We start from the raw sequence: 71,939 nt of genomic DNA, 5'->3' as shown, positions 1-71,939 counted from the left end.
TAAAGTGAAAATACCCTGAAAAGGTAACCTGCAAGGGAAGTCACACATGGTGATGTTGATATGGAAACCAAAGAACTACTCAAAGCATACAGAAGAGGTGGGCATGACATATCCTTAGAGCCTCCCTGTCAGCTCCATCAGCAGGCGGGGCTGTCACTTCCTTGCCACCTCCGAGGCTGGATTTCACATGGTTACCATGTCAGAGTTTTGTGATAGCCATTGCCGTTTCAATCCTCTTTCATTCTAAGATCAAGAAAATGTTCTTTACACGAAAATCTGATGATAATCACTCTCTTTCTAAAAATCCTTTGATGATACTCTGTTGCCTAAAAAACAAAATCCAAATTCCTTAGGTGAATATCCAAAATTGCATTACTGATTTATTTTCATCAATGGCTTTACTCTGTCTTCCATCAGTCTCTAACTTAGGTCCCAACCACAACCATATCTCTCTGCTTCTAATCCTCAGCCTTGTCTTGCTCTTCCAAGGAATGAATGAAAATATCTGTATAGGTCAGTGGTTCTCAGCTGGAGGGGATTTTGCTCCCTCCTCTCGCGGAGGACATCTGGCAATGTTTAGAGACATTTTTTTTTTTTTAAAGATTTTATTTATTTAATTGACAGAGAGAGAGAGAGACAGCGAGAGAGGGAACACAAGCAGGGGGAGTGGGAGAGGGAGAAGCAGGCTTCCCGCGGAGCAGGGAGCCCGATGCGGGGCCCGATCCCAGGACCCTGGGACCATGACCAGAGCCGAAGGCAGACGCTTAACAGACTGAGCCACTCAGGCGCCCCTAGAGACATTTTTTTGTTGTCGCAGTGCCCCACGACAAAGTCATCTCTGGCCCCAAGAGCCAAGAGTGTTGCTGTTAAAAAAAAATAATGTATAGTGCAACCTCATCTGAAGCAGGTTGATAATTTTTTTGAGCCTTTAGAAAACTGCTACAGAGGAGGACCAAGTTTCAGTTTAAAGAGAACACCACAGTGGGAACAGATTTATTAAGAGAAAGACTTTTTGCCCACCCTGGGTGATCAAATCAGTTGCAAAATCTTGCCAACCTGCAAAGCCAATTTTCTCCTTTTGGTCAAAGTGAGTTCGAGAAGTAGGAATGAGTATATTCACAAGGAGCCAGGTCCCACCCTCTGCTCGACACAAGTAAGACTGCTCTAGTCCTGAAGCACAGGTAGCTGAAGTAGGGTTGAAAGGAATTGGCTCTGCTGCTCCTCACCAGTTTAATTTTTCAAGCTTCTCTGGAGCCACTGCTGACATAGAAATGCTTTCATGGAGACCTAGGAGCATGGGCCAAACCTCCGGTCCTGTTGCTTCAAGACCAAAACTACAGGGTCAGGAGACCAAATTAGGGACATTAATAAGATCTCCGGTAGCACCCAATAGCTGATAGATCAAAAGGAACAGAATTTTAAAAAAATTTCATAGTATTCTTATTTGACAGGAATTTTTTTTAAAGATTTTATTTATTTGAGAGAGAGTGAGCAAGAGAGCACGAGCAGGGGGAGGAGCAGAGGGAGAAGCAGACTCCCCGCTGCAGGGAGCCCCATGTGGGGCTCGACCCCAGGACCCTGAGATCATGACCTGAGCCGAAGGCAGATGCTTAACTGACTGAGCTACCCAGGTGTCCCATGACAAAATTCTAACTTACTTCTTTATTGGTGATGTATAGAGTTACTAAGTCTTGCCATATTTTATTTATTTGGATGCTATATACTGAGTGGAAGCAAGTGTTCAACAACACATAAAATCAGTGAAGCTATTGTGAGGTTAGCTTAATTTGCAAAAAGTCTTTATTTACCTTAAAAAAAGGAAGTATTTCTGAAAACTTATTTCAAATGCAGTGATTTTGGTGAAAATCTTTGCAGTCATATACTTCAAAAATCTACAAATCATCACTTTTTCATTTAGTTGAAGGCTAATCAGTGAAATTCTAATGTCCATATTCTCAACATCAGGAAAGCTCTCAGGGCTCTGGGTCACTGCTCTTGATCCATTTGCACCCAGGTATGTTTTTTTCACTTGAGCCTGTACTAGTTTCTCCCTCCATAGTAAGTTCACATGCTGCACGTAGGCACATTCCTTGGCCACCTTGCAAGAATTATTAATCTCATCCTTTTGTTCTTTTTTTTTTTTTTAAAGATTTTATTTATTTATTTGACAGAGAGAGAGCACAGATAGGCAGAGTGGCAGGCAGAGGGAGAAGCAGGCTCTCCGCTGAGCAGAGAGCCCGATGCGGGGCTCTATCGCAGGACCCTGGGATCATGACCTGAGCTGAAGGCAGACACTTAACTGACTGAGCCACTCGGGCGCACCATTTTTGTTCTTTTTTCTGAAGTAAATTACAGGGACCAGGGGAGGGATGCAGATTGATAACGTCCGTCTTGCAGAACTGATATCAGACATGAGGTTAACAGGTAAGGAACTAGGACCCCTGGATTGTGTCAGGATGCGGAGGACGGTGTGTAACCTCGAGCAGTTTCAACCACCTCCTCAAGAAGTTTCCAGGCCCATTCAGTTCCTGCCCTAACCACTGCATACTTCGCTAATCATACATAAACTGTTCCTAGGCCCAACAGGGCACGGCAGACTTGGGACTGATTCCCTGCCTGCCTGTTGGGCTGCCCTTCTGGTAATAAAGCTTTCTGTGGATCAAACCTGCTGACTCAGAGATTGGCTCACTTCGTTTTGGGAACACGAGTCTGATTTCAGGGTTCCATAACACACTGAGTTAAGGGGAAGGGCCCGTGTAGCTGGTTTATGTTAGGTGTTGCTCCCCCCCCCCAATAATGTTATGAGGAGGTGACGTAGGACTCAAGAAGAGTTACATTTCTTTCTCATAGACTCAAAAATATTAAGTGGGAAGGTTGAGATTCAGAACTGGGACTTTCCCAACTTCAAAATTCATGTTATTTCTTCTAATTCTGTATATTTACATTGCTTCAAAAATTCATTCATTTGTTTACTCACTAACTCATTAGTGCATTTATGTTCTTCTTTTAATGGAATCTTTTGTTTTATATCCTCTGGTTTAACAGTGTGTGAGGAAAGAGGCTCTTCCCTGATAGCACCACTTAGAAACAAGCCAGGGAAGAACTCTGGGTGGCCCAGCCTGTGGGTCAGGTGGCTGGGGAAGGGAAGGTGGGCACAGTTACTAGATGAAGAGAGGTGGGGGTCATGGGACTGGGCCACTGGAGATGCTACTACCTTCATTTGTGTCTATTACTCCTGTGGTGCCACATGACCTTCCCACGCCACAGTCAATCTCCCATATTTGTCACTTAAACAGAATGTCTGTTAACAGACGGAGGCTAATCGATGTTCCTGTGAAAAGCAAGGGAACAACTTTCTATTACTAAATGCCTGAGACTATGACAAAGATAGTAATATTTATAATGTTTTTTGTTTTTTGTTTTTTTTGTCAGGAAATAGTCGTTGGTGCCTGAAGGGTCGTATGGTTCAGTTGCATCTTGGCACATGAACTTGTCCCCACCACATGTCAACCAAGATGGAATTACTTGCATGTCTCATTCTGTCCACTGTCTGGGTTCAGGTTGCCCTGATAAAAAATTTCCAATATACAGTAGTGACATGTGTTGTCACAGAAGGAGCACTAGTCTAAGAAGGCTTTGTGACATTTTTTTAAAAAATTTTTTATTGTTCTGTTAATCACCATATATTACATCATTTGTTTTTGATGTAGTGTTCCATGATTCATTGTTTGTGCATAACACCCAGTGCTCCATGCAGAATGTGCCCTCTTTAATACCCATCACCAGGCTAACCCATCCCCCTACCCCCCTTCCCTCTAGAACCCTCAGTTTGTTTTTCAGAGTCCATCATCTCTCATGGTTCGTCTCCCCCTCTGACTTACTCCCCTTCATTCTTCCTCTCCTGCTATCTTCTTCTTTTTCTTTTTTCTTAAAATATGTTGCATTATTTGTTTCAGAAGTACAGATCTGTGATTCAACAGTCTTGCACAATCCACAGTGCTCACCATAGCACATACCCTCCCCAATGTCTATGACCCAGCCACCCCCTCCCTCCCCCCCCCAACCACTCCAGTAACACTCAGTTTGTTCCTGAGATTAAGAATTCCTCATATCAGTGAGGTAATATGATACATGTCTTTCTCTGATTGACTTATTTTGCTCAGCATAACACCCTCCAGTTCCATCCACGTTGTTGCAAATGGCAAGATCTCATTCCTTTTGGTGGCTGCATAATATTCCATTGTGTATATATACCACATCTTCTTTATCCATTCATCTGTCGATGGACATCTTGGCTCTTTCCACAGTTTGGCTATTGTGGACGGCTTTGTGACATTTTTAAAGGAAAGTTCCTCATGTCTTCCCCCTCCTTGGTTTGGAGTCCAGAGAAGCAGGGCATTTGGGACTGGGGAGTGTTGCTTTGGGAGGTGCACTTTGCCCTCATCATTCACTCAACAACTATGTCTTGGGTGCCCAGTATGTGCCAGATACCATTCCAGGGGCTTGGGGTACATCTGTGAGCAGAACAGACAAAAATACCTGCCCTACTTGAGTTAACATTCTACTAGGATGGAGACAGAGCATAAACAACAAACAAAAAAAGGAGTAAATTATATAACATGTTAGAATACGTTAGAATGTTAGAAGATTCTGTAATACGCAGTACAGAAAAATAAAAAGATAATCAGGGTAAAAATGTTGGACGGTGTTGCATTTTTAAGTAGAAGATGATGTTTGACCAAGGGCTTGAGGGAGCTAGGGAAGTTATCCATGTAGCTATCTGGAGAAGAGTGTATCAGGCAGAGGGTACAGTCAGTGCAAAGGCCCTGAGACAGAAATAGACATGGTGTGTAACCTACAACAGCAAGGAAGCCATGGTCGCTGGAGCAGACTAGGAGATGAGGTCAAGGAGAAATGGAGGCCAGATCATTACCCTGACAGATATGGGAAGCCATTGGAAGATTGTATGGAGAGGCATGACACGATCTTATGTACATTTTGAAAGGATGACTCTGGCCACCCTGTAGAGAATAGACTGTGGGGGGGCAAGGGGAGAACTTAAAATACCAGTAGTATAGGGAGGAGATGATGGTGACACGGGCTGGGGAGGCAGCAGTGGAGGTGAACAAAATAGGGAGATTCTGGACCTATTTTGAAGGTAGACTTGATAGGATTTCCTGGTGAATTGGAAGGAGGTTATGAGGGACACGGAGTCCTAGACAACACCACACCTTTGGTCTGAGCGTTTGACTGCTGAGATTGGGTATGATCAGCTGGTGAGATTGTAGTTGAGTTTTGAAAAGTTATTATAATATTGCTTCTTCCATAAAGAAAAATTGGGACAGTAAAAATACATTGGTACCAAGTTATTAGTCTGTGGAGTGCTACCTCGAAGCTGCAGGACTGGAGAAGTGAGCTTTTCATATTTAGGTAATAAGAAGGATCTGCTTGGAGCCCGATTGGTGGTGGTGGCCAGGAGATAATTATGTCCAGAGCAGCTCTGCCCAAAGTGGAGGGAAAGGACCGGATGAACAGATGAGGGAGGGGCAGTTTCTATACCGATGTCGGTCTGGGTTCTCTGGATGCTTTCTCTCTTACCATGGGTAACGCCTACACTGAAATTGTGCTTTGTGTCTGCCCTCTCTCTCTGGACTTTGAGACCCTTGATGGCAAGGACTCCGTCTTTTTTTTTTTTTTTTAATTATGATAAAATAGAGAACATAAAGATTACCATTTTAACTATTTTTAAAGATACAGAAGACCTGAGCCCTGATTACACTTGGAACCACAGTGCCTGGCACATAGTGAGCACTCAGTAAACTGTTTCGGAATAAATGATAGCTGCCCGGGCGGGAGCGGGACAAGAGTGTCTGCCGGTGTACAGGTGTTCGAGCACATTGTTGTCTGGTAAATCCTGGTCAGGGAAGGGGGTGCGAGGGCAGGAAGGTGGCTTTGCCGGGGGTCTCAGCTCTCTGCCATGCCCTGCTTTTCGGATCTGAGCTCAGGGGGTGGTTTAATCTCCTTTTTCTTCCCACTTGCACCCTGTGAGGCTTACTTTGACCTGTCAACCTGGCTGGGACGTGGTGCCCGGATGTTTAGTCAAATAATGATTCTGTGAGGATGTTTTTGGATGAGATTAACATTTAAATTGGTGGATGTTGAGTAAAGCAGGTTGCTGGGCATACTGGGAGTGGGCCTCGTCCAATCGGCTGGAGGCCTGAATAGCACCGAAGACTGACTTCCCCTGAGCGGGAGCAAGAGGGGATCCTGCCGCCGATGGCCTGGGGACTTGAGCGGCAACATGGGCTCTTCCCTAGGGGTCCAGCCTGCAGATTCTGGTCTTGCCTCCGTAATTACCCGAGCCGGTTCCTCACACTAAATCTTCCCCTCTCTGTATACACATCCTGTTCTGTTTCTTCAGAGGACCCTGATGAATACACACCGTATTCTCTCTCTCATGTCCCCATATATTCCTGCTGCCCTGAAGGTTGAGGGGACAAGTACAGGTGAAGAGACTGAAGTCAAATGCTTCTGAAAAAGAACCTTGGTGTTGGTAGATAATGAAAGGCACAGTCAAGTGCTCCTGGACCAGAGATGTGTGGGATGACTTGAGGAATTTCTGGCTGGTCCGTGAGCATTGCACTGCTTCTAACGCATATCCTTCAGCAAGATGCCCGTGAGGAGAGCAGCCCCTCCCTGGCTCAGGGCAGCCTGTCTTTTAACTGCTGTTGAACCTCTTTATTTTGGGGAGAATCTCATAGTGGGGACCTCCCTGCTTTGCCCCCCCCCTCCACCGCGGTCTCCTTTGCCCTCCTTCTTGGTGGTTTAAAAATGTGTTCAGAATTTCAAGGAGCTCAAACTCTGAAGATACTGGGTTTGGCTACAGTGAAAATGGTTTTTGGTTTTAGAGTTCAGATGGAGACAATATAAACCAGCCTTCTTTATTAATTGAAATGGAGGCCTGAGAGGGAAAGAAAAAAAAAAAACCACCACCACCCATCAGCAGCAGTTTGGACCAGCGATGTTCAGAAGGCCGGACTATTCTGGTCCATGTGTGGCTTTTTAGGCTGCTCTGCAGAACCCCGTTCACACTGCCAAGGACCCAGCAGGATGCCTGCCTGAGGGACAGGCCAGCGGCCCCTGGTCTCCCTCATCTTTGCAGTCCCGTCGGGCTAAAGGCCCTGTCTATTGCACAGACTGGGAGAAGCAAAGGCAAGCTATAGTTATGCCCCGTGAGGCTGGTCTCCCGCTGCAGGAAGTGCCGACGCTGTGTGGGGAGCCATTCCGCTCACACGGCCTGTGAGGGATCCGGGAGGCCGCCCTTAGGGGTGCGGTGCCGTGGGTTCATGCGTGTCAGGCAGCATGAGGGGTGCTGGGCGAGTCAGGCTGAGGGCCTAGCTGTGAGGACTATCTCCCGGAGGCTTGGGGGTAGCTCAGGGTTCTCTGTCAGGAGCAGGGCAGATGCTCCTGTGGGGAATCGAAAGCTTCTGTGGTTGGCACTGATTTGAAGTTGCTGCTCCGTGGGGGCCTGCCCCGCTGCCGTGCACGCCTGCCTAGGGTGTCTTCTGCTGGGATTTCTCCTAAAAGGAGTTTCAGGCATGTGTGCAGTTCCTCCGTTTTTGCAGAGTAGGAGACTGAGGCCTGGAGAAGCTTCCTAAAGTCATCCCAGTGATTTGACAACAGAATTGCAGTAACATCCTGATCAAGGGCAGAGAGTGCCTGTTTGTCAATGGTTTGAAACAGTGTCAAAGCAGTGGGATAAATCTGTGTTCTGGTCCCTGCCCTGCCGCCAATTAGCAGCCACAGCTAGGACCACTCTGCCTCACTGACCCTCAATTTCCTCATCTGTCTAACATTTGCCGTATTCTAAGCCTCACTGTTCTAATCATTGCACGTACATCAAGCCATCGAATCTTCAGAACAATGTGTCCCCCCATTTTATTTTTTTAGAGAGAGAGAGAGGGCCTGAGTGGGTGGGAGGGTGGGAAGGAGCAGAGGGAGAGGGAGAGAGAGAATCCTAAGCAGACTCCATGCCCAGCGTGGAGCCTGATGTGGGGCTGGATCTCACGACCCTGGGATCATGACCTGAGCTGAAATCAAGAGTCAGACACTTAACTGACTGAGCCACCCAGGCGCCTCTCACCCCCATTTTAAAGATGAGAAAACCGAGGCACAGAGAGGTGGTCCTGTGGCTAATAAGTGGTAGAGCCAAGATAGAAACCCAGGCAGTTCAGCTCCAGAACTCTTATTCTTAATCACTGGGCCAGGTGTGCCCTGAGACCCTGGTTGTCAACCTATTGATGGGAAAGCTGTGTGACAGTATCCTTAAAATTCATCCAGGTAGACTTATTTGTTAAAACAATTGTTTTTCTTTTTTTTTTCTTTTTCAAGTTTTTATTTAAATTCCAGTTAGTTAACATTTAGTGTAATATTAGTTTCAGGTGTAGAATTTTGTGATTCATCACTTCCATACAACACCCGGTGCTGATCACAAGTGCCTTCCTTAATCCCTGTCACCCATTTAACCCACCTCCCCTCTGGTAACCATCAGCTTGTTCTCTGTAGTTAAGAGTCTGAATTCTGGTTTGCCCCTCTTTAAAACAACTGTTTTTCAAGGCAAAATAAATGAAGAGGAGAATCAACAGGTTAAAAGATTTAAGTCAATTATAATGTTTGGACTTTGAGTCCTATTTCAAATAAACTAAAAAAAAAGACAATTAGAGAAATGTGAACTGCATTTTTTTCTAATATTAAGGGGTTATTGTAGGTGTATTAATGATACATGGCCTTGTCCAACCACAAAAAAAAAATAGAATGCTTTCCTTTCGGAGAGATAGTTGCTGATATATTTACAGATTATATGCTGTCTGAGATTTGCTTCAAAATAATCAAGAGGATGGGAAGTGAGTGGGGATATAAATAGAACAAGATCACCCATGTTTAATAATAGTTGAAGTTGGATGTCAACTGCGTTTGAGTTCATTATACTCTCTACTTTTGTTTGGAACTTCCCATTATAAAAAGTTAAAACAATCACCCTGTTTGAATGTTTGTTATATTCTCTCAGAAATGTTGAAAGCACCTCCTTCACAGGACCAGTGGGAAGAATAACAGTCCATAGGGAGAGAATGGGTGGAATGCTGCTTAGAAGAGTGTCATTTATTTGAAGATGACTCCCAGTGCTGTCTATGTGGCAGATACTTAGGTTCTTCCAGACTGCATGAATGCATGAGCATATGAATGAATGAATGAATGGGAATGACTAGTGAACAGTGAGTTAGAGGATGATTCTGTCCTGAGATCAGGAAGAGGATCTAACTTCGGGGCCAAATATAACGATAAAATGATTCTGTATGCTTCTCATTTAATGAAATTGTGTACTTAAGGGTAGCTTTATCTACTACAATCATAATAAGGACTAAAAATACTCCTCCACCATTCCCCTTTATCCTGGTAGACAAACACACACGAAGAGATTTACTAACACAAAAATCTTTACTCTGGAGTGATGTCCCCATCACCACACCTCTCAGGGCCCATGCTCTGCTCTGAGCTCTAGTGCCATGTTTTGCTTGCCCATCCCAGAATCATCCCAATTCTTCTGATTATCTAACCTTGAGTCCCCTCTGAGGAACCAACACCATTACTCACCTGGCTCCGGGATTATTTGTAACCTGTGCCTGCCAGTCCTAACACAGCAATTGTTTCAGGATGGGCATTTGACGCCAAGTCAATCAGGCCCAGTAAAAATGAATCCTGGGATTTTCGTTATGAGTGACTGGAAAAGAGGCACATATCTTGCCTTTGAACTTGAAGTTGGGAAGAGATATGCCTACCTGAAGGGAGGGCCTCCCTGATAAAGCAGAGTGGAGAGATATCAGATTATGAAGACAGCAATTTGAACCCCTGGGTCCAGCTGTACCTGAAGCCATACAGTGGACTGCATGTGGTTTGCTAAAACTCTGAAATATAACCTACACAATCTCATAGTAGCAAAGCACATATGGAATGAAGATTCTATTTTAAGCCTAGTGTTGTTAGGAAAGAACAATTAACTTTTTCCCCCCTCTTTTTTATTGTTATGTTAATCACCATACATCATTAGTCTGTGATGTAGTGTTCCACGATTCATTGTTTGTGCATAACACCCAGTGCTCCACTCAGAACGTGCCCTCTTTAATACCCATCACCGGGCTAACCCATCCTCCCACCCCCCTCCCCTCTAGAACCCTCAGTTTGTTTTTCAGAGTCCATCGTCTCTCAAGGAACCATTAACTTTTATTCCCTTGTATTTATTTATAAACTATAGATGTAGACAGAGTAGAAAATTGTCTCCATTCCAGTGGTTAGGTAAGGCACTGACAGAGATGAGGATCAATGTATTTATCATTCCATGCATTCTTCCCGAGCACTGAGGGCAACCAGGTGACTAGACAGACTCCTGAGCAGGTGAAACCCAAGGATGCTTGAATGTCTTGCCCCTGTTTGTGGTGAGGTGACTTCACCCTGAGTGCTCAGCTGCCTGGTTTATGCTTGGTGGTAGCATCAGACAGATCCAGATTGTGGTGATGAGTAACTCTGGGCTTTCCCCAGCTTCAGACACAGGATGAGGTCACATTTTATCCTTCAGCCTCTAAATGCCCCAAACAGAGCATCTGAATGGAATGATTGAAGCCTAGCCTGTGGGTCCTGGGAATGTTCAATAGTAATTCACATTTAGTGAATCCAAATCTCTGGGCTTGGTGTTATAGATCAGGGTTGACAACATGTCTCTTTGTATAATGATGAGAATATGTATCATTAGACCAGCTGTGAGACCTTGGGCAAGTTACTGAACTTTTCTGTTTAATTCCCTCACCCTTTTATAACATGAGAATAATAATAGTACCTACCTCATAGGGTTGTTGTGAGGTTATATAAGTTATTACCTTTAAGGACTTTGAATAGAAATTGGCACCTTGTAAATGTTAACTATCATTATTACTGAAAAATAATAATTTTCTGCCTCAGACAGATATTTCCTCTAGAACCTGGATATCTGAAACAAGACAAAGAAAAGGCAAAAACATGAGGATTTATGAAAATTGTGAAATACTCTGTGAGAGTGTGCAACACTTCTCAGGTATAAGACTTTGAAGTCATGTGTTTTAGTTTTCTGAGGTATTGAGTCAGTTGGAAAGCTTAACTGGAAGTTTCTTTTTTTGTTTAAAGATTTTATTTATTTGAAAAGACAGAGAGCACATAGGGAGAATGGGACGGAGAAGCAGACTCCCCACTGAGCAGAGAGCCTGATGGGGGGCTTGATCCCAGGACCCTGAGATCATGACCTGAGCTGAGGACAGACACTTAACTGACTAAGCCACCCAGGCGCCCCTTCATTGGAAGTTTCTTAACAGGGGATGAAGACTTTTTTTGTTTTTTTGTTTTTCCCCTAGGGTTCTGCTGGGTGACCAATCACAGGCAAGCTAACTACAATCTTGTAACCACACCTACCCAGACAGTGGTTTCTGTACATCTCAATAGTTAAGCTGGTAGGGGTTTGAGAGAGTTCTTTGAGATATCCAGGTGGCACAGGAAGTGGTAGTAATTCAAGACTTGGATCCAACATTAGCCAATGTCTCAAGGAGATGATGAGGGCTGATAGCAAGCTACCCTTAGGTTTTCAGAGATGAAACGGTTTTGATTTACATTTGTAGAATGCTGTTAGAATGTTTTCCCCTCCCTTTTTTCCTTCGTCTTCTCCCTTTCTCTCTGTGTGTCACAGGAAGTATATGCTCCCCTCTCCAGAAATAACCACTTTTACCAGTTTGACATATATTGATTCCTTTTTCTGTATGTTTGCACACACACTTAGAAACTGTTTTGTAAAGGGTTTTAAAAATTTTTTTATAAATGGGCTATTTTGAGTTGCCATCTAAATTATTTCGTTTTAAAGATTATTTATTTATTTATTTATTTATTTGAGAGAGAGAGTGAGAGAGAGCGTGCAAGGAGAAGAGGGGGAGGGAGAGAGAGAATCTCAAGCAGGCTCCACGCTGAGTGCAGAGCCCAACGTGGGACTCCATCCCAGGACCCTGAGACCATGACCTGAGCTGAAACCAAGAGTTGGATATTCAACCGACTGAGTCATTCAGGTCCCCCTAAATTATTTCTTTTCACTTAAAATGGCTTTTCATTCCATGCCAATACATATAGATTGATCTCTTTCTTTTCAATTGTTGCTTATTATTGCATTATCTGGGTGCACCATAGTTTATCATCACTTGATAGAATTTGCGCTGCTTTCCATTTTTTGCTCTTGCAGTCCTTCAGTAGCCCTCTTTGGGCACACGCAGAGCTTTTTTGCCATAAGGCACATTTAAAAATAACTTGCTGAAACTGTTTTTAGACTTATACAATGCATTTTCATTTCACTCTAAAATTTCCCAGTACCTAAGGGGCCTTGGCGGTTTTGAGCCTTTAGATAGCCTTATTTTATTGCTGGTCAAAACTGTTTCCCATTTTTTCAACAAAATATGGCCAGATCATGTTGATGGCCACAGAAGGGTGAAATGTACATCTCAGTAAGACATTCTCTACTCTTAAGACCCATCTACAAGTGCGTGATAGTGAGAGTGGCAACCAAAACGTTTGTTGAAATCCTCAGGATTTCAGAGGTAATTTCCTTCATCTGTGTGTAGCCTGGCAACATTTTGGACCATTATAAAATCAACCTCTTTTATAAGCACCAGGACCATTCATTTTATTTATTTTTTTAATTTAATTTAAATTTTTTTAAAGATTTTATTTTATTTATTTGACAGAGAGAGAGATAGCGAGAGCAGGAACCCAAGCAGGGGGAGTGGGAGAGGGAGAAGCAGGCTCCTGGCTGAGCAGGGAGCCCGATGTGGGACTCGATCCCAGGGCCCTGGGATCATGACCTGAGCTGAAGGCAGGCGCTTAACGACTGAGCCACCCAGGCGCGCTGGGACCATTCATTTTAAATTGTCTGTTGAGTACACTTTGCTGGCAAGTCTGTAGCTGAATGCCTGTCTCCACAAGGTGCTCATCATCTGTATTTGTGGTTAGCATCCTGCACCGCCTGGACACTTTACTAGCTTTGTTTAATAAAACATTTCTATTTTAAAAAACATGAGGCCAGATCTGCTGAGTCAGATGTGATATCTTTCAACTGCACAGGTTCCACCACAGGGATTTGGGAAGTTTATTATCTGACGCAAATCTGTCGGGACTTCTCTGCTGCTACCACAAAGGAGCTAAGGTTAGTTCAAGACCATTTGGTGACTTGATACTCTGACACAGAGCTACTCAAAGCTGCTAGCCTGTGAACTCTTTTTTACTGGTCCAGAATGAGATAATGCACTTGGTCCAGAATGTAAAGCATTATACTGTTTCATTCATGGGAAAAGGTCTTGGTATGAAAAGAATGTTAACTGAAGGGGCACCTGGGTGGCTCAGTCAGTTAAGCGTCTGCCTTCAGCTCAGGTCATGGTCTCAGGGTCCTGGGATCGAACCCAGTGTCGGACTCTCTGCTCAGTGGGAAGTCTGCTTCTCCCTCGGTACTCTCTCTTTCTCTCAAATAAATATACGAAAATCTTTAAAACAAATGTTAACTGAACTAAACTGTGCTTCGTGACATAGGTGATTTATATTCTGGTGCGAGCTCCTTACTTTGTACACTGGTCTGTGAACCACATTTTGAGCAGCACTAAGATGCTTTATGAAACTGAATGAACAAATGAACAAATGAGACATATTTAATCTGGATTGAATGACTTTTTCAGGCCTGAGGTGGGAGGATGGAGAGGAGAATGGTGATGACAGTTTTCTCTTTCAGAGGGACTGCTTTTGAGTTACCCTACAGAGAGCAGCTTATTTAAGGCCACCACCGCCTGTACCGTCATCAGTTCACTATGAAATGCATTTCCCCTCTTGCTTCTGCCCTTCTCCTTGTTCTGATCTTCTTTTTCCATGCGTTTGGCATGGGATTTAAAGAAAGAAAAATATATGAAAGCTCATTGTATGTTTTGTTTTGCACACAATTAAATACAATTCTCACCACAACTGGGTGTATTACTACTTTGTAAATGCTCAGAGAGTTTCAGTAACTTGGTCCTACATGTAATAAAGTGGCAGGCTTGGGCCTTGAACCTAGGTCTGTTTGGTTCTCTCCCAGGTGGTTTGGTCTTCTACTCTCACATCTGAGGAGGTACAAAGAGAATCCAGGTCCAGGACACCTGGGTGGCTCAGTCTGTTAAGCGTCTGCCTTTGGCTCATGTCATGATCCTGGGGTCCTGGGATCAAGCCCTGCATCGGGCGCCCTGCTCGGCAGGGAGCCTGTTTCTCCTTCTGCCTGCCACTGCCCTGCTTGTGCTCTCGCTCTCTTTCTGATAAATAAAAAAAAAAAAAAAAAAAAAAGAGAGAAAGAGAATCTAGGTCCTGGGACAGAACTTGAAAAATGACCACATTGACACACTACTGTTCCATTTTGGAGCTTTGAGTTTCCATTAGTCTCCCAGTCCTGGCACCTTGCTTAATTGCCACAGTCCTGCCATACTGGCCACTTCTCTGCATTTGTTAGATACTTGTGTGTCCCTGTAGGTTGTGAATACCTTCATCTTATCATTTTTGTATCCCTCACAATAGGGTATGGGGCTTTAAAAGCCATACATGTGATGGGTTGTTGCAGTGAATGTTTTAGTCTATAAACTCCTCTATGTGCCAAAGACAGATACTAGATGACTTGAGAATGAGGCTCCTAGACTGATGCTTTAAGAAGTTGTGATGTGAATCTGAACGTGTGTGTGGTCCTACAAAGTAGTGCACAGCGGTTCAGAGAAAGGCCTCAGACAGCCCGTTCTTCTCCTGACATGCCCTCCTTGCTGTCCCCAGATTACGGGGTCTGGAACTTGTTACTAGTCTGTAACCTCCTTGAGGACAGAACTGGGTCTTTGTTGTTTCTGCAGTGCCCAGCACACTCCCTGACACACAGTTCTTGGCACTTGACAAATGCGTAGAATTACTGAATGTGCTCAGTTCAGCACTTGCTCTTAAACTGCTGTTGCTAATGCTACTAATTCCCATGTGGTTCTTTGATTACAAAGTGTATCTTCTTCTGCTCCTGGATTTCCTGGTCTTGATCTGACATTTTTTTCTTCCTTTTCTGCCTCTGGCCAGCTCCTGCCTTGCGTCAGGCCCAATTCCATGACCAGAAGCACAGCGGGGAGGAAGGTGAGAGATGCTGCAACAATGGTTAGAAATGTGCTGAAGGGCTAGGAAGCGATATGAAAGGAAGCCTGTGAGGCCTATGAGAAGGCAGGCAATGGGTGCAGACAGCCCAGGCCCCACCCAGGCTTGCCTCCAGGAGCTGGAACCTGGCTCTGCTCAGACTACTGCCTAGGCACATTCCCCCCATTACTCCAATGGAGGAGCCAATTACACCTTTGATCTTCCTTATGGATAGAGCAGTTCTTTCTTTGGACGCAGACTCAGGCCCTCAATAAGCACTGAATTGGACAACAGGTATGACATGTTGTCCACCAGGGAAGCTCATTAAAGATCCAGTGTCTAAGGTTTTATTGGTGGCTGGTCATACAGGCAGGGGCCCTGCTTGACACATTCCCGAATTCCAGACTCCCAGAAGGAGAGCAGTGTTCACTATAAACCATACTGTTTCTACAAACAGTTTAGGCACAGTGAGCTTCTTCTCAGTTTGGAAGGGTGGGAATCCTCTCGAAATTGAAGCCACCAGATGCCAGCCAAGAGCCAACCTTGTAGGCAGGCCTTTCTAAGGACAGCAGTCTTGGGTCTGCTATGTCAACTCCTTCTCCACACCAGCTCAGCTTCAGATTTTTCTGTGGAGTTGGCTAAGGTGCCACCTTGACAGCCCTAAATACCGGATGCAGGAGTGGTAGTCTTCATCATAGCTCTATTTATTCCGCAAAATTTAGACAGAGCCTGCAGGATGATAGTGGACTAAGGCAAATTCAATGGAGGAGGAGCCCCGACTACAGAGGCTGCGCCAGAGGTGACATCTCTGCTAGAGCAGGTTAACATGGCTATGGGTACGTGCTATGTAACTACCTATCTGGCGGGCACATGTCTTTCCATCCCTATAAAACAGGATCACAAACAGTTCACACTCATGTGGAATGAACAACAAGGCCATGTAACTCTCTGGCTTCTATTAATAATAGAGAGAGACCCAGACCAGGTAGACATTCTACAGAGAGTCACTGAGGTCACCAAACTGATGGATTATATTAATCCAATGGCATGAGCAAGATGTGACTCGTAAATCTGAGGCTTTGATAAAGTACATGTGCTCTAGAGGGTGAGATAAAACCCATTCACTTGGGGCTCCTGGGTGGCTCAGTCGGTTAAGTGGCTGCCTTCAGCTCAGGTCATGATCCTGGGGTCCTGGGATTGAGCCCCACATCCGGCTTCCTGCTCAGTGGGGAGCCTGCTTCTCCCTCTCCCTCTGCCTGCCATTCTGCCTAGTTGTGCTATCTGTCAAATAAATAAATAAAATCTTAAAAAAACCCACAAATCATACATTCCAGAGCCTACCGTATCAGTAAAATTTGGGGGGAGGAGTGTCCAGGGAGCTGGGGCATGGTAAAATATGCCCTCTGTAGTAAAAGACAAGTTATTACGACCTACATCTCCCACTATAAAGAAGGGAGCACATTTCACACCTAAAAATACTGCTCTCAGCTGTCACACTGGGTGACATGAAAGGCTGCCAGTTTTGAGTGAGGCCCAAGCAGGAAAGGGTTCTATGGCACATCCATATTGTGGTAAAAGCAGGTCTGCCACTTGGGTCATCTAACGTAGCAGATCCTACGATATTAGAGGTACTGGTGGAGGGAAGAAATGCAGAAGAAATGAAAGCAAAACCACAGTATATATATTCTTTATTTTTCTCTGCTCATTTTATTGAGTAACTGTATAAAACCCACATACATTACTGGAGAAAATATTTTATTTTTCAAATACATTCTTCACTCCTCAATTATTTCTGTAATATTTTACCCTTTTTAAAAACTAAATATATATTTTAATACACTTCACCTTTTCTCAAAGACTGTGGTATAATTGTGATTATCTTTAGCAACCAAAGTCTTATTTCTAGCGATTTAAACTTGATATGGAGAAAAATGTCATGTCAAGTCCTTTGTACCTGATTTGGTGCTGAGGTTTAACTGGTGTATTGGTTTGTTCCAGGATCCAGAGGCTACTTCAAGCTTTAAAGCAAAGTGAAACCCTTAGGCTGGCCTTGGCTGCTCGAGGCACCTCTGGATGGGATGACTGGTTTGCCCTGCACAGGACCGTTTCTCCCTGGGCTAGGCTGGAACATCTGGAACAGAGGACTGAGGTATTCACTGTGTCTAGGCTAGGCATTTGTTTGGGGTGGCAGGTGAGGAGAACCCTATTTCTTATGTCCGATTTTTATTGGTAATCATTTCTCCATAAGAATAAAGAGCAAATGGGTAGCTCCGGGTCTTTGATGATACCAATATTTTGTTCTCGGTCACCTATCTCTCAGTGATACTAAGCCCAATCACAAAGAAGACAAGGGCTGAGTTCACTGTGAACACAAGTGGTAAAAGTGACTGTGGCGACTGTGACCGAGGCTCAAACTGGGCTTTGACTCTGGGAAAAGTCTCCCAGGCTGGAGTCATTCTAAGCAGCCAGTAGAGAGCCAGAATTTGGATGTACTGTGTTGGGATCGATCCTACTTTTCTTCACTGTCCACTGACTTTAATTTTTTATACTCAAAAATAGTCTCCATCTCTATCACAGTATCTCTATAAAACCTAAGATCATACTCAAACTTCCCCTTCGAATGTCCGTTATGAATTCAAAATTAAATAACTAAAATAAATAATGGGTAGCTAATGAGACTTTTTTCTAGGTAGTAAAAAGATATGACCTCAGTGTTTCTTCTTAATATAATTCTGACCTCTGAAATGTGAGAAGGTTCCCATTTAGAGGGAAGGTTTGGAATCCTACATAAAAATATAACATGCATTAACACAGAAAATTCTTGTATACAAAGAAAATTCAAGTGACCGTATCCTTACTGATATTAATATAACACAAAATTTCCACGAACATTTTAGCACAAAATGCAATTCATTTCTAGTTAACACAATGAAACAACTGATACTCAAATTCTAACTACTATAGCATAGACATCTGAACAAGGTTTGAATATGTACATGCGTTTCAAAGTAGAATTTGGCTATGGGCTGGTAATTTTTATTCTAATCCACAGTATTTTTGACTATTAATTTCAGTTGTTCTTAATAAGAAATTAGAAGAAAAGCTAAATTTCTGACAGATCAAAAATTAGCTAAGGGTTCTTCTTTTGTATATTCAGTTAGAAGCTATTCTAAAGCTGCTGCTTTACCTTCTTTCTTTAAATAAAAGCCTTTGGATAGTATACTCTCCTAATTACGGGAAAATATTCTAACCCTTTCTCCAAATCCTATCGCAATTGGAAGAGCCGTAATCGTTATTTTTTAATGATTTCATCTATATTTTGTATTTTAGAAATGTCAGCAATATTACTTTCTGTAAAATAAAAAGGAGCATTAAAAATATTCAGCTAGTACTAGTGTCTAGATTTTGAAGACATTCCTTTATAATGAAACAAAATGTTCAGAACAACTGTCCACAACCAACCTTTAAAAATCAGATTTAGTACCCTTTCTCGCTTTTTAAACCGATGTGGGCTTATATCAAAGTGTTCCTAGAGGGGAGGAATGATGTACCGTACTGAAAAACTGAGACCATGTCAGAGGTCTTCTCAACCTGGTTCTGAACAATTTTAAAAGCCAACAGATCTGTACCATATGCTATTCTCAGGGTCAGGACTATGGGATGCTATGTAAAAAAAAAATCGTTTGGTATTACAAATAACAAAAGCACCTTGGAGTGGATCCAAGATAGACATGTGTTATAAATGAATTCTGCTTTATAGTAAAATACATTTAAAGTATAATTCAACATACTTACCATAAAGCATACATAAGTAAAGGTACTCCTTTGAAGCCAAAAATCTGATGCTGCTGAAGCAGAGTCCAGTTCCTACTACCATTGCTGAATGTGACTAATTTGATACCATTTCCTAAGTCCTGCGGAATCTTCTTGATCTTTTAACATCTTACGATAGTGACCTGGCACTAGTTTAGGTCTATAAAAACATAATTGTCACAAATCACACAAAAACATGATAACTAGCACACATTTCTGTACATCTTCAAAAAAAAATCTTTGGATAACAACTAAATGCATAATGCTATGGGAGATCCAAAGAAACACTCTAAATGATGGATAATATTTAATGATGGCAAATGACAACTATTTTCTAAAAAGCTGTACCAATGTTAATTTTAGGTAGAACATAACATGGAATTATTTCATGAAATATAGTCTCTTTCTATGCTCTCCTGACAACACTCCCAACAGAAAACTTCCAGTCTATTTGCTGTTTCTTGGCTGATGAGACATTCATCTTTTAATTCCCTGATTGTCTTCCTCAGTGATTTTTGGAAACGTTTTTCTCGGTCTAAAACATTCCGCAGACTTTTCTTGGTATCCTCTAGCTCGCTGATCACATGATCTAATTTATGCTTAAGTTTCTTTGGACTGTCCATTACACTGTAGCTATGTTCCTAAAAACATAAACACCAAGTTATTAAACCAGAGAGACAAGTAGTTAACATAAAAGCTTATAGCTAGGCCTCAGTTGTTCTTCCATTCACAATGCTTAGATATCTTTAAGTTGGCGATACTTAGAGGTTTAAAGAACACAGGAAGGAGATGCAGGTAAAAGCAGTATTTTGGGTGCCCAGTGCCTCCCTCCTTTATCTAAGGCTAGGCGTAACATGAGGGGTACAGAATCTGTGGAGGGGAGGCGCTGCTCCTTGGGGGGGTAAGTATCTGCTATGAACATGACACTTGTAATGACCGTCCAGCTCTCATTCCCTAGGTGTGGAGCTGCTAAGTTTATGTTTTACCTACCAACAAATCTTTAATCGTTACACTTTCAACTATTTTATTTTATATTGATGAATATTCATGTTAAAGGAGATGACAGAAAAGGAGCCGTTGAGCAGGTCCTCAGGCTGAGTGTTATATATTTAGAGAGGACTCTGCTTTGGGGTTTGTAGACAGAGAATTTAAGCCCTCTTGATATTTATTATGGCTATGCTTAAGTTTGCTGGGTATACTTTTTTTCATTTGAATATAGGGAAAGTAACACTGACATATCTTAAAAAGGCACTATAAAATAATCTTGAAAAGTTATTTAATATTAAAATTAGCAAAGAGGACTTTTGCTTGTAGCCAAGATGAAATAACAGAGACTGGATGGATTCCTATCTAAAAAACCCAACACATGGCTAAAAGGCATAAAAAAAGGTTACAAAGATAACCGACATCAGGCAAGGAAGACAGCAATCCTGGAGGGATGGGAAACTGAGAGATGAGCCCCATGGCCGACTGCCCCAGCTTACTGCCTTCGGAGAGTGTGTACGGTGCAGAGCTTGCGAGACTGAGAAGATTGTGCAGAGCGTCCAGGAAGACCAAAGTGGCTACCATTCACAGGAGAAAGTACTAGAGAGGCGAGAGAACTCTGAAGATCCTTAGAGGCTCCCCTTCTAGTATTCAGTGCACACAGGTAGGGAACTGCTCAAGGTTGAGGAAAGAATGACCAGAAAGGACCAGTGCTCTGTGTTCAGAGGGTGTGGCCACTATTCCCACTCCTGCCATATTAGAAAATTCCAGGATTCACGGGGCATTGAGTAGAGTATAGAGAAGGGTCTCGCCACAGTGGTGGAGAACAAATGGCCCTAGACAGAACACTCTTCTAGTCCTGCCTAACAAACAGAACCTGAAAGGATCAAACTGTTTCCAAATAATTTTATGGTATCCCAGAACAAAGCTCAAGAATACAGGGTACAAAAATATCCAGTATCTAGCAAAGTAAAATCCACAATGTGCAGCACACATTTATCAGGTATGCAAAGAAATAGGATGACGTGAGCCATAATGAGAAATAAACCAGTCAATGAAAACTAACCCAGAATTGCTACAAATGTTGGAATTAGCAGATAAGGGAATTAAGAAAGTTATTAAAATTGTATTCTATATATTCAGAAAATTAGGCAGAGACATGAAAGATATAAAAAAGAAACAAATAGAACATCTAGAGATAGAATCTACAATGTGGGAGCTGAAAAATACATTGGAGGGAATTAATGGCAGATTAGGGTGAAGGCTCAGCAATATGAACTATCCAGAACAGACAACAGAGAGAAAATGGAATATTGAAAAACAAAACCAGAAAAAACCAAAAAATTAGGAAAGCATCAGTGAGTGGTAGTGTGACTCACATAGCCTAATATACATGCAATCAGAATCCCTGAAGGGATGGAAAGAAACGTTGAGGTAGAATGAAATATCTGAAGAAACCTTGGCCAAAATTTGTCCTAGTTTGATGAAAACTATAAACCCACAGATAAAGAAGCTCAAAAATCCCAAGCATGAGAAATATGAAGAAAACTAAACTAAGGTACATCATAATCAAATTATTCAAGCCACTGGGAAAGAAAAATTCTTAAAAGCAAGGAAAACAAGAAACATTAGCTAGATAGAGGATAAAGATGACAGATTTTGCATTAGAAACAATGCCTGTGGGGATACAGTGAGCAACATCTTTGAAGAACTAAAAACAAAGAATCTCCAAAACTATCAACTTAGGATTTGATACCTAATGGAAAAAATCTTTCAAAAACAGAGACTAAGTAATGATTTTTTCCCAGAAATATAAAAGCTGAAAGAATTCATCACCAGCATAGCTGCACTGTAAGAAATTGAAGTCCTTCAGACAGAATGAAACCAGAAGGAAATACAGACTTACACGAAGGACTGAAAAGCCCTGGCGACAGCCACTACATGAGTAAGGTATAAGACTTTTTTTTCTTATTATTTATATCTCTTTAAAAGATAATTTATTGTTAAAACAAAAATTATAACAATGTAGTGTGGGGTTTATAGCATATGTAAAAGTGAAATGTATGATAGCAGTAACACAAAAATTGGGGGAAGGGAAATGAAAGTAGACTATTTTAAGATTCTTATAATATGTGTTAAGTGGAATAATATCACTTGGATATAGCCTTTGATAATTTAAAGATGAATGCTATAGATTCAAAAGCAATTACTAAAATGAAACAAAAAGTTACAGCCAATGAGTCAAAAAAAGGATATAAAATGGAACCAAAAAAATTCAATTAATCCAAAAAAAGGCAGAAAAAGAAGAAAATGGGAACAAAGAACAAATGGAACAAGCAGGAGACAAATATGATGACAGATTTAATTTAATTAAACCAAACAATAGCAATAAACACATTAAGTGTAAATGGTCTGAATAACCCAAGTAAAAGTCTGAAATTATCAGTTTAGATTAAAAAAATCAAGACCCAAAAGTATAAGCTACCTAAAAAAAATGCACTTCAAACAAGCCAAATAGGTTAAAAGTAAAAGAGTGGAAAAAGATACAGACCTTCCTCCACCGATGATGGGTTTCGCAAGGCCCATTTTATATAAAGTGTGGAATATCTCATGTAATTAATTGAAAACTATTATTGGAAGTGAAAAACACAATGGTTGCATGGGCACAGAATGGTTCTAAGTGTACTGATTGTTCACCCTTGTGATCGTGTGGCTGACTGGCTTGCTGCCACTGCCCAGCATCATAAAAGAGTATAGTGACACATATCACTGGCCCAGGAAAAGATGAAAATTAAAAACGTGAAATACAGTTTCTACTGAAAGCCTATTGATTTTGCACCATCGTAAAGTTAAAAATCACGAGTCGAATCACCATAAGTTGGGAATGATTACCAATATACAACACTAATGAAAAAGAAAAAAAGTGGGTATACTGCTATCAGAGAAAACAGATTTCAGAGCAAAAGAACATTACCAGGGATAAAGAAGGTCATTTCCGGGGAGGAGTGAGATGGCGGAAGAGTAGGAGACCTAAATTTCATCTGGTCCCAGGATTTCAGCTAGATAGGTATCAAACCATTCTGAACACCTACAAACTCAACAGGAGATTGAAGAAAAGAATAGCAGCAACTCTCCGAACAGAAAAGCGACCACTTTCTGGAAGGTCTCTTCTGATTTGTTTAGTGTGTATTTTTCTGAGGTCGTTGTTACCCTATTAGCATTTTGTCTCTTATTCATCTATTCTCCTCTGGACAAAATGAAAAGACAGAAAAACTCACCTCAAAAAAAAAGAACAAGAGGCAGTACCAACTGCCAGGGACCTAATCACTATGGACATTAGTAAGATATCAGAACTAGAGTTCAGAATGACAATTATAAAGATACTAGCTGGGCTTGAAAAAAGGATGGAAGATACTAGAGAAACCCTTTCTGGAGAAATAAAAGAACTAAAATCTAATCAAGTCGAAATCAAAAAGGCTATTAATGAGGTGCAATAAAAAACGGACGCTCTAACTGCTAGGATAAATGAGGCAGAAGAGAGAATTAGTGATATAGAAGACCAAATGATGGACAATAAAGAAGCTGAGAAAAAGAGATAAACAACTACCGGATCACGAAGGCAGAATTCGAGAGATAAATGATACCATAAGATGAAACAATATCAGAATAATTGGGATCCCAGAAGAAGAAGAGAGAGAGGGGCAGAAGGTATATTGGAGCAAATTACAGCAGAGAATTTCCCTAATTTGGGGAAGGAAACAGGCATCAAAATCCAGGAGGCACAGAGAACCCCCCTCAAAATCAATAAAAATAGGTCAACACCCCGACATCTAAGAGTAAAACTTACAAGTCTCAGAGACAAAGAGAAAATCCTGAAAGCAGCTCGGGACAAGAGGTCTGTAACCTAGAAACATTAGATTGGCAACAGACCTATCCACAGAGACCTGACAGGCCAGAAAGGACTGGCATGATATATTCAGAGCACTAAACAAAAAAAAATATGCAGCCAAGAATACTATATCCAGCTGGCTGTCATTGAAAATAGGAGAGATAAAAAGCTTCCAGGACAAACAAAAACTAAAAGAATTTGCGAGCACCAAACCAGCCCTACAAGAAATATTGAAAGGGGTCCTCTAGGCAAAGAGACAGCCTAAAAGTAATGTAGACCAGAAAGGAACAGAGACGATATACAGAAACAGCCACCTTACAGGCAGTACAATGGCACTAAATTCATGTCTTTCAATAGTTACCCTGGATGTAAATGGGCTAAATGCCCCAATCAAAAGACACAGGGTATCAGACTGGATAAAAAAAACAAGACCCATCGATATGCTGCCTGCAAGAGACTCATTTTAGACCCAAAGACACCTCCAGATTGAAAGTGAGGGGGTGGAAAACCATTTACCATGCTAATGGACATCAAAAGAAAGCTGGGGTGGCAATCCTTATATCAGACAAACTAGATTTTAAACCAAAGACTATAATAAGAGATGAGGAAGGACACTATATCTTACTTATAGGGTCTATCCAACAAGAAGATCTAATAATTGTAAATATCTATGCCCCTAAATGGGAGCAGCCAATTATAAAAGCCAATTAATAACAAAATCAAAGAAACACATCGACAACAATACAATAATAATAGGGGACTTTAACACCCCCTTCACTGAAATGGACAGATCATCTAAGCAAAAGATCAATAAGGAAATAAAGGCTTTAAATGACACACTGGACCAAATGGACTTCACAGATATATTCGAACATTCCATCCCAAAGCAACAGAATACACATTCTCTAGTGCCCATGGAACATTCTCCAGAACAGATCACATCCTAGGTCACAAATCAGGTCTCAATCAGTACCAAAAGACTGGGATCATTCCCTGCATTTTTTTGGACCACAGTGCTTTGAAACTAGAACTCGATCACAAGAGGAAAATTGGAAAGAACTCAAATACACGGAGGTGAAAGAGCATCCTACTAAAGAATGAATGGGTCAACCAGGAAATTAAAGAAGAATTTAAAAAATTCATGGAAACCAATGAAAATGAAAACACAAGTGTTCAAAATCTTTGGGATGCAGCAAAGGCGGTCCTAAGAGGAAAGTATATAGCAATACAAGCCTTTCTCAAGAAACAAGAAAGGTCTCAAATACACAACCTAACCCTACACCTAAAGGAGCTGGAGAGAGAACAGCAAATAAAGCCTAAACCCAGCAGGAGAAGAGAAATAGTAAAGATCAGAGCAGAAATCAATGAAATAGAAACCAAAAGAACAGTAGAACAGATCAACGAAACTAGGAGCTGGTTCTTTGAAAGAATTAAGAAGATTGATAAACCCCAGGCCAGACTTACCAAAAAGAAAAGAGAAATGACCCAAATAAATAAAATCATGAATGAAAGAGGAAGGATCACAACAAGAACATATTATGAGCAACTATATGCCAGCAAATTAGATAATCTGGAAGAAATGGATGCATTCCTAGAGATGTATAAACTACCAAAACTGAACCAGGAAGAAATAGAAAACCTGAACAGACCCATAACCACTAAGGAAATTGAAGCAGTCATCAAAAATCTCCCAACAAACAAGAGCCCAGGCCCATATGGCTTCCCAGGGGAATTCTACCAAACATTTAAAGAAAAATTAATACTTATTCTTCTGAAGCTGTTTTGAAGAATAGAAATGGAAGGAAAACTTCCAAACTCATTTTATGAGGCCACCATTACCTTGATCCCCAAAACCAGACAAAGACCCCATCAAAAAGAACTACAGACAAATATCCCTGATGAACATGGATGCAAAAATTCTCACCAAAATACTAGCCAATAGGATCCAACAGTACATTAAAAGGATTTTTTACCATGACCAAGTGGTATTTATTCCTGGGCTGCAAGGTTGGTTCAACATCTGCAAATCAGTCAATGTGATACAATACATTAATAAAAGAAAGAACAAGAACCATATGATCCTCTCTAGAGATGCAGAAAAAGCATTTGACAAAGTACAGCATCCTTTCTTGATCAAAACTCTTCAGGTATAGGCATAGAGGGTACATACCTCAGTATCATAAAAGCCATCTATGAAAAACCCACAGCGAATATCATTCTCAATGGGGAAAAACTGAGAGCTTTCCCCCTAAGGTCAGGAACACGGCAGGGATGTCCACTATCACCACTGCTATTCAACATAGTATTAGAAGTCCTAGCCACAGCAATCAGACAACAAAAAGAAAAGGCATCCGAATCAGCAAAGAAGTCAAACTCTCACTCTTTGCAGATGGTATGATACTTTATGTGAAAAACCCAAAAGACTCCACCCCAAAACTGCTAGAACTCATACAGGAATCCAGTAAAGTGGCAGGATATAAAATCAATGCACAGAAATCAGTTGCATTTCTATACCAAGGCAGAAGAAAGAAATTAAGGAGTCGATCCCATTTACAACTGCACCCAAAACCATAAGATACCTAGGAATAAATCTAACCAAAGAGGCAAAGAATCTGTACTCAGAAAACTGAAATACTCATGAAAGAAACTGAGGAAAACACAAAGAAATGGAAAAACGTTCCATGCTCATGGATTGGAAGAACAAATATTGTGAAGATGTCAATGCTACCTAGAGCAATCTACACATTTAATGCAATCCCTATCAAAATACCATCCACTTTTTTCAAAGAAATGGAACAAATAATCCTAAAATTTGTATGGAACCAGAAAAGACCCCGAATAGCCAGAGGGATGTTGAAAAAGAAAAGCAAAGCCGGCGGCATCACAATTCCAGACCTCAAGCCCTATTACAAAGTTGTAATCATCAAGACAGTATGGTACTGGCACAAAAACAGACACATAGATCAGTGGAACAGAAGAGAGCACAGAAATGGACCCTCAACTCTATGGTCAACTAATCTTCAACAAAGCAGGAAAGAATGTCCAATGGAAAAAAGACAGTCTCTGCAACAAATGGTGTTGGGAAAATTGGATAGCCACATGCAGAAGAATGAAACTGGACCATCTCCTTACACCACACACAAAAATAGATTCAAAATGGATGAAAGACCTAAATGTGAGACAGGAGTTCATCAAAATCCTGGAGAAGAACACAGGCAGCACCTCTTCGACCTCAGCCGCAGCAACTTCTTCCTAGAAACATCGCCAAAGGCAAGGGAAACAAAGGCAAAAATGAACTATTGGGACTTCATCAAGATAAAAAGCTTTTGCACAGCAAAGGCAACAGTCAACAAAACCAAAAGACAACTGACAAAGTGGGAGAAGATATTTGCAAATGACATATCGGATAAGTTCTTTATAGATTTTGGATACTAGCCCTTTAACAAACTCAACACCCAAAGAACAAATAATCCAATCAAGAAATGGACAGAAGACACGAACAGACATTTTTCCAAAGATGACATCCAAATGGCCAACAGACATGAAAAAGTGCTCAACATCGCTTGGCATCAGGGAAATCCAAATCAAAACCTTAATGATACCACCTCACACCAGTCAGAATGGCTAAAATTAACAAGTCAGGAAACGACAGATGTTGGTGAGGTTGCCAAGAAAGGGGAACCCTCCTACACTGTTGGTGGGAATGCAAGCTGGTGCAGCCACTCTAGAAAACAGTATGGAGCTTCCTCAAAAAGTTGAAAATAGAGCTACCGTGCAACCCTGCAATTGCACTCCTGGGTATTTACCCCAAAGATACAAATGTAGTGATCCGAAGGGGTACGTGCACCCCAATGTTACAGCAGCAATGTCCACAATATCCAAACTATGGATAGAGCCAAGATGTCCATCAACAGATGAATGGATAAGGAAGATGTTGTGTACACACACACACACACACACACACACACACACAGGAATATTATGCAGCTATCATAAAAACCAAAATCTTGCCATTTGCAACGATGTGTAGGGAAGTAGATGGTATTATGCTAAGTGAAATAAGTCAATCAGAAAAAGACAAGTATCGTATGATCTCACTGATATGAGGCATTCTTAATCTCAGGAAACAAACTGAGGGTTGCTGGAGTGGTGGGGGGTGGGAGGGATAGGGTGGCTGGGTGATAGACATTGGGGAGGGTATGTGCTATGGTGAGTGCTGGGAATTGTGTAAGACTGATTAATCACAGACCTGTACCTCTGAAACAAATAATACATTATATATTTAAAAAAAAAAAGAAGATAGTAGGAAGGGAAAAATGAAGGGAGGAGAAATCGGAGGGGGAGACGAACCATGAGAGATTATGGACTCTGAGAAAAAACCTGAGGGTTCTAGAGGGGAGGGGGATGGGGGGATGGGTTAGCCTGGTGATGGGTATTAAAGAGGGCACGTATTGAATAGAGCACTGAGTGTTATACGCAAACAATGAATCATGGAACCCTACATCAGAAACTAATGATGTATGGTGATTAACATAACATAATAAAATTAAATTTAAAAAAAGGCCATTTCTTAATAATAATAGGGTTAAATTATCAAGACATAACAATCCTAAATATTTAGTATCCAATAACAGTGGTGTAAAACATAACAAGTAAAAACTGACAACTTCAAGGAGAATTAGAAGATTACCAGAAGATTAAATTCCTCTCTCAATAATAGAGCAAGCAGACAGAAGTTTAGTAAGGATGAAAACCTGAACAACACTATAAACAATTTGACTTAATGGATATTTCTAAAACATTCTAGCCAACATCAGCAGAATGTACAATCTTTGCAAATGCACACAGAACATTTGCCAGGATATCCATATTCTAGACTCTAAGTCTCAATAAATTTAAAAATATTTCAAGCCATACAACCTATATTCTCTGACTACAATAGAATTAAAGTAGAAATTAATAGAAAGATAACTGGAAAATTCCCCAATATTGGAAACTACATGGCACACACTTCCAAATAATTCATGGGTCAAAGAACAAATCCAAATGGAATTTGGAAATATCCTGAACTAAATGAAAATGAAAACATTTATGGAGGGTTGCTAAAGCAATACTTAGGAAGAAATTAATATCACTAAATGCCTATATTGGAAAGGAAGAAGCCTCAAGTCAATGACCTTAGCTTTCATTTTAAGAAACTAGAAAAAGATGAGCAAATTTTACTGAAGTAGAAAAAATAATAAAGATGAAGAGAAATCAGTCAAGTAGAAAACAAAAACAAAAAAGCAAAGAAAATCAATGAGATCTGGTTCTTTGACAAGATCAATAAAATTGAGAAATCTCTAGGCAGACTGATCAGCAATAAAAGAGAACAGAAACAAACTGCCAATATTAGAAATGGGAGAGATAATATCACTACAGATTCTATATATGTTAAAAGGATAATAAGCAAATATTATGAACAATTTTAAACTAATAAACTTGACAACTGAGATAAAATGGACAAATCCCTTGGAAGATACAAGCTACCAAAAAAACTTTTCCCACCACAGGCTCAGATAGTTTTACTGGGGTATTCTATCAAATACTTATGGAAGAAATAATAACGAATCTATACAAACTCTTCCAGAAAATCAAAAAAGGAGGCAATATTTTCGAACTTATTCATTGAGGTCAGCATTATTTTGATTCTAAAACCAGACAAAGACATTACAAAGAAAGAAAACTACAGGCCAATATCCTGACTGAACATACAAGGAAAGATTCTAAACAAAATTTTAACAAATCTAATCCAACAATATATAAAAGTGATAATACACCATGAGGTAGAGTTTATTATGAGGCTGGTTTAATATTCAAACATCAATTGATATAACTAATCATATTAACAAACTACAAAAGAAAACCACATGATCTCAATAGATACAGAAAAAGCATTTGACAAAACTAACATTCACTTCTGATAAAAACTCTCACCAAACTAGGAAGAGAAAGACACTTCCTTAACCTGATAAAAGGCATTTATGAAGAACCTGCAGTTCACATCAATATCTAGTGGTGAAAGAATGAATGCCTGCTTTTTAAAATCAGGAACAAAGCCTGATTTTAGGAGAAAGCCTGGAGATCAGCCCTAAATACTTCTATTCAGCATAGCCCTGGAAGTTCAAAGCAGTACAATAAAGCAAGAAATAAAAGGCCTCGTATTGGAAGGGAAGAATTAAAACTGTCTTTAAAGACAGACAATATGATTATGTATAAAGTCTATTAGCCTCTATAAAAAGGCTATAATTATGTGTGAGTTTTGCATTTTATAATTATATGTGAGTTTTGCAAGTTTGCCAAATAAAAGATCAGCATACAATAATCGACTTCCAAAAAGTATCAGTAAAAACAAAACAAAACAACACCATTTACAATAGCATCCAACCGCATACAATACTTAGGGATAAATCTGACAAAATGAAAGACTGGTACGTTGAAAACTACAGAATGTTGCTGAGAGAAGTTAAAAACATAAATAAATGTAGAGATACAATTGAGTTCACAGGTTCAAAGACTTAAAATAGTTTCATTAAGATGTCAATTCTTCCCAAATGGACTCTGTAGATTCAACACAATCCCAGTTAAAATTCCAGCAGGAATTTTTGTACGAATCCTATAAAGTGATTCTAAAATTCACATGAAAATGCAAAAGATCTAGAATATTCAAAACAACTTTGAAAAGTAACAAAGTTGGAAGACAAACACTGCCTGATTTCAAGAATTATTATAAAGGTAAAAAAAAAAAGAAAAAAGAATTATTATAAAGGTATAGTAATCAAGAAAGTAAAGCAGATCTGGATTTTAGGTATGGCTCTAACATGAATATGCAATGAGACGAATAATAACGCAAACTTGAAAACTCTGTATGTGTTTAAGAAAATCTAAAGAGGTAACTATATTTTTTATTAGATATTTTCATGTAGAAGATACAGTACCTAAAGGGAGGAATTAATTATTGCATTTTTCTTGGTAAATATATGTGTGTGAAAGCATTCTTTCAACTAAATATGTAACCAAAGGATTAACTACTTCTATATTATTATTGCAGATATAAAAATTATAATGGTCCTGGGAAGCAATATTATTTTTGGACATGATATCTGTATCTGTATCTCAAACACCTAAACCTCTACTCTAATCCTAATGAAGAGGACATATTATCTTAAAAACATCAGCATTAGGTCAGTAAGTAATTTTACTTACAAAAATGAACTGGGACTGGAATTCTTCAGTATATGAGGAAGCACCAACAAGCTGGTGATTGTGGTTTGTGACTGGAAGGGTTTTGAGGGCGAAGTTTTTTCTACAATGAAGTTTTTCTCTTTTCCCCTGTTAAGAAGAGTTAATAACAATCATTGTAGATACTTCTGTCCTTTTTAAAATTTTTATTCCTTCTTGAATTTGTGTAGTGGAACACAGTATTTCTTTTCATGGAAACTGCTTGAAAAACTCAGTAAATTTTAAATTCCTTTGACATTATTTTTTAAATACAAACTAGTATTTATTAAAAAATAATTTGCCATTCATACAATCCTCCAAATAACCTAGATATCCCCTTTCCCCATCCCCAGCCCCAGGTCAAGAGAGGCCACCATAGAGAGGCAGATTTGGTCTGAAGTGCTTACATCCACTCTCAAATTTTATTTTAAATTGTTTTCTGGTGGTATGCACTCAGCTTGTAAAAGAGACAGCATTCATATTAAATATTAATTAAATTAAAAAATTAAAAAAAATTAAATATGAAATTGGCTGTCATGTTTGCTTTAAGGATGTTTTTGAGGTCTTGTCCACTACATTAGGCAATGCCTCCTTTAAGAAGCCTCAAGAGAAACATTCTTTTCATAGCTATTGCTGAAAAATGCTTTGCTTCTCCTTAACAGAGAGCATGAGTTTTAAGAAAATGTATTGACCGTGCAATCCAGGTAACCCAATGTATTATATTCTTTTTATTGGCTGCTAGGAAACTAGAGCTGATGTTCCAGCATATGAACTAGTATGTATTATATGGTATTCTGTAGTGTATAGACCAATATTGCCTTTTTTTATATATAAAATCTTTTTACAGGAAATATTGGTCCACATATAACATAGAAAAACAGTATGAGTTTAATCTCAGATTAGTTTAAAGGAACTTCCTGAAAATAACTCTAAAGTTCATCTAGAAACACAAATTTTCCTAAAAAAAAATAAGAGTGCTACTGAGAAAGAATATGTCCTACCACTTATTAAAGATGTATTACTCAATAACAATAGATAATAGAATGTGCTACCCTCTTAAAGATGAGACAGGAAAATCTAGAAATAGATCAAGTGGATAAAAGGCTTTAGGAAAAAAAATGGCAGTCTAAATAAGTGGAGAAAGGCTGGGGAGCCTGGGTGGCTCAGTTGGTTAAGCATCTGACTTTTGGTTTCAGGTTAGGTCATGATCCCAGGGTTTTGAGATCAAGCCCTGCCTCTGGCTCTGTGCTCAGTGGAGAGCCTGCTTCTCTCTCTCTCTGCCCCTCCCCCCACCTCGGACGCACATGCGCATGCGCCCATTCTCTCTCTCTCTCTCTCTCTCTCTCTCTCTCTCTCTCAAATAAAATCTTAAAGAAAAATAAGTGAAGAAAGGCTATAGGGGTGCCTGGGTAGCTCAGTCAGTTAAGCCTTGGCTCAGGTCATGATCTCAGGGTCCTGGGATCTAGTCCTGCGTCGGGCTCTGCTTGGCAGGGAGTCCACTTCTCCCTCTCTCTCTCTCTGTGCTCTCCCTCTTGCTCTCTCTCAAATAAATAAAATATTATAAAAAAATACTTAAAAAAAAGGCTATAAATCATGTAAAAATGAATTAAGAAAAAGTTATATTCTTAATATGCAATAAATCATGTTGAAATTTTAGCACTAAAAATTTATGTAAAAATGAAAATACTTAGGAAGTAGAAAAAATAGGGAATATTTATATTATCTTAAGGTGGGGAAGGCTAAAGGCAGATAATTCAATAGAAAATATAGAATTGACTATTTAAAAGAGACATCTGAATTTCAAACAAAACAGAAAACTGAAACCAACCTGATAATTAGTACTAAAAACAACAAAAAGTAATTGCAACACAGATGTCAGTTAAATAATCCGTATCTTCAATATGTAGTGTTTTTACATGTAGTTTAGAAAAAGATGAAGACAGGAAAGGACCTCAATAACTCACAAAAGAAAAAATATAAATGTCTAATAAATGCATAAAAAATGTAAGACCAATATTAAAAAATAAATTAAAAATAAAATGCCATTTTTGCCTATCAATTTTAACAAAGGTTAAAAACACAACTTACTCTGAGGACTAGGGTGGATGGATACTTTCATGCAAAGGTAATAGGGGAGTAGATTGATATAAGCTTTCTGGTGGGCCTTTGGGGATCTGTATCAAAAGCAAAGACTTGAAAAATATGTGTAATCTTTGATGCAACAATTTTATTTCCAGGAATTTAGTTTGAGACAATAAGGATATGTACAAAGATTCGGCTAGAATAATGTTCATCACAGCATTGTTTAAAATAGTGAGTGATGATAACCTATATATAATAGTAATTGGTTACATAAACTGTTGTTCCTACATAAAATCAATTGCTACATGGTCACTAAATATGTTTCATAAAACTGATACCACCAGGTACTGATGAGGATATGGAACCAGAGGAACATTTATATGTGGATGGTGAGACTACAAATTGGCAAAACCACTTTGGAAAACGATGGCAATATCTACTCGAGCTGAACATACACAACACTAGGACCAAGCAGTTCCACTTCAGAAGTTTCATTTCAGCAGAAATGTGAACCTATGTGCACCCAAAGGCACATGGACAAAAACACTCATAGTTGCATCATTCATAATAGACCTGAAGTGAAAACAACCCAAATGTTTATCAACAGTAGGAAGGCAAAATTATAGTTTATTTAGATAATAGAATACTATATTGCAAAGAAAGTAAATGAACTATTATCACCTACTACAACACTGGGTGCCTGGGTGGCTCAGTTGGTTAAGCGTCTGCCTTCCACTCAGGTCATGATCCCAGGTCCCAGAATTGAGTCCTGCATTGGGCTTCCTGCTCAGCGGGGAGCCTGCTTCTCCCTCTGACCCTGCTCCCTCTTGTGTTCTCTCAAATAAATAAAATCTTGAAAAAAAAATGGGCAAATCACACATACAAAATGTTGAGCTAAAGAAGAGTACATACTGACTTGATTTGTATGAGAGACAGTGAAAAAAGTCAGGATAGTATTTACCTTTGGGGGTAGAGCATGAAGGAGGCTTCTGGGGTGCTGGTAGTATTTTATATCTTGGTTTAAAGGGAGTTAATTCACTTTATGACAATTTATTGGTAGGTACACTTGGGATGTGTGCACCCTCCCATATGTATATTTTAGTATAAAGTTTAGTTTAAAAAATTGATGTCTATATAGGGTTCTCTTAAAAATCTTATCTGTAGATCTGCAACACAGTTGTGTGGGATGCTTGTTAGTGTGCAGCTTTCTGGACTCTAGCCCAAACTTAGTGAATCCAATTCTCTGCGGCACAGGATTCTCCATTTTATTTTATTTTATTTTTTAAAAAGATTTATTTTAGAGAGAGTGAGCAGGGAGAGGGGCAGAGGGAGAGAATCTTCTAAACTCCCTGCTGAGCATGGAGCCCTACGCAGGGCTTCATCTCATGACCTAGAGATCATGACCTGAGCCAAACCAGGAGTAGGTTGCTCAACCGACTGAGTCACCCAGATATCCTGGATTCTCCATTTTAAACAAGCTCCTTGGATAATTCTTATATAGACTAAAGTTTGAAAGCCATTGTTATTGAAAAACATTTAAAATCATGGAAAGGAGTAGTTAACAGTGGACTCTGGAGCCAAAATGACTGGGTTCAAATTCAGCCTCCACCATTTAATAGCTGTGCCACCCTGGGGAAGGTATTCCAGCTCTCTGGACCTAAGTTTCCTCAAGTAGTAAAATGGGAATAATAATACTATTTATTTCACATGGTTGTTAAGAAGACTAAATGAGTTTCCATATAAGGTGCTTAGAATAGTGCCTGGCACACAGTAAACAATATATAAATGTTGAGATGAGAGCGCGTGCGCGAGAGAGGGGGAGAGATGTGGAAGCAAATTAAGAAAGGATATACAGGGGCACCTGGGCGGCTCAGTCGTTAGGCGTCTGCCTTCGGCTCAGGTCATGATCCCGGGGTACTGGGATCGAGCCCCACATCGGGCTCCCTGCTCTGTGGGAAGCCTGCTTCTCCCTCTCCCACTCCCCCTGCTTGTGTTCCCTCTCTCACTGTCTCTCTCTGTCAAATAAATAAAATCTTTAAAAAAAAAAAGAAAGGATATACAGTTGATCAGGCCCTGAACAATGCAGGGTTAAAGGCACCAACTCCCCTGCACAGTTGAAAATCGTGTATAACTTTTGACTCTCCCAAAACTTAACTACCTATTGTTTGTAGACTGGAAGCTTTACTGACAACACAAATAGTTGATTAACACATATTTTGTGTATGCATTCTATACGTATTCTTATAATAAAGTAAACTAGAGAAAATGTTATTAAAATCCTAAGGAAGAAAAAATGTTTATAGTACCTATACTGTTATTTATTGAAAAAAATCTGTGTATAAGGGGACCCATGCATTCAAACTCTGTTGTTGAAGGTTCAAATCTACAGTGTACTTATATTTTTGTAAGAATATTTATAGATGAATTTATACACAAACATACACAAATGACTGGGAAGATACACACTGAAGTGTTAAAAGTATTATCTTTGGATGTGATTATTGTTAATTTTATATATATATATATATATTTTAAAAGATTTTATTTATTTATTTGACAGAGAGATACATAGCGACTCTCTATGTATCTGTGACTGAGCCACCCAGGCGCCCCACCTTTTTTTTTTTTTAACAGTAGGCTCCATGCCCAATATGCGGCTTGAACACAGGACCCTGAGATTTAAGAGTCACATGCTCTACCAACTAAGCCAGCCAGGTGCCCCTGATGATTGTTAGTTTTTATTTTCTTTTTGCTTACATCATCTAATTTCCTACAATGAAAAACTTCTTTTGTAACAAGGATATAAATAGTTTTTGAAAGTTAGTAACTTATGATTTAATTATGCCCACATTTCTTAAGGTTCTCAACATTAAAGCTAGATGACACTTGCTATAAGGGAAGAAAAACCTTCACAACAAATTGCACAAGATATTGTACATTTATTAATATGGGAGAGAGTGAGGCAGTCTCTACTTGATCACTCAGGCATTGGAATCGGACCAAGTAAAGACAGTGGTATAGTGGCCAAGACCATATAGGAGCAGGTACACTTGTGGATTACAGATCTTCCTTGACTTATGATGGGGTTATGTAAATTTAAAGTACTGTAAGTTGAAAAAGCATTTGATATACCTAACCTACTGAACATAATAGTTAGCCTAGCCTACCGTAAACATGCTCAGAACACTTACATTAGCCTACAGTTGAGCAAAGTTATCTAACACAAAGCCGCTTTTATTTTTTATTTTGTTTTTATTTTTTTAGAGAGGGAGCAAGAGTGAGAGCAAGGAGGGGAGGGGCAGAGGGAGAGGGAGGGGGAGAATCTCAAGCAGGCTCCACGCCCAGCATGGAGTCCAACACATGGCTCGATTTCACAACCCTGAGATCATGACCTGAGCAGAAGTCAAGAGTTGGGTGGGGGGGGGGAATCGGAGGGGGAGACGAACCATGAGAGACTATGGACTCCGAGAAACAAACTGAGGGTTTTAGAGGGGAGGGGGTTGGGGGGATGGGTTAGCCCGGTGATGGGTATTAAGGAGGGCACATATTGCATGGAGCACCGGGTGTTATACACAAACAATGAATCGTGGAACACTACTAATCATAAACTAATGATGTACTATATGGTGACTAACATAACCACAAAATAAATTTTAAAAAAATATGCATATAATTGACATAAAACATTGTATAAGTTTAAGGAGTACAGTGTGATGATTTGACATGTTTATATTGTAAATGATTTGATTACCATAATAAACTCAGCTAACACATAAAAAAAAAAAGAAAAAAAAATCAAGAGTTGGACGCTTAACCAACTGAGCCCCTAGGTACCCCAAGCCTATTTTATAATGAAGTATTGATATCTCATGTGATTTACTGAATATTGTACTGAAACTGAAAAAGACTGGTTGTATGGGTGCAGAATAGTTGTTAGTGTATTGGTTGTTTATCCTCATGACCACATGGCTGCAGCTCATTCCCATTGCCTAGCATTCCAGGAGTATGGTATTGCATACTGCATATCACTGGCCCAGAAAAAGATGAAAATTAAAAATTCAAAGTATGGTTTCTATTGAATGCATATTGCTTTCGCACCATCATAAAGTTGAAAAGTCGTAAGTCAAAGACCTTCTATACTTCCCTTGTTTTCAGCTGTTGGGAAGGAGGTACCTTTCAATGGAGGTTCATTATTGTGTTCTGGGAACCCACAGGCTCTCCCTGAATTTTCTACACTGGAATCAGTTACTCTATGGTTTTTAGAAACACTTTACCGTATATTAAGAGAGATACTAAAGGCAAGGCAGTCAATCTATAACACTAATACCACTGAGAAAAAACACAAAATTCAATTAGATTTTACTTATACAATCCTTTTATTTTCTTTTTCTTACCTTTTCTCTCCTTTCATTCTCCTGTTCTCATCTCTTTTGCTTTTCTTCCTTTTAGTTCTACCTAGGCTTTAAGCTTGAATGTATGTAGCTCTAAAAGTATACTTTGGTCCTGTTAGTGGCTCTGCTCTTCACTTTTGCTCCAGTATGAGGACTGGCAACTTGGAACTTCAGTTCAACCCTCTTATTTTCCTCCATTGTTTAGATACAAATCCTGAGTTATGTTAACTCCTAAAGTCAGTCTCCTTCAACAAATCTTAGTAACATACAAATATTTCTGAGTGGCTACTGGTAAAATACTCCTACTACATATTATGAAAGCTGAAGCAGTAGCTTACAAATATAAAAACTCAAAAAATGGACTTTAGAGGAATAAGCAAACAATAAAATGTTAGCCTGAGTGGTAAAGGTTCTTCAACAGTACCATAAAAAATGAGTAATGATGGTGTCTCATCATTGAGACAGTGTCTCATAAACAATACAGTGTCTCATAAACAAACCTGTAAGTGAGATGGGGAATCAAAGATAGAAGGTATGACTCCAGGTTTCAGTTTAATATTTGGAGCACTTCTGTCAAAATCTGTCTTCTTAAAGTGCCTTGAACACAACACGTCTCCTTTTTTAGGCTCCCAAATGCCTGCGGCATTCACATCAAGTCTTTTCATTGCTAATACCCATTTTCTTTTGACGTTTTCATCTGTGGGGAATCTAGAAAAAAAATACAAAAAGTATTTTAAAATTGAACACTATTGATAGATACTTGAATTAAGACTAGACTAAACTGGTTCATTGATGAGTTTGTTATTACTCTTGGGAAATGGAATATTCAGGAAGCCATCATGAAGCATGCTTTCAGAACTTTCAGTTTAATCATGCTGCAGAAATACGGTCCTCATTTCAATTTTCTTCATTATAAAGAAGAAAAGTTTCAGTGGATATGTCAACCTTATAGGAAGACCCACAACTGGAGGTTTTTCTTCATCTATAGGTGATAATATCACTTTGGCCTTTTCCTACATGAAATGATATCCAGAATTTATCCCAGATGAATAAAGTACCTTGTACTTTCATTCTTCTGTCAGCATCAGAACGTTGTTTAGTACAGCATTTAATACACAACAGGCCTATAAATGCTTAGTGAATGAGGCAAAGAACTGCTGCAGAGTTTGACGTTCTAGAGATAAGAACTATTTTATTGTTAGTTAAATAATAACTAACTAATTTGAAGTGACAGTGATAATTTACATTTTTAAAATTTAGTTTAAAAGTTTAAGATACCTGCCAAGGTATCAGAGGCTAGTAAACAAAAATATCCAGCTCATTTTTGCTAATATCATTACTTTGCATTTTAACATACCTTCGAAGAAATTCAGTTTTGTTTACATGGAGTTTACAATCTGAAGCAAGAAAGGATCTTTGCCCAAGTATGTCCTGTCCTTTCCATTTAGAAATAGATCAAACTTATGTTGGAGAGAAAAAAATAGGAATTACAAGCTTTGAAGCTGTAATTCAATAACCGTACCTTTTCAATTTTCCAAGCTGATTCAAATCTTTTTTGGAAAAGGTAGGGTACACATACTCATTTTTTGTTTCCTCATACCGAGCAAAGTAGTTAGCAGAGCCTTCTCTAGCACGTAGCACAGTGCCTGGCGCAAAGGCAGCAAAACAAACCTTTAGCAAATGAATAATTGTTAAATCTTAGTACTCCTTTCCTTTGCTGTCAGAAGAATGGCCAAAATAGAAAATTTGGAACATCCTGATTTATTGGTAATACTGCTAAAGAACCCTTGGTCTGAGCTTGTAATTCCTATTTTTTTCTCTCCAACATAAGTTTGATCTATTTCTAAATGGAAAGGACAGGACATATTTGGGCAAAGATCCTTTCTTGCTTCAGATTGTAAACTCCATGTAAACAAAACTGAATTTCTTCGAAGGTATGTTAAAATGCAAAGTAATGATATTAGCAAAAATGAGCTGGATATTTTTGTTTACTAGCCTCTGATACCTTGGCAGGTATCTTAAACTTTTAAACTAAATTATAAAAATGTAAATTATCACTGTCACTTCAAATTTAGCTAAAAAAGCTATTTACAGATTTGGGAACTAAAGATCAAAACTGAAGATTTAAGTGGAACCGTCTTTGGCTTTTTGTAACAGTCAGAAGTACTTGGCTTAACTACAGCAAAATCTTACACGTGAAATGTCAGTCCTTTTAACTTGGAATTTGGCAAACAGCGGGAAGCACATCCAATGGCCGAGCAACATTTCACCATGATTTTAGCAACTCATAACAGAACTGAAAGAAAATTAAAACGATAAGAGTTAGTAACTTCAAAGCTAAGGGCAACATATTTACTTTTCCCAGCATGTTTTTAGGTACTGTGAAATCATGCTGGAAAGCCAAAGGCAAATATTTTCTTCAACACCGGCAGCTTTAAAAAATTTTCCAGGGGCTTGGCTCTTTATAAGGCAAATCGTATTTCACTACGCACTCGGAGGTGTCTGAGTCAACCCCGCAGTCTTGTACATTTCTCTTCCGCGGCTTCTTACAGTCACCGTGCCACAAGGCCTTTGCATACTAACTTCTACTCATCTTTTAGCTACGTGTTGCTTCCCCAGGGAAACCTTCCTTGACACCCAGATTCAATCAGATCCCATCTAGCATTAGCTCTCAAAGAACACACACTTCCACCTAGCGCTTCTCAAAGTTGTAATCTTATTTCAGTGATTCTCTGATTAATGTCTTTCTCCCTTACTAGTGCGGGAGTTCTAAGAGGGCATGGTGGGGCGTGTGTTTTTTCTCAATTTTGTCCCCATGCTTAACTGGTGACTGGCACGTAGGAAACGTCAATGCATATTTTGAAGGAATGAAGAACGAGTAAAAGCAGCAACTCGAACGGTCGGCGAGGACCCTGGCACCTAGCAGCTGCAAAAGCAACGCTCGCAGGTACCCGGCTCAGAGCCCAGGGGCCCGCGGAACTCCGCCCCTTTCTCGAGGCTCCGGGCCGCCGCAGGGAGAAAGGGAGGGGCCGCCCTGTCAGAGGTGCGGATGCGGCCGGAGAGCGTCCCTTCCTCGGGGGGCGGGGGGGGGGGCGCCGGGCGTCTCCGCGCCGCTACGGTCCACGTCGCCCCGAACCACGCCCAGAGTTTGGGCTAGTAGCAATGGGGTGGGGGGAAGAAGAAGCAATCTAAGAGTTATTACCGTTAGCAGCGAAGTCAGTGACTAACGTCGAAGACAGAGATTGCGTTTCCCTTCACTTCCGCCCCGTAGCCCCGGGAACCGGAAATCCGGCTGCCCCGGGTCACGTGCTCAGCCGCCATATCTGCTCGGCTGGCTGCTGCGGCCGGGAGGGGGTGTGCTAGTGACGTTACTCTGGGCGTGGTTTTCACTCCCGGGGAAGGGTCCGTGGAGTTTGAGGGGAGGTGGAGGAGATGGCGGCCTCGGCGTGGGAAGATGGCGCCCGCGGCCAAAAGCAAGGGCGGCGGGGCTGCGAGCACTATGACAGAGGATGTCTCCTGAAGGTGACGACTTCAATGGGCTCTTCCCTTACGCCGGGCCGGGCGGGGGCGGAGTGGGCAAGGCGGTTAGGTTTGGGCTTAAGTTAGAGGCTAAGCTGTTTGTCAGGGTACCTTCTCCATTTCGAATTGGGTTCCTGCCGTGGAGAACGTTTTGGCAAGGCCACCACAGGCCCCACCTTTTCTCCTGCTTAACATTTTGTAAGCAAAGCTCTCTGCTTGGAAAGGGCCTGGGCGTGCACATCAGTCACTTTATCAATGGGTTTATTTAGTCTTTTGCTACTATAAGTAGACTGAGGCAGCCCCGGGCCTGAGCTGGCTTTTCGCCAGGGTGACTTTCAGGTGTGTGATGAAATAGTGGAAGAGGTATAAGTAAGTGGAGGATCGGAATACGATTTCAGCTCCTGTAGTAAGTTTTACAGCTTGCCAGCTTCATTTTAGAGTCAGTGAATATGCCTAAGCCTGCCAAGAAAGTGTTTTTGTGAAATAGAAAGACAGCCGTGTAATTGCCACTAAATAGATTATGTGTGGGAAAGTGCCCAGTATGCATATATTGTTATTTTTGTTGTTTACTTTGAGGAAAATTGCTAGTCAATCTAGAACTTTTAAAATTGGCACCCATTCAATTAAAGTTTCCTGATTTTTGTTGTTGCTGCAAGAAGCATTTTAAAGATTTTACTTAGAAAGTTTGAGCTTTGGGGTGCCTGGGTGGCTCCGTTGGTTAAGCGACTGCCTTCGGCTCAGGTCATGATCCCGGAGTGCCGGGATCGAGTCCCGCATGGGGCTCCCTGCTCGGCGAGGAGCCTCCTTCTCCCTCTGACCCTCCCCCCTCTCATGTACTCTCTCTCTCTCTCATTCTCGCTCTCTCAAATAAATAAATCTTTAAAAAAAAAAAGTTTGAGCTTTGGAGTCCCACAGCTCTACCCCCAAATCTAGCTCTGACCCTTGATAGCTCAGTGCTTTTGAGCAAGTGCTCCATTTGTAAAATAGAGGTGATAGAAGTTCCTGTTTCATTAAAAAAAAAAAAAAATACGAGCCCTGTAAGGACAATTGAGAGCCTTCTTGTAGGCCAGGCTTGATGAACATTCCTTCACTGCACTGGGTGAAGCTCTTTCAAAGTTAGTTGTTCACCAAGTGTTGTGTAAGCAAATCGAATGCTATCCTTATGTTTCCATTTCCACGGTTACATGTCTGTTACTCTTTGAAACTTGATGACTAGAACTGAATTCAGCATGTTGGCCCTTTCCCCCAAGAAACCACATAAATATGTCTGAGTTTCATAGTGCTGAGATGCTTGACCCTGAGTATCAAATACTTTTTTTGCCTTCCCTTTCCTTCTTCCTTAAATGCCAGAAACCAAGTGAAGAATTTTGAGGAGGAAGTAATCAATTAAATAAAATGCTGCTGTTTGAATAAGATAAGAACTGAAAATTGACCTTTAAATTTGGTGAGGAGGTCACTTGTGATCTTGACAAGAGAAGTTTCAGTGGAGAGCTTGGGACAAAGCCTGATTGCAGTGGATTTGAGAGAGAATGAGAATAGTGAAACTGGAAATAGCCTTCATAGATAATTCTTGGAATTATGCTGTGAAAGAGAGCAAAAAAAAAAAAAAAAGTCTGTGGTTGCTGAGTGATGTGGGATCGTGAGGTTTTTTTTTCCTTTTAAAATGGGAGGTATTGCAGCATGTTTGCATATTGGAAATGACCAGTGAAATGAGAACATTTTATTTATTTATTTGTCAGAGAGAGAGAGTGTGAGTGCACAAGCAGGGGGAGCTGCAGGCAGAAGGAGAAGCAGGCTCCCCGCTGAGCAAGGAGCCCGATGTGGGGCTTGATCCCAGGACCCTGGGATCATGACCTGAGCTGAAGGCAGATGCTTAACTGACTGAGCCACTCAGGCATCCCATGAAGTGAGAACATTTTATAATGCAGGAGGGAAAGGAAAAACTGTAGGAGCATTTACTGCTCTTGAGTAATCGAAGATGGGATCCAGTGCACAAGTGGAGGAGTTGGCCTTAGAGAAAAACATAACAAGGGAAGACCGAGTATTAGGTACATTTGCAAGTAGGTTGATAGTTTGTGAGAAAATGTTTTCTTTGATTATTTTTTTTTTAAATTTTATTTATTTGACAGAGAGACAGTGAGAGAAGGAACATAAGCAGGGGGAGTGGGGGAGGGAGAAGCAGGCTCCCTGCTCCTGCTGAGCAGGGAGCCCGATGTGGGGCTCGATCCCAGGACCCAGGGATCATGACCTGAGCCGAAGGCAGACGCTTACCGACTGAGCCACGCAGGCGCCCCTCTTTGATTATTTCTATTTTAATAATCAAGATTATGAGCGGAGTATAAGGGTGGAGGAAAAGGTTTAAAGGTTTAAAGAGAGAATATGTAAAATAATGTGAAATAATCATCTAGATTTTAGGTCCTAGACTGTAGAAGAATGAGGGAATCAACTAGGGAAATGAATAAAAACCCACTTTTTATTAGTGATCATGACTTAGAAGTGAGACCAGTGTGTTTTTCTTCAGCTATATCTGGATATTCCTTATATAGGAGAAAATTGGATTTAACCAGATTTGGGGTTTTGGTTAGGAGAATATGTAGAGGAAGAGAGAAGGAAGGAACTAGAGTATGTGCAAGGGAAACATTGAAGTGAGTTGGAAAGAGGAGATAGTGGTTAGAGAATTTCATGCTTGAAATTATGATATAAACAGGATTCAGTTCTTGTTTTAGAGCAGTGGTTCTCAAAGTGTGGTGAATGGACCCCCTTAGTAATTCCTGAGGCCCTTTCGGGGGACCCTTGGGGTCAAAACTACTTTCTGATACTAAGATGTTGTCTTTTTCAGTGTGTGCAAAAGCAGTTACTAAAACTGCTGGCATCTGACCTGTACTACACCTATAGTTTTTTTTTTTTAATTTTTTATTGTTATGTTAATCACCATATATTACATCATTTGTTTTGGTATAGTGTTCCATGATTCATTGTTTGTTCATAACACCCAGTGCTCCATGCAGAATGTGCCCTCTTTAATGCCCATCACCAGGCTAACCCATCCCCCTACCCTCCTCCCCTCTAGAAACCTCAGTTTGTTTTTCAGAGTCCATCATCTATAGTTTTTTTAAAAAAAGTCTCACTTAAGAATGTCATTGATAAAATTAAAGCAATAAAATTACTAATTTTATAAAATCTTAACTCTTGAATATGTCTTTTTACATGTTTGATGAAATGGGATGTTTTCATCAAACACTTGTGCATACTAAAATTAGACGGTCACTGTGAGGAAAGTTCTTATGCAGTTGGATTGTGAACTGAACTAGTTTCTTGTGTAACAGTTTTTACTTGAAATCTGATTATTCAGACTTGTGTATTTGACACTTTCTTGACACTTTCTTGAAAAGTGAACTGTTGAAACTGTCATTACAAGAAAAACAATCGACAGTGGTAAATTCAAGCTTTCACATAAAAATTAGAATTTTGAGGGGCGCCTGGGTGGCTCAGTCGTTAAGCGTCTGCCTTCGACTCAGGTCATGATCCCAGGGTCCTGGGATCAAGCCCCGCATCAGGCTCCCTGCTCCATGGGAAGCCTGCTTCTCCCTCTCCCACTCCCCCTGCTTGTGTCCCCTCTCTCGCTGTGTCTCTGTCAAATAAATAAAATCTTTAAAAAAAATTAGAATTTTGAAACACTTAGGTAAGCCTCTGTGAGCTTAAAAGTGTCCCAATACCTAAAGACTTTGCTGATGAGATCGGGAGTGATGTTAACAAATAGGATTTTTTTATATTGCTTGGAAAATGTGTGAACGTTTGGAAGAGCTGTAGAACTCAGCGAACTGAGTCATATTTTCCAAATGACTAATGTGTGAGTAAAAGATTGATTCAAAGTGCAAGATAGAGCAATGGATTTTGATGTAACAGAGGGAGAAAAGTTCACCGATAAAATTTCAGAGCCCATGTTACAACTGATCATTTATAAGAGTTGTTGAGTTTTGGTGTAATATCAGAGAAGAGTATCCATAATTCTCTGTAAACTTGATTAAAATACTCCTCCCTTTTCCAACTATATATTTGTGGGAGTACAGAGTTTCTTGATATACTTCAACTAAACTGATTGAATACAAAATTTGAAGCAGAAATGACAATCCAGCTATTTTGGGGGAAACTAGTTATTTTTCATTAAAATATGTCATTTACATTAACATGTAATAGGTTTGTTACTGTTACTTTTAAAAGAAGTAATATTTTTAAAAATTTACAATTTTATTTTATAGTATGGTGTCAGTAGAGATAATTCACATAATGAGAAGCACTTTGAGATCCTGAACAATTTTTAAGAGTGTAAAGGGGTCCTGAGACCAAAACATTTGAGAACTACTGTTCTGTGGTATGACTGTGAGAATATGTGGCTGAGGAGGGTTGGAGAACAAGACCATTGGAAGAAAAAAAGTCAAGGAATTGAGAGTTCAGAGTTCAGAGTATCCATCATGATGGATGTGCAGATCACTAAGATTTAGGGCAAGAGTAGTAGTGGGAGAGAAGGGGGTACTAGTTGAGCGTTAAAATCTTTCAGGAATGAAATGTGTTGTGGTAAATCATCAGAAATTTTCAGAAATGAGTGGATCTGGAAGGTCACAGCATACTGGAAAGTACTGGGTTAACTTACTGGCTTGGAAACTTCTTGATGTACTAGTTAGGATAAGGCTAAGTTACTACGGGTAACAGAAAAGCCAACAGTAATGTGGGTTAAAGAATTAAGAGTTTATTTTTTCCCACCTAACAATTTCAAGGTGAATTATCCAGTTTGGCGATGAGACTGACCCACATGATCACTCCAGGGACAAGTTTTTCCCATTGTATTATTTTGCCATGTTTTAGGGAATACAGTCATTAGCTGGGTTGCTGCCATGTCCAGGTTTCATCTGATGGAAAGGGGAAAGGGAGCATGGAGGAGGAGGCATGCCCAATTTCTTAATACTCAGGCCCAGGAGTGGCACTGATTTCTTCTGCTCATTTTCTTTTGGTAAGAACTTAGTCGTTTGGCCACAGCTGAAATCAAAGAAGGCTGGGAACTGTAGTATAGCTGGGCAATCATGTGTCCAGGAAGGAGAGAAAAGATTTTGGTAGTCTGCCACTCTTGAAAACAAGGGCTATCTCTTACACTTATTGTATCCTGTAAAATATCGAGGATATAGTTGATGATTAATAAATACAAGTGAATTAAAATATCTTTATTATAGTTAATGTTTAAGGGTTGAAGTAGGTAAGTGAGTTTATCTGGAAATGTCTCAGAAGAAGTTGCCTGCCTGCCATTTAGGCTGAGGATGAGTTTAGGGTGTTGTGGGATTAGTTCTTCTGTCTGAGGATGTTCATTCTTCATAATTCTTTTGTCTTTAAGGACTAGATTATGTTCAACTTGATAAAGACATAGATATTGAGGGGGAATAGTTAAAATATGCTAAGAAACAGTGAAAAGTTATGTTTAGGATCAGCAAACTCATCCATTCGTTGTATTCTTTGACTTTGTTCCAGAAGGAGGAGGAAGAAAATTTTTTTTTGCATTGTAAACTTGTAAACTTGTTTTTCTCTTCTTATACCTCTTTTCCCCCTGGGCATTAGGCACCTTGCTGTGACAAACTTTATACTTGTCGGTTGTGTCATGATAACAATGAAGATCATCAGCTAGATCGCTTTAAAGTAAAGGAAGTGCAGTGCATAAACTGTGAAAAAATTCAACACGTAAGATTTTTATCACATTTCTATTTTCTTTTTAAAAAATGTTAAGGTGGTTTACAGAATTTAATCGAGTATTGCAAATAAGACTTCTTTAACTCTAAGCAATATCTTTGATATAAATGTTTAAAACCTTGTAAAAACCTGCATATATTGTAACATAAATTGTGGATATTCAAATAATAATACAAAATGTTTTGGTAAATTTAATCTAATTTTTAATTACGTGTGTCTGTTTTAGGCCCAACAGACTTGTGAAGAATGTAGCACATTGTTTGGGGAATATTATTGCAGTATATGCCATCTCTTTGACAAAGACAAGAAGCAGTATCATTGTGAAAACTGTGGAATTTGTAGGTACTGTATGTAAAATGTTCTTTTCTAATTACTTTCGATTTACCTGGGCAATAATAGTTTTTAAAATTAACTTTGTTGGGGTATAATTTGCATCTAATAAAATGCATTCATTTTAAGTGTCCAGTTGAGTGACAAATATATATAACTGTGTTACTACCAACCTGATCAAGATAAACATTTCCGTTATTCTAAAAAAAATTTTCATGCCTCTTTTGTAGTAATATTTTAATTAGCCCATCAGTTATTGTGTGGCTATTTAAAATTTTAACGTTTGGATATAAAATACGCTTTTATATGAAGTGTTTTGTTGGCAACTGAAGTAGAAAATTAAGGTGGACTTTTTAAAAAATTAGTTTTTAAAAAAATTCTCTAAGTATAGGCTGATTTATTGGAAAAAGAAAGAGTAAAAATAACCTACAGTCCAGTCTCTCACTGATAAGCTGTTCTCAACATGCCATATATAGGAATTTTTTCTTAATAAAAATTCTGAAGTATTAGATATATACAAAAGCACATATGTAACATATGTTACAAAGTATTCTAATACAATAAGTCATTCAGTTTAAGAAATAGAATGTTACCAATACTGTTGAAACTCTAAGTGTTCCACCTTAGTCTTTTCTCCTTTTTCCCATTGGAGATAACCAATCTGTCTTGAATATTTTAAATCACTTTCTAGCTTTTATGTAGTTTGTTTTTAAGGAAGGATAACAAACATTCCAAAAGATGCAGAAATCATAAACTATCTTATGAATTTACTTAGGAAAAAATTCTTTTAATCACCACCCAGATCAAAGAGTGGAATGTTCATAGCAATGTAGTAGTCTCTCTTATGCCCCCTTCAAGTCAATACACTAGTCCAAAGGTAACCACTTTCCTGAACTTTTGTAAATGGGATCATACAGTATATGCTTTTTTGTGTTTTTGTATATTTTGTGTTTTTATATATTTTAAGGCAATATCATTAGGTGTTTACATAGAATTGTTCTATATTCCTTTATGATTGACCCATTTATCATTATATAATGTCTCTTTTTATCTTTAGCAATATTTCCTGTCTTAAGAGCTACTATATGTAGATCAGCTTTCATTTGATTAGTTTTTGCATGTGTAATCTATCCCTTTTTTTTTCATTCCAAACCTTTTGTATACTTATATTTAAGGCATTTATCTGGTAAGTAGAATATAGTTGATTTTTTTTAATGGAGTTTGATGAAAACGCTTGTCTTTTAATTAGCATATTTAGTCTACTTATTAATATAATTGTACAAATATACATATATAACTCTACAATGTACAGTTTTCCAACTCAATCTACAGTTTTAGTATTTTCTATTCCCTTAGTATTTGTCTATTTGTCCTTTTTTTCTCCTTGCTTGCCTTCATTTGAATTAATCAGCAATTTTTCTATTTTGTTTTTATTCTCTATAAACTTGTTAGAGATACATTCTTCTATTATTCTCTTAGCAGTTATCTTAGAAATTATAACATACATCCTTGGTTTACTAGAGTAATGTATTTATTATTTCTGCGCAGTGCAAGAACCTTAACTAAGAGGATTTACATGCAATTGTTGTCATGCTTTTTAATCTGTATATTTTAAACTTTATAGACATTGTTTTGAACAGCCAGTATTCTCTTAGATTTACCTACATATTTACCGTTTCTGTTGCTCTTGCCTTTCTGCATCTCCTTTGTCTTCAGGATTATTTTCCTTCGGTTTCAAGAATTCTTTTCATTAAGGAGATGGCAGGAGGGGAAGAATGAAGGGGGGGGAATTGGAGGGGGAGACAAACCATGAGAGACTATGGACTCTGAAAAACAAACTGAGGGTTCTAGAGAGGAGGGAGGTGGGGGGGTTGGGTTAGCCTGGTGATGGGTATTAAAGAGGGCATGTTCTGCATGGAGCACTGGGTGTTATACACAAATAATGAATCATGGAACACTACATCAAAAACTAATGATGTAATGTATGGTGATTAACGTAACATAATTAGAAAAAAGAATTATTTTCATCATTACTTTTAGTGAGGTTCTGCTGGTGACAAATTCTGTCAGTTTTTTGTCTCTTTTGAAAATGTCTTTATTTGCTTTTATTTTTAAGATTTTTATCTTTTTTAGGTATAGAATTACTTTCAGCATTTTAAAAGATACTCTGGTGCCATGGTTTCCATTTTAGAGTCACCTAACAGGATTATTATTGCTTCTTTGAAGATAATCTGTCTTTTATCCCTCTCTCGATGTTTTCGAGTCGTTGGTTTTTAGCAGTTTTTCCGTGATGTGTACAGGTTTGTGAAATATTTATCCGGCTTGCAGTTTGTAGAATTTCTTGAATCTGTGGCATGATGTTTTCTGTCAGTTTTGAAATATTCTTGGTCAGTATCTCTTCAGATAATGTTTCTGCCCCTTGCTCTTGCCTCATCTGAGACTTTAGGTATAGAGCTTTTCACTGTGTCCCATATGTCTCTTAAGTTTTTTTTTCTCCATCTTTTTTCTTTCCCCCCCGTCATGTTTAAATTGCATAGTTTCTACTGATTTATCTTCCAGGTCTCTGTCGTACTGTGTTGAATCTTCTATTGAATCTATTGAGTTTTTCATTTTAGGCTTTTTTTTTTTCTTCAAATTATAGAATTTACATTTAATCCTCCCCCACCCTCTGTACCTTCCATTTTTTAGGTGAAATTCTTCACCTTTTTTTTTTCCTTCATCATATTAATCACTGGTAATTTATTTTTATTTTATATTTTTTTTCCTCACATGCCCATCAGCTGCAGATTTTTATTAGATGGAGGATGTCTTAGGTTGGCTCAAAGGAAAGTGGTGACAATTGGCAAGCACTTCTCCATACAAGAGAGGAGGCATTCCTGGCTAATGGGGATGGGTAGTTATGATATCTAAAGGTGAGGGTCTTCTGCTTAACTTTGACCACCCAGGAAGATCTTCTCTTTGGCACTCAATATCACCAGTCCTGACGTGAAAGGGTCTGCAATGAGCTAGTTCAACTTGGCCAACAGTTCTTCTAGTTCTGGCCGAGCTTTGAACCTTCCCTTGAAGTCTTCTTCAGAGTGCTCCTTCACTGACAATCTGACTCCTTCGGGAAGATTGCTTTAGATTATTTCCAAAAAAATCTCTGCAAATGTAGCACTCAAACCGCTGATCTGAACCACTCGCTCATGGGTGGTAAGAACTGAGTCCAGGAGCATTTTGCTGCCTTGGTCCTGCGGCCGCAACACCTCCATGGTTTTGGTGCGCATAGCGTAACTTTCCTCAACTTTAATGGATAGATGGTTGCAGAGGTTGTGAACATATTGGGCATAACTCTCTGCCACGGCCATGTCGTATGCAGTCAAGTGAATGTTTAAAATCCCATATTCATAATCTGTCCCCAAATTAATGGGTCTCACTTCCACTTTTCCCCTCTTCTTCTTGGGCTCCTGTGCTTTGACTAGGTGCTTGTATCTCCCAATGCCATGGGTAGGCTTTGTCTTGTAGTGCCGACTGGTACCCATCAGAATGCCACCTGCAGAACAGATGGGATTTTCTCTTGAAGTGCTGACCCTTAAGAGAGAAAAGGCTTGCTTAAAAATGGTATCGTTCCTCAGACACAGCATCTTTCCCAGAGCTCCGTTCATCCTTTGCTGCTGCGGCCGGTAACTGTGTGTAAGCTGAAGAAGACCCCACCAAGCTGCAGCGATCCCTGGGCGTCTGAAAACACTGAATCACTGGTAATTTAAAGGCAGTGTCTGAGAAATCCACTATCTTGATTATCTGTGGGTCAGTTCTGATTTCTGTATTTTTTTTCCTTTGGTGTTTGGTTCTTTAGTCTTGCCTTTTGGCATCTTATTTTTTTTTTTAGTTGGTTGTTGGACAAAATTGTATAAGCTCTGGATGCTCATTTTTTCCAAAGAGATTTTCTTTTGGCATGCAGTTAATTAGAGACAGATCCCATTGATCCAATTAAAGATTGAGGTGATTAGAGGCCAAGTTTCATTTATTAAGGCCTGTTCTATTTTGTTTTCCCTAACACTCAGGCTCCTAGCACATGGTTCCTCAGGGGGCTTGACGTAAAGCCAGGGATTTTACCAGGGCATCTCTTGTGGCGGGACGTGGCCTTCAGTTTTTTGCCTCCCTAGCAGAGAAATTGCCAGGGGGTTTACTTGGTTTCCATTTCCTCTTAAGTACTGCTTACTGCTTAGCTTCTTAGCTTCTAATAGAATAGTGTAGGGACTGCAAGTTCCCTAAGGAGAAAGAAGCAGGGAATGTTGGCTTTACCTCAGGGTATTTCCCTTCTCTCTGGGATATTGACCCTTTTAGCCCTTAGTTGTTCTTTACTGCTATTAAATAGCTTGTTTGTTTTTTTTGAATCTAGCTTCTGTAGTTGTCAGTGGGAGCTTTGGTCCTATACAAGCTACTTTTTCTTTGTGGAGTGGAAGTTTACAATACATGTTTAGGTTTGCTTATTTTTAAACTCATACTCTATATATTCTGTTTTTTTTTTTAAAGATTTTATTTATTTATTTGACAGAGAGAGACACAGCGAGAGAGGGAACACAAGCAGGGGGAGTGGAAGAGGGAGAAGCAGGCTTCCCGCCGAGCAGGGAGCCCAATGCGGGGCTCGATCCCAGGACCCTGGGATCATGACCTGAGCCGAAGGCAGATGCTTAACAACTGAGCCACCCAGGCACCCCTCTATTTTTTTTTAACAGAACTTCGTTTCTGGGGTTCATCCTATTTGATTCATGAGCTCCAATTAATTTTCACTGTTGTATTGAGTTATTTTGTATGTCAGATCTGCACACAGTTTTTAATTACCACTATTATAACAAAGGAATCAATACATTTTATGGTTAATTTATTGACTTTCAAGTTGTTGAGACTGCAGAATAGATAGACATTTCATCTTACCCTGTATATATTAAGCTTCATGAAATTAAGATGTTTTCAAATTTTAAATTCCTGTATCTGGTAAATATTAAGCTTCGTGAGATCAAGGTATTTTCAAACTTTAAGTTTGTATACCTGGGAGTGCCATGTATTCGGTAGGTACTTAGTAGTGTGTAGGTTGTGTATCTTTAGCAAAATGTTTTTGGTGTTATGATTTCTGTCTGCCTATGAAGAAAATTTGTCATCAACATTTAACATCTATTTTTAAATCCTTTTACAAATAACAGTATTTTTTATTGTATAATTTATATATTATGAATGACAGAAGAATAAAGGCAGTGAAAAACAACTTCATTAGAAATTTTAATAAGAATTTAAAGGTTGCAAATCTAAATTTTGATTCCGTATTTTTCTAGTTTTAAAGGGATATGTACGACATTTGACAATATCTTTTGAATGTCTGGCACATGTCCATCTTGTTAATAACTGATTCCAGGTTTTAGATACAATTCTAGTAGGTTCTAGCTTGTAATTACTTTAATTTACAGTCCTGTAAATTTATTTAGTTCCTGCACTTATACCATCAAAATATAATATTGATTCCAGATCTCAAATACATCACTAATAGATTCTGGCTTATCATTACTTCTGTCTATGCATTGTCAAATTCAGTGTTTTTGAAACCTTTGAGAGCCCATAATTGTATTTAAAGGTGACTATCTTTTTAGTTTCAATATAACAAAATATTTTTTATTTTTAGATTTATAAACACCATATTTAGGATGATCAATCCTGTAAATTTTTTCAATTTTTACATCATCTGTTTTCTTCAAGATACTTTTTTTTTTTAAGATTTTTATTTATTTGAGAGGGAGAGTGAGCAAGGGAGAGAGCACAAGTGGGAGGAGGGGCAAAGGGAGAGGGAGAAGCAGATTCCTCGCTGAGCTGGGAGCCCGATGAGGGGCTTGATCCCAGGACCCTGGTACCATGACCTGAGCTGAAGGCAGGTGCTTAATGGACTGAGCCACCCACATGCCCCTCTTCCACATACTTCATACACATACTTCCCTTTCAACATTTCTCCATTTAGGAGCCATACCAAGTAAATTTTGGTGTATAAACATCATAAAAGATGGAAGAATGCTGTTAGAGCCTTTTAGCAAAATGGGTTGGTCTGGTTTCATTAACAAGATACTGTGAATTGAAGTCCCTCCTATTGAATAACTAGGTGAGGAGTCCATTTTTTTTTTCCTTAGAAATACATTGTTCAGGGGCACTTGGGTGGCTCAGTTGGTTGAACATCCAACTCTTGATTTTGGCTCGGGTCATGATCTCAGGGTCAGTAGATTGAGTCCTGTGTCAGGCTCCATGCTCAGCGGGAGTCTGCTGGAGATTCTCTTTCTCCCTCTCTCTCTGCACCTCCCCCCACACTCGCTTGCTCTCTCACTATCTCTCAAATAAAAATAAGTAAGTCTTAAAAAAAATACATTGTTCATTCATTTTCTTGTGAGTCCATTCATCTAGGGTATGTGTTATAGACAGATGATTATGATCACTTCAGGTAGGTATTTTAGGTGCCGTTATGTCTATTGTCATTGTTCAAAAATCTTTGGAATGTCTTTTTACAGTTCTTCAGAGTGCCTGTGGCACACTGAAAATTCACTCCCCTTGGGGATTTTCAGAGGTATTCATTTTTATTTTTTTAAAACTTGCTAAAAGATATTGGGAGTAGGGGTGCCTGGATGGCTCAGTCGGTTAAGCATCCACCTCTTTTTTTTTTTTTTTTAAATTTTATTTATTTATTTGACAGAGAGCGAGGGAGCACAAGCAGGGGGAACAGTAGAGGGAGAGGGAGAAGCAGGCTCCCTGCCAAGCAGGGAGCCCGATGTGGGGCTCGATCTCAGGACCCCGGGATCATGACCTGAGCCGAAGGCAGCTGCTCAACCATCTGAGCGACTCAGGCGCCCCAAGCATCCACCTCTTGATTTCAGCTCAGGGCTGTGAGATCAAGCCTTGAGTCAGTCTCCATGCTGGGTGTGGAGCCGTCTTAAGATTCTCTCTCTCCCTCTGCCACTCTCCAGTTCCCCCTCCCACTCCAAAAAAGAAAAAGATATTGGGAGCAAAATCTAGTAAATAAGATGGGCAAATACTGTGTTTAGTCAGAAATGACATGGCCAGGGGCGCCTGGGTGGCTCAGTCAGTTAAGCGGCTGCCTTCGGCTCAGGTCATGATCCTGGGGTCTTGGGATTGAGCCCCACGTCCGGTTTCCTGCTCAGCGGAGAGTCTGCTTCTCCCTTTCCCTCTGTCTGCCACTCTGCCTACTTGTGTTCTCTCTCTCTCTCTCTCTCTGTCAAATAAATAAATAAAATCTTAAAAAAAAAAAGAAATGACGGCCATCAGATAGTGACAATTTTTTTAAACAATAAAAATATCGAAAGAGTTAAAGTTAAAAAATGTTTTTGCAATGGCAGTGTTGGAAACTCTTTACCCTGTCATGATGACATTTTAAAAAATCATGTCATTTGAATGCATGAATTACTATATTTTTGCTAAAATATCAGTCTTCTTATTTTGTAGTTAACCTTTGATATCTTTTACAGTGAGTCCTTTTTTGGATGTTAAAGACAGGTTTTTTTGTCTTAAGCATATTATGAAACTTAGTTATTGCTTTTAGTCCATTAAACATATCTGCAAGGTAAAGGTGATCAGATTTCTCCTACTGGTGCTTGGTACTTAAAACATCTCTAAGCTTGACTCTGGTCTCTGGGCTTGAAAATTGTTGTCTTTAGGCAGTAATCACTATAAGGAAATCAGTGCTTCTTACAGAGTTTAGTAATATGTTATTCCTGATTTTATATTTTAAAATAGTTCCATGATAGTTAGATAATCTTTTGACTATGGCAGTAATTTTTTCCAAGTGTGATGTGCCCTAAAGATAGGGTTTCAGTTTTTCTTTAATTAGAGGTAGACAGTGTTTAGGCAGACACTGAATTTTTTGGCAGTGGGTGCATATATCCTTACTGAAATGTACTGGAATGAGTTTTTTTTCTTTTTTAAATGGGGAAATGTAATTTCTTATTGTTACAAAATAAGCACCAGGATACTTATGAGAGTATGATATGGCAGATGTGGTTTTGGTGTTCTGATTTCTGATCTTAAAAAATGTTTCAGCCTTTTGTATAATTCCATTTTTAGATTATCCCAAGGAAGTAGAGATATGTACCAAGAATTATGTATAGAATATATCTTATGTCTTGTACTGATATAACAAAAATATAATAATGAAAAATGAGAACCAGCCTGTATCTTGAAAGATTGTTAAATTTACAAACCCATATTAAAAGTAAGTTCTTGAATAATATTTAGGGATTGGGAGAATGATTGGTACAAAATGTCTGTCAGGATATCATACATACCAAAAGAGTAGCAGTAGTTACCCATGAATGGTGGGATCAGTGATTAAATTTGATAGTTGTTGGTTCATTTTCTTCTGGGTTTTACACATTTTTTTTTTTTAAAGGTCTTATTTGAGAGAGAGCGTGCATGCTGCACGAGTGTTGGGGAGGGAGAAGCAGACTCTCCTCTGAGCAGGGAGCCCCATGTGGGGCTTGATCCCAGGATCCTGGGATCATGGCCTGAGCTGAAGGCAGACACTTAACTGAGTCACCCTGGTGCTCTGGTTTTACACATTTTAAATAAAGAATGAGTATTACTTTTAAAATTGAAAAAGTTACATAAATTTGTAACTACAGTGGGGAAATAAAACATCTGTGATAAAATGATACTTTAAGGGAAGGATGTGTTTTCACATTTCTGCAAGTTATTAAATAAGCATCAGACAAATCTTTGTCATGTGTTGAGCACGAGTGGGTAGAAGGGATGATTCTGGTTCTTAAATTTATATTGTTTGTGCAAGAATAGGCTTAATAAGCAGTCACTACTATAGAGTTTGTCAGATTATACCGATTAGAGTGGTCTTAATTTTAGGAGAGTTTGAGTAAAGTTTTAACAGAGATAGGCCAAGGCTGAATAGATCAGAATGGGCCTGGGTATAAATAAATAACCAAGCCTGAGAGAAGGCAGTAAAAGAACGGAGTGAGGAACAGTGGAGGTAGAGGTAGAGACTGGAATTGAGGATGGAAGTAAAGAGGATATATTATATAGAGTAGTGAATTTTAAACTGAAGCGAATCTAGTGAGTCCTGCCACCATTAAAAAAATACTAAAGAGTAGATAAATACATGGTAAGGATAAGTATTGTCATGTGGAACTTTTGTTAGCATTTTGAGTGTGTGTATATATGTGTGAGGGGAAGGGGGAACTGGGTTAGGATGTAAAAGGATTTACTGTGTGTTGGGGTGAAGTTTGAGAGCTGCAGAGCCTGCCAGATCACCTCTAACTGTGACTTCCAAGTACTGATGCCAAATTGACTTTTTGTTTAAACAGAATCTCCTGGTAATGAATCGTTCTAGCTTTTGTATGTTAGAAGCATCTTTATTTTGCTTTCAGTTTTGAAAGATATTTTGTTGGATACAGAATTCTAAGCTTACAGTCTTTTTCAATACTTTAAAGATGTCCCTCTACTGTATTCTGTACAATATATTATGTATTGTTTGCAGTAAGGAGTCTGGTGTCATCCTTATCTTTGTTCCTCTGTACAGGCCTTTTTTTTTTTTCTGGCTGCTTTTAAGATTTTCTCTTTATTTTTGGTTTTGAGCAGTTTGATTATGACGTTCCATGATAGGGTTTTTTTTCATATTGCTTGTGTTTAGGGTTTGTTGAGCTTTCCTTTTTAAGGGCACAACACAAAATTTTCACCATCTCTTTTGTTCACAACTTCCAGAGAAGTTGCAAATAGTCTTTATTCAGGACACCCTTGTGCCTAGCTAAGTGTTTTGTTGTGGTGAAAGAAAGGGATAATAAAAATTTGGGAACAACTAGCTATTTTATCTTTATCATGCATAATACATTTCAAATGGATGAAAGAAAAATATAAAAATTAAAAATCATTAAGCATTAGAGGTATACATATATTTATAACCTATAGGTTTCAAAAGTCTTTCCTAAACAAGAGGCAGAAGCATAAGCCATAAAGGAAAATATCAATGGCTTTTAGTACATAGGAATTAAAATGGCTGTATGACAAAATATATAAATCAGGAAAGATGTGACATACCAGGATATGGTAAATATACAAATGAAAAAGATTAATATTCAGGATATATAAAGAGTTGGTTTAAAATGGTAAAAGACAGATACCCTAGAGTGAACAGAGCATACATGAACAATCCACAGTAGAAATCCATATGGTTCATAAACATTAAAATATATTTCCTGTCTCATAACCTGAGAAATGCAAATTAAAATGACGTCTTTTATTTGTCTGTCATCTAGGTAACCAGTGTTCACTACGGTGTGGGGAACACAGGTGTTATCACACATTGTTAGTGGGAGCATAATTTAGTATTGTCTTTTTGGAGGTCAGTTTGTCAGTATCAAAGCCAGTGATATGTAATACCCTCTGATCCCATAGTTTCAGTTTTAGGAATCTTATAAAAATTATCAACAGATGGGCTAAGTGTTGTCTGTATAAGCATACTGATTGATTGATTTTATTTTTATTTGTCAGAGAGAGAGAGAGAGAGTGTGTGCACAAGCAGGGGCAGAGGGAGAGGGAGAAGCAGGCTCCCTGCTGAGCAGGGAGCCTGACGCGGGACTCAATCCCAGGACCCTGGGATCATGACCTGAGCTGAAGGCAGACGCTTAACTGAGCCACCCAGGCGTCCCTGTATAAGCATATTTATTTTATATCATTGTATTAACTCAAGGCAGTAAATTATATATGGGAATACTTTTAAAAATTATGATCTGTCCATACCATGTAATATTATGTAATTATGAAGAAGAATGAAGTGGTTCTATATAGACAGAATGATCTTCAGGATATGTTCAGTGAAAAAAAGTCACAGAGCAGGATATATAGAAAGAATCCATTTATGTAAAAAATAAAACCCAAAGGGGATGTGTGTGTGTGTGTGTATGTGTTGTGTATATACTTTTATAGAAAAAAACTGGATAGATACCATTTTGTTCATAGTGCTTACATTTGGGGAGTGACATTGGGGAGGTGGGAGTTTACCCCATGTTCTTCATTGTGATTTGAACTAACTTTACAGTGAAACTAACCTTAACATAAAAATGAATAAATTACCATTGTAGTAAAAATGAACCTAATTTTTTGGCTTTCACATATATTTTTAGGATTGGTCCAAAGGAAGACTTTTTCCATTGTTTGAAATGTAACTTATGCCTAGCTATGAATCTCCAAGGAAAGCACAAGGTATATAATTAAGTTTGCATAATTTAAGAAGTATTATATTGTGTTTGAAAACCAGCTTAAATCCTAATATGTTTGAAGCATGCTAATTTTCAGATATTACCAAGTTACAACTATGTTGCTTTTTATTTTTGAGCATTATTAAAGTAGGTGTTCTAAGACCTGTGCCTCAGAATATCTGATCTACAATTCTTTTTCTTCTGTATAGTGTATATGAACACTTTTTTTTAAAAGATTTAAAGAGCACACAAGCAGGGTGAGGGGTAGAAGGAGGGGGAAGAATCTCAAGTAGACTCTATGCTGAGCACAGGGCTTGACATGGGGCTCGATGCAGGGCTTGATGCCAGGACCCTGAGATCATGACCTGAGCCGAAATCAGGAGTCGGCCGCTTAACCGACTGAGCCACCCAGATGCCCCATAGGGTGTAAGAATACTTACATCAGTTATTAGCATAATGTTGACAACTTCCAAATAAGTTTATGGATTCATCTCATTGGTACTGGTTTTAAGAATAACTAAAAATGAGGGGTGCCTGGGTGGCTCAGTTAAGCATCTGCCTTTGGCTCAGGTCATGATCCCAGGATCCTGGGATCGAGCCCCGCATGGGGCTCCTTGCTCGTTGGGGAGCCTGCTTCTCCCTCTCCTTCTGCCACTCCCCCTGCTTGTGCTCTCTCACTCTCTGTCAAATAAATAAGAAATCATAAAAAAAAAGAAAAACTAAAATAGCATAATAAAGAAGCAATAGCAATGTAACAGCATGTCAAGAAAATTCAGAAAATATTTTTATATTTCCTTTCATAGTTAGAAATATTTTTAATTTTGGATCTGTTAATTATAACATGATACCAGGCTCTTTAAAATTATTTTTCATTATTTAGAAAAAATCTAAAAAACATCAGAGATTAGAGAGACTAACAAGGATTTTTTTCAGTTAAATTTTTTATTTTAATTTGATATAGGTAACATTAATGAGGATTTTTAAATAGATGCTGGCCTAAAATAGTCAAGTGTTAAGAGAAGTTGAATAATGAGCGTTTGGGATATGGTGACAAGGTAGAAAGGAAAAAGAATGGGGCTGAGTAAAGATGACTCTTAAGATTTGTAGCCCTTGCTTTAAGTACTTGATTAATGGACGGTGAATTTGCTGGAATTAAAAGATTGAGTTTGGTTTTATAGACTTGAGTTTGGGGGTGATAGCTGTGCGGTCTTTCAAAAACTATATGCACATTTTCTCTTATGGTATCTTTGTCAGTTATTTTTTTATTGTCTGTATTTTAGTAAATGGTCCTGTCATATACTCAGGTGCTCACTTAAAAAACCTGGGCATCATTCATGGCTTGGTGCTTCCCCTTACCTTCCCGCATTTAATCACCCTGTCTTATCAAGTTAAGAGCTCTGGCACTGGAGGCAGCCTATTGGAGCTCAAATGCAGTTCCACTGCATTTGAAGTTATTGAGCTTCTCTAGGCCTCAAATACCTCATCTGTAAAATGGGGTAATAATTGTACCTGCATTTATAGTTGTGGGACTTGATTGAGCTAATGCAGGCAATGTACTTAATATATGGCATGTAGTAAACTTCAGTAACATGAACCATTATCATTGTCGATATCCTTAAGTAGCTTTGGAACAAAACACATATAAACTAAAAAGATTCCAAACGTTATTACCTCTGCATCTTTGGTAAATCTTGATTAACTGATTTTCCTTACTTGTAAAATGAAGATAATTTCTTGAGTAATTTCATTGTTTCAGGTAATGTGCAAAGCCTGAAATAGTTGTGTGAGTTAACTGTTCAGTTCCTATCTGACATTTAAGAGACATGTGTTAATGTTAATTATTATCTTTACTAAGTTAGTATCATTTGTTTTCGTTATCATTAGTTTCTGTTAATATGAATTGTCATTTCCATCTAGTTAAGCTTTTAGTAACTTGAGTTTCTCTTTTAAACAGTGTATTGAAAATGTTTCCCGGCAGAATTGTCCAATATGTTTGGAGGTAAGCTTAAAATATTTGCTTTGGAAATATTCCCTCTCTCTCTCTTTTTTTTTTATTACATTCCATTTATTCTCCAGAAATCCTGAGGACATCTAAAGAGAGAGAAATAATATTTTCTTAGCAAAAGTCATGTTGAAATTGCAATAAAGGGGTACCTGGCTGGCTCAGTCTGTGGAGATGCAAGTCTTGATATCAGGGTCGTGAGTTTAAGCCCCAAGTTGGGCGTGGAGCCTACTTAAAAAATTAAAATAATATTGTTACTATTTAGATATAGTTATTTATTTACTATTTTTTTAATATAACTTAATAATTAAAATAAATTCGGGAGTAGCAAATTTGTGAGGCATTACGAACTTTAAAACATACTCCATCTTTTAAGATTAAATTTTTTAAAAATTTAAATTCAATTAATTAACATATAATGTATTATTTGTTTCAGGGGTACAGGTCTGTGATTCATCTTATATAATACCCGGTGCTCATTACATCACATACCCTCCCCAATGTCCATCACCCAGTTACCCCATCCCTCCACCCTTCTCCCCTCCACTTCCTTTCCTGTGATTGAAGAGTCTCTTATGGTTTGTCTCCCTCTCTGGTTTCGTCTTGTTTCATTTTTTCTTCTCTTCCCCTATGATCCTCTGCCTTGTTTCTCAAATTCTGCATATCAGTGAGATCATATGATAATTGTCTTTCTCTGATTGACTTACTTCGCTTAGCATAAAACCCTCTAGTTCCATCCACATCTTTGCAAATGGCAAGATTTCATTTTTTTTGAAATATTCCCTCTTGAATTTAAAGTACTTGGATGTTTATATTGTCTTCATGCAAACACTAACATTTATTTCCTTTATAGGACATTCACACATCCCGTGTTGTTGCTCATGTCTTGCCATGTGGACATCTTTTACATAGGTAAAGTAATTCTTTTTTTTTTCCTCAGAAGTGTTTGAAAATAGTGGAGATGCTTTTTGCTTTACTAAAATAGTGTCATATATTTTTTTCAGAACGTGTTATGAAGAAATGTTGAAAGAGTGAGTGATGGGATTTTTAGAAGTTATAATTGTAAGATGTCTGATTTTTTTTTTTTTTTTTTGGCGCGGGGATGTGGAAGTGGGCAAACATTGCTGATACTTATATGTTATTGGCATGGCAGATATTTATCTTGAGATGGGTAGGGTAAATGAATAGTGTTAAATTGGGTAAAGCATCTTGTGGATATAGGACTGCATCTTTGTCCCCAGGCTTATATTATGCCTTATTTCATTCCCACAACTCACAAGAGCTACCTCTTCTTTTCTGGCTGTGCTTACCAGGGGCACAGGCTCTGCCAAAGCCAATCCATAGCACTGTAAAAATGCTGAGGCATGTCGCTCAAAATTCTGTTAAATCATTATATTGGCCCAGGATAATCTGCAAAGAAAGCTGGTAGCAAGATTATCTAAAGCAGAGACTTTATTGTGGGGGAAGGATGTTGAAATGAAAATAGGAGAGAAGAGACTGTGTAAATGTATTTTGGTCCTGCAAATTCGTAAGCAGAACTTTTAATTTAAGAGCCAGTTAGAAGGGAATTTTTCAGAATTTTTAGAAAGAAAATGATACAATCTGAATTGCCTGAATATATTAAGAAATTGAGGTTATTTAGCTAAAAAAAGCAGCTGAACAGGTTTTTTTTTTTAAATTAATTTTATTTTATTATGTTAGTCACCATATATTACGTCATTAGTTTTTGATGTAGTGTTCCATGATGAACAGGTTTTTAAAATACATTAAATATAGGGATGCCTGGCTCACTCAGTTGGAAGAACATGTGACTCTTGGTCTTGGGTTGTGAGTTCGAGCCCCATGTTGGGTGTGAGATTACTTAAAATAAAAAACTTCATATAAGGGGTGCCTGGGTGGCTCAATTGTTAAGCGTCTGCCTTCAGCTCAGGTCATGATCCCAGGGTTCTGGGATCAAGCCCCGCATCAGGCTCGCTGCTCCATGGGAAGCCTGCTTCTCCCTCTCCCACTCCCCCCTGCTTGTGTTCCCTCTCTTGCTGTGTCTCTCTCTGTCAAATAAATAAATAAAATCTTTAAAAAAAAACTTCATATAAAAATATATTAAATACATTCTACAAAGAATATGGACTAATTCCTTCCCACTTTAGAGAACTGAGGAAAAAGAAGAAGGTGTAAAAATACCATAGGTTACAGGATTTAATTAGAAACTATAGTGTAAAAGTTCCCAGGTTTGTAACAGGTCATCTTGAAATACAGAATAATGCTCTGTTTTGGATGGTTTATGTACCAGTTAGCATGCATCTTCTTGTATACCTGAGTTGATATACACCTTGTTTAATGTTTGGAAGATAACCTTTCTGTCTCTTCTAGAGGCTACAGATGTCCATTATGTATGCACTCTGCTTTAGATATGACTCGGTACTGGAGACAGCTGGATGATGAGGTAGCACAGACTCCTATGCCATCAGAGTATCAGAACATGACTGTGGATGTGAGTATAATTCGTGCTTAGAACTTTTTAGGTTCCTGGTTGATGTTCTTGTTTATTTTTGCCTTTTTGCTCAAATCTGTCTAAAAAATATTGCTTTGGCATAGACACCAATGTGATGATTAATGGAAAGGACCAAATAATTGATTTTAGTTACTTTGAATTCAGGACCAGACCAAAAAAATACTAAGAATACCTTTATGTAATTCTTCCCAACACTAGATGGCAGGCAAAAACTTTATTCTGAATTATTTACACCTTTCTCGTCAGAGCCAGTCAGTAATGTGACTGAGTGGAGGTGAATTACTAGTCTGATGTTTTATTTTAATTATGTTTTATTTGTAATTATTTTAAATTTTATTTCAGGCATATGTATTTGTTGATTTTTGAAGAAGATTACTTTTGTCTTTTTAATGTTCATTACCCTTTTTATTCATGTGGATAATTGAATTGCTAGTAAGGTCAATGAAGGATCACTTTTAGAATACTAATTGATAATTATGTGATGTTTTACTACAGGCTTCAGTGTGCTATGTTCCATGTAGATAATTTTTTCAAATAACAGCTTTATTGAGATAAAATTTATATGCCATGTAACTTGTCCATTTAAAGTGTACAGGTTAGTGCTATTTAGTATATTCTTGGAGTTGTGCAGACATCACCACCATCAATTTTAGGATATTTTTATTGGCCCCAAAAGAAATCCCATATCCATTAGCAGCCATTCCCCAACCCCCTAGCTCTAGGCAATCACTAATCTTTCTACATTCAGATTGTATTCTTAATTTTCCAGGTTATAATTTTGAGCAAATTTGGAAGTTTTTTGTTTATTATGGGTATGACTTCTAAAGCTAAAGCTTTTCTCACATAGTAATGATTGATCTATTTTCAGGTTAACACCTTTTTTATTTTTTGGGATCTCAGTACTAGAAGAGATTAATTCCCAAGTGACATCTTATTGTCATTTTAGGGATATGCCAAAAGCTTCTTTTTATTAAATTAGGAACTACTTTTTTGGGCTTTGATTCATTCCTGAGGCATTAAGAACTTAGTATATTAAACTTAAAGTATAAGCAAAAATATTAAAATTATGTAAAGATTTGTTTTGTTAACTAAGATAATTTGTAGGTGTCAAGGAAAAAATAAATCATGTATGGGGGGCGCCTGGGTGGCTCAGATGGTTAAGCGTCTGCCTTTGGCTCAGGCCATGATCCCAGGGTCCTGGGATCGAGTCCTGCATCGGGCTCCCTGCTCCTTGGGAGCCTGCTTCTCCCTCTGCCTCTCTCTCTCTCTCTCTCTCTCTCTCTCTGTCTCTCTCTGGCTCTCATGAATAAATAAATAAAATCTTTAAAAAAAAATAAATCATGTATGTTATTTTGAATTCTAAGTATAGGTGTCAATCAGATTATGCCTATGTTAGGTTTTATGCTCAGTACTATTTATACTATTTGGGAACAGTTTTAAAATAAGACTTCTTGACTCAAATCTACACTTTCATCTTCTAAATTCAAAGCTACCTTAATAGCCTCTGAGAGTTTTCAGAAAACGAATAAAAGGCATTTCTATTGTGGGAAATGTTTAGACTTAGCTATATGTGTTTCAGTTCTTTGGTATGATTTTTGAGGAATTGTTTTGAGCAGACAATGCCATTTTCCATCTATAAGGTTTAATATACTTAATTTGAATTCATCTCTTCACTTTTCAGATTCTCTGCAATGATTGCAATGGGAGATCTACAGTCCAGTTCCATATATTAGGCATGAAATGTAATATTTGTGATTCCTACAATACTGCTCAAGCTGGAGGATGTAGAATTTCACTAGATCAGCAATGACCAGCATATACTACACTGGAAAACTCAGCATTTTCTGATCTAGAAAAAGGCTATCTTTAGTATTCTGTTGTCATAATGTGTCCGAAACTATGCATTAGAGTTGATGTGTTTTGTACTAGTGTCACAGCATAAAATCATATTACATGTACTTAAGGATTCAGGGTCTCTTTATAGAATTATCATAGCTTTATATTGGATGAAAGCCACTGTGCTTGTGTTTTGATTGGAAATTCCTTTAGTGTCAGTTATTTGGAAGCCAATGATGTTTGCCACTGAAATTCACATCCATAGAGGTATATTATACTTCCATGGGACTTTGCTTTAAGTGACACTATGCACGAAGAGTTCATTTCTAGTTCTTGATAGAACTGCACTTATTTCTCAGTATTATTCTTGACTTTTTAAGGGCTGTGCTATAATGAGAATATGTTCTGTCTTACTGTTGAAATCTTACTACACATACTTTAGAATTTTCTAAGACAGTCCTTTGGATCCTGTAAATGTGAATTTTGATGTAATAACTGTTAATAAAATTATATTGAAACGGTGTTTTATGGGAGGTTTTTTCCAGGGTTATCTATTTTTGGCTCAACTTGGGCAATATAGTCATATGTATTTCTCTATAAATACAAATAAGCATGCATGTCTATGTGTATATATATATTTCTATAGAAAACCTCTTTTTTTTTTCTTTTGAAGTATTCTTCCGTTAGGGTAGTTGGGGGAAAAATAATAGAACTCTTCCAAGCCTTAAGAAAAACAACACTGAAAATAATTTTGTTTTGGTTTCCCAAAGTTATTTCTTCAAGGAATAATTCATTCAGTCAGCAAGTATTTAGTGAGCAACTACTACGTGCTGGGTAAGGTTCTAGATGGTTGTGGAGACAACAGTGAACAATATAGACAAAAGTCCCTGCCCTCATGGGGTTACCTCATTCTTGATATGCCTCGTGACTAGCCTTTTCCTTGCCTTTTTTATGCACGAAGTGGTAGTCTTTGGTGTAAATGGGTGGATTCTTTCTTTCCGAAGTGCTTGAGAGTAGATATGGATGAGTGAAAGGGGCATGGAATATTCCTGGTAAGATCTCTGATTTTATAATACTGTTTTGAGCTCATGTAATGGAATTAAATATACCTCTTAATTCAGGAACAAAATACACAAAAATGCTTTGATGATCGTACAGCTTTTACAGTAGTATTCCAGTCTCCAACTTAGCCTGTTTTATAAAGAGCTTTAGGTTAGGAAGTAAAATATGTAAATATCAGTTGATGGGTATTTATTGAATACCAATTTTGTAATTTTGAGCTAGTTGAGTCCCCTGCAAATGAAGTTTGTCTTAAAACTAGAAATCCTAACATTTCTGGTACATTTATTTCTTCTGTTGAAGTCTGTTTACCTGGATAAAGGCAATAGTATTGATTTCCAGTTTTGGGCCCAGATCTTTATTCTCTTCTCCTTTCCTATCTTCTGTCTTCTACTCTTCTTGTGTTCTCTCTCTGTCGGTTTCCTTGGCCCAGGCAGAGCAGCAGTGCTGATCTTGTTTTGGGGAAGGAATGTGTTCTCGTGCCAGGTGTTACCGGTCAGTATACAGATAAGGAAGGACTAATTTTCCAGATGTACTACTTTTTAGTTCTGTTATCTCACCATGTTAAACTAATTTAAATCCTGTTGCTTTTAATCACAGAATCACTGGATCTTGAGTAGGAGTGAGTGTATAAAAGTAACCAAGCTTCATGTTTTGAGCATCTACTGTGTGCCAGGCTTATGCATTAGTATTGATCATCATGATAATTCTGTAGGGTAGGTGTTGTCTTCAATTTATAGATGAGAAAGCTGAGGTTCAGAGGTTAAATGACCTGCTTGAGTAAATGATAGTTACTAAATGTTGGGGGCTGGGAATCAGATTTAGTCTGTGACCCCAAACACCCTGTAGCACCCTGCCTTTCACTCAGACTTCCATTTTGTTCAACTACCTGCATAATAGCTAAGTCCTCTACATGGAGGATCTCATGATTTGATAGACTGTCCATTTTTAGATACTTTAATTCAAAATCTGGTTACGTGAATCTTCAACTCAGGATCCAAATTTGTCCAAAATAATGCAGGATTTATATGTAATCGCTTGTTTACATCCAGTCATGTGCTTGAAGCAGTTTTCAGATGCCCATGAAGTTTCTAGGCTGTAGTACTCAGGATTTCTTCTAAGATTCGTCCATGGCGTGTTAATTCATGTTTAAAATCCTACAATTTTCATTCACAATTAGAAGCTCCTTAGCATTCAGTATGTAATACTTAAAATGGGTAATCTTAATTTTTTTTGGCTTTTTCTGATTTCAAAAATACCTGTTGTAGGAAATAGTAAGAAAAGGTGAAAAACTCAAAATCTCATCTTCCAGAGGTAAATCCTGTTAACATTTTAACAGATAACTTCGTTTTTTCTTTTTCTATTTAGAAACTTTAGAAAAGCTTAGAGAAATGTTAAACCTTTAGTCTGATTTTATGTATGGTAGAATTGTCCATGAAATAAGGTATAGCAGACTCATCCCTGAAATAAGGTTGCCCTGCTACAGAATTTGTATCTAGTGTGTGTACTTATTTTAAAAGCCCATAATTCAATATGTTTATGAATTTCTTGGTGCACAGAAACTCATTTGGTTCCTTTTATTCAAGAATGTGTATGAAGTTGTTTTTATCACTTGCAGCTTTTAGAGTCTTAACTAGTACAGGGAGCTCTGTATGATACTAACTTGTGCTCATGTTTGAAGTATGTTTATGGCATCAGATTTTAAAACCAAGCTCTTTTCCACTAAAACATTTTTATAATGTATACATGTTTAATTTTCTTTTAATTTTTTTCAAGTTTCAGTCATGAATCAAAATGAATATGAGTACTGTGGAGCCAAGATCCTATTTTACAAGTGCCTGGCAGGCACTTAATAGGTGGTCAGTAGTGAATAAATTAATTTGAAATCAATTAATTTGAAATGATGTTCATTCTTTAGTCCATTTCTTTAATCATCTCTGCTTAAATTCTCTTAAAACTTTTTGCTGTTTGCCTTATATTCACTGAATCTATGTCTTACTAAGTGGACTTGTTTCTTACTGTCATTTTCATGTGGATTTTTTTCCTTGTGTTTGTCCAATTAATTCTTTAGAGTATATGCCACCTTTGGGCACGTCTGCTTTTTTTATTTGTTTTAACACACCCCTTTTCATTCCCTTAATAGTCTTACACCTACCTGGTTATCTTACATCCGAATTTCACTTTGTCTCCCCTTATTTATCCATCCTGCCAGATTACTTTTCCTAAACTTAGACTCGTTGCAGTTTAGGCCAAAATAATGTACAAGTTTCCTAATGTTCATTTGATTAAGCCCAGATTCTTTACTTTGAAATCTTTACAATATTTTTCCAACTTTATCTTTTCAGTTTTATTTTTCATTATTCATTTACATATATTTTAAAAATACACAGCCTCTGGATTTTTGCTCCTTTGTGCATACGGTTCCCTCATGGAACAATCATTCTTCAAAAAATATAGTTGTCAAAGGCCTGCTGCTTCTTCATAGTCCAGCTCAAAGTTTACCTTTTCCATGAATGCTAATTAATACACAAAATTCTTTTGTAATCTCTCTCTCTTCTAAACTATAAGCACTTTTTACCAGTTTTAGAGTACTTAGCATTTCCTTTATTATAGTTCAATTTTTTCTTTTCCCCTCATTTCAACATTGTTTATGAAACAGTTTATAAAGTTGGGCGGGGGTACAACTAGAGCTACTGGAAGTTTTCTAGCAGTTGATGTGTGCAGGACAAAACAGGAAGCAATGAATGATCGGGGTCAGGGTGAGAGAGTATTACATTCTGTGGACAGTGATGGGGCTTTCATCTCGTACCTTGCTCATAAGAATTTGCTGAATTTCTAGTGAGGTTAAAATCTTATTCCTAAGTTTTCATCATACATAAGAATCTGAAAGAAGTGTGTGTACACATATATACAGAAATTGGTTGAGACTTCCCCACCCCCCAAGTATTTAACACTTGAACATATTGATTGAAATGTGATGGTATACCTTTCTCAAACTAGAAGACAGAAATCAAGTCATGTTGGAATCTGGTTGTTAGGTCCCTCTGTTCATTTATCTCATTTAACAAAAATTATTTTGCACTGGTTTTGTGCCAGGCACAGTATGAAGAGCTGGATTATAAAAAGAAGGAGCAAGACAGTAAATGACCTTGAATTGTTCCTGGCCTGGGGGAGGCCAATGTGTGACCGAGAGAACGCGCTGCAGGAGTGCCTTGGCTGAATTCTAACCTGAGTGTTCAGTGGCTTAATGAGGGAGTCCTGAGAACCAACCTTTTCAGGACAACTTTCTGGCTTGGTTCTGCCACACAGGGACCACAAAAATAGGATCTTTGGGAGGTGCGCATAAGCCCGTGACTTGTATGCCTTCTATTTTAAGAATAGGCATTTAAACTTCAATTCCTATGGATGTCAACTAACAGAGGCTCAGTCTGTGATACGTGATATGATGGGTCCCTGGTGGGACACCTGCCATTCCTCAGTTCATTAAGGATTGTCCCTGCCCAGAAGGTGTTGCTTAGGCACGCCAAGCATCTACTCTTGTAAACCTCTGATTAAGATCAAAGCTTCAGGCTGGTTGCACTTTTTTCCCCTAGACACAAACAACATATATTCAAATTGGAGTCAAAACTTTTCTTAATCACCAAACTGCTTCCAACTTCTGTCCCATTTTCACCCTTTGTCCTTTTCCTCATCTCACGTGCACGTGTTCTGTTTTTCTGGAGTCAGAATTCAGAATGAGCTAAGTATGGTGAACCGCTCTTTAGCCTGTCTAGAGGCTCCTGGAACTGCAGCCCTTGCTGGTAGAGTGGATTTAGGTGGGGCTTGGCCATTGGCTCCTCATCCTCAAGTGCGTGGGGACCCTGAGGAACGAAGCCTGCCTGCTGGCACGTGAAGAACCCTGAAAGGCAGGGATGGTCCCGGGTCTTCTTCCAGGGCCTGGTTACAACATCCATCAAAGGACTTTCAGAAACCCAGCCCTGAATGCCCTGGGCTGCTGTCCCCACCCCCTTCTCCGCACCTCCCACTTGGCATCACAACAACATTTACTTGAAATCTCTGGTTGGCATTTGTTCTAGTCTGCTTTGCTTAGATTATTTACATGTTAATGTCCCTTGTTGAATTCCAGTTTCCTTTAGAGCGTCTCGTACAGTGTCTGACATTGAACTTCATATGATCTGTGCTTTCTCTTAAAGTTTTAAAGGGTTATAGTCCTCCAGAGTTCTGAATCAAATTTTAAATCAATTGAGAAGTAAATATGGGAGTCAGATATTGCTGCTAAAGCTGGAAAGGGGATTGCGGCTTGGAACCAGGCCGAACTGAGCTTGCTCTTCCTTGTTCTCAGTTGAGTTTACCCATAAGGTCACAGGCTACAGGCGTCCCTCTCCAGGGGAGGCCCTGTCCTAGGGAGAGGAGCAGTGAGTTCTAAATATTGCAGCTGCCTGGGGCGAGGCTATAGCCCTAGAAAGGGTTTAGACCACACAGGTGCAATGGCTTTTTCTCAGATCTTAACATTATCAGGTGACTCTCCTCTGGTGGGGTGGGGTGAATGGGGAAGCCGTGGAGGGGGGATGGAGGCTTCCTTCCTGATATTTCCAAAGGGGGCAGAATTGTTTCCTTGAGGCAAGAATATAGAGAAATCCTCCTCCAGAGACCCTGCGGCAGACCTAGTTCCTGGCATTCTTCAGATGGAAGATAATCTGGAACCGGTGAACCCCTGTGGGCTGAATGTAATTTGCAGAGGATGAGATGAATAACCTCTTTCTGGTACAGACTGTAAAATTGGCCTGACCTTCAGGGATGGTGTGAGCTGTGGCACCAGCAAGACCCCCTTCCCATCTGTCATTTTAAGAGGGAAGCAGTGCTGGCTGGTGTAAGTCTGTGTAGATTTTTTTTTTTTTAATCAAATCATGTTGTCCTAGGCAAAGTGCAATATTTGTTAGAATTAATCTATCCCTTTCTTTTGACCTATTTCTTTGTAAGTTGATGTATTTCTTTAGGGCCATTTCATTGTGAAGATTAATGGATTTGTTTAAAATAATGGAATTATAGAGGCATCTCCTCCAAACAGTACTTCCCAGTGTCATAGCTGGGCATTGCAATCTAGGTGTATTTGTAGATCCAAACATTTGGGCTTCTAGTCTAGTCTAAAATGTCAGGGAAGGGCCACTCAGAGCTACTCAATGTTATGAATTGTTTGTCGCATGAACTTGCTATAATAGAAATAGCTTGGGACTTTGGAAGCAGAGATGGAAGTTCAGATTCTTTCAGTCTAACACATACTGGCATGTGACCTTGGGTCAGTTCTTCATTACCCAGACATTTTACTCTGTAAAATAAGGATAGTGGTAATCGCATAGGGTTTGTGTTGTGAGGTGTAAATAAGATAAACACAGCGCTCAGTGGACATTAGGCTCATAATCTTCCTGTTTGCAGCATTTAGGTGATCTGCAGCATGTGATCCCAGTGAATGGTACCAGTGTCCCCAAGTCTCCAAGACTGGAACAGGGTCTAGGTTCTACCATTATCACCTTAGTGCTGACTGAAGGGGGCTTGGGAGTCCACCCAGGGACACATGGCCTCAAGCAGATTAGGCCTTGCTCCTTGCTCTGCCTAGAGGACCTTGGATTGTGAGGTTCTTCCAGCACCAAACCAGGAATTTGGTCCCGTTCTATTTAAGCAGCCCAGAGCTCTCCAACCCTGTGGACATACTTTTCATCCTGGCCCAGATCTGTTTGACTCACTTTTTCCTGAAGGAGAATAGGAACCCATTGTTCTGTCCTTTATGAAGAAAGGCTTTTTCTCTCCTTCCTCCATACATGTTTCACTTGGCAAGTGAACCAGTCTTTGGATCTGAGTGACTATCTGCTCAGCTGACTGGTTGGATGGTGGATGAATCGGTCCAGTTGTGTAAACCTTGAGCTTGTTGTAGGAGGAATCCATTCTCTTTGTAAAAGCAGCTGACAGACTTTCGTGAGTTTGGGATGAGGGACATTACCTTGGGGGTCATGGTAATACATTTTGATTTCACAAAAGAACAAATTTGTTCCTAAATTTAGAAGGGAAAAGAACC

General features: G+C 38.9%; 3 protein-coding genes across 5 annotated transcripts; 1 reads left to right on the top strand and 2 right to left on the bottom strand.

The window, feature by feature from the left end:
• Positions 1–19,335: 19,335 nt before the first annotated feature.
• On the bottom strand, positions 19,336–40,964 carry THAP6 (THAP domain containing 6). 2 transcript variants are annotated; one of them, XM_025887235.2, is made up of 5 exons: positions 40,850–40,964; positions 39,841–39,943; positions 38,148–38,355; positions 31,160–31,285; positions 19,336–19,682 (listed from the first exon to the last, which is right to left on the bottom strand). In XM_025887235.2, exons 2-5 carry the CDS (start codon positions 39,918–39,920, stop codon positions 19,428–19,430), a joined length of 669 nt encoding a protein of 222 aa, XP_025743020.1. In that variant the 5' UTR covers positions 39,921–39,943; positions 40,850–40,964; the 3' UTR covers positions 19,336–19,427. The 2 variants fall into 2 exon arrangements, with proteins under 2 accessions (XP_025743020.1, XP_073747891.1); XM_073891790.1 differs by lacking the exon at positions 39,841–39,943 and having other exon boundaries at positions 40,850–40,921.
• On the top strand, positions 40,941–65,332 carry RCHY1 (ring finger and CHY zinc finger domain containing 1). 2 transcript variants are annotated; one of them, XM_025887232.2, is made up of 9 exons: positions 40,941–41,169; positions 46,771–46,890; positions 47,126–47,241; positions 58,386–58,464; positions 60,415–60,459; positions 61,316–61,374; positions 61,467–61,493; positions 62,833–62,953; positions 64,656–65,332. In XM_025887232.2, exons 1-9 carry the CDS (start codon positions 41,080–41,082, stop codon positions 64,782–64,784), a joined length of 786 nt encoding a protein of 261 aa, XP_025743017.1. In that variant the 5' UTR covers positions 40,941–41,079; the 3' UTR covers positions 64,785–65,332. The 2 variants fall into 2 exon arrangements, with proteins under 2 accessions (XP_025743017.1, XP_025743018.1); XM_025887233.2 differs by lacking the exons at positions 40,941–41,169; positions 46,771–46,890 and having other exon boundaries at positions 47,126–47,237.
• On the bottom strand, positions 50,006–50,933 carry LOC112835676 (large ribosomal subunit protein mL48-like). Its single transcript, XM_073891791.1, has one exon. The coding sequence runs from the start codon at positions 50,871–50,873 to the stop codon at positions 50,349–50,351; it is 525 nt and encodes a 174-aa protein (XP_073747892.1). The 5' UTR covers positions 50,874–50,933; the 3' UTR covers positions 50,006–50,348.
• Positions 65,333–71,939: the final 6,607 nt, after the last annotated feature.

This window comes from Callorhinus ursinus, unplaced genomic scaffold, assembly GCF_003265705.2.
Source record: "Callorhinus ursinus isolate GAN/ISIS: 27379988/994484 unplaced genomic scaffold, GSC_fseal_2.0 scaffold4, whole genome shotgun sequence".
Lineage (NCBI taxonomy): Eukaryota > Metazoa > Chordata > Mammalia > Carnivora > Otariidae > Callorhinus > Callorhinus ursinus.
Note: the sequence above shows the minus strand (reverse complement) of the source record. Positions and strands in the feature narration are given on the sequence as shown.

Excerpts from the sequence above, each read along its gene's own strand:
- THAP6 (XM_025887235.2), bottom strand. The coding sequence starts at position 39,920 with ATGGTGAAATGTTGCTCGGCCATTGGATGTGCTTCCCGCTGTTTGCCA. Across the intron at positions 38,356-39,840 it reads AAAGGACTGACATTTCACGT|ATTCCCCACAGATGAAAACG; the intron begins GTAAGATTTTGC and ends TTTTTTTTCTAG. Across the intron at positions 31,286-38,147 it reads ATTCCCCATCTCACTTACAG|GGGAAAAGAGAAAAACTTCA; the intron begins GTTTGTTTATGA and ends TCTTCTTAACAG.
- RCHY1 (XM_025887232.2), top strand. The coding sequence starts at position 41,080 with ATGGCGGCCTCGGCGTGGGAAGATGGCGCCCGCGGCCAAAAGCAAGGG. Across the intron at positions 46,891-47,125 it reads ACTGTGAAAAAATTCAACAC|GCCCAACAGACTTGTGAAGA; the intron begins GTAAGATTTTTA and ends TGTCTGTTTTAG. Across the intron at positions 60,460-61,315 it reads ATTGTCCAATATGTTTGGAG|GACATTCACACATCCCGTGT; the intron begins GTAAGCTTAAAA and ends TTTCCTTTATAG.
- LOC112835676 (XM_073891791.1), bottom strand. The coding sequence starts at position 50,873 with ATGAACGGAGCTCTGGGAAAGATGCTGTGTCTGAGGAACGATACCATT.